General features: G+C 44.3%; 1 protein-coding gene across 1 annotated transcript; it reads right to left on the reverse strand.

Annotated features, from left to right (window-relative positions):
* Window positions 1-16879: 16879 nt before the first annotated feature.
* Il1b (interleukin 1 beta) lies at window positions 16880-22936 on the reverse strand. The gene is made up of 7 exons (XM_048353527.1): window positions 22876-22936; window positions 22438-22499; window positions 21617-21663; window positions 20068-20280; window positions 19498-19662; window positions 18312-18442; window positions 16880-17679 (listed from the first exon to the last, which is right to left on the reverse strand). The coding sequence occupies exons 2-7, from the start codon at window positions 22482-22484 to the stop codon at window positions 17470-17472; spliced, it is 813 nt and encodes a 270-aa protein (XP_048209484.1). The 5' UTR covers window positions 22485-22499; window positions 22876-22936; the 3' UTR covers window positions 16880-17469.
* Between the last annotated feature and the right edge of the window lie 48840 nt (window positions 22937-71776).

Genomic DNA, 71776 nt, shown 5'->3' on the forward strand with positions numbered 1-71776 from the left:
GCTGACACAAACCTGTGGAAATACCATTTGACAAGAAGATCTTTGTTTCACAGACCTGGTCTCTACTGTTCCCCCTCCCCCACCTTAACAGTCATATATCAAGGAGACCATGCCCCTTTGTTCTCTGTGTTCTAGGCTTGTCTTGCTCAACATTATTTGTTCACGTTCTGACCATTTCCCTGCGAATACCAATATTTTATCATTTCTAATCGCTATGTAGTATTCCATTGTGTATAGGTACCACATATTTTGGATCCATTCATCTGTAGAGGGGCTTCTGGGTTGTTTCCATACTTTGGCTATTGTGAATTGTGCAGCGATACACCTGGATGTGCAGGTGTCTTTTTGATATCCTGAGACCTGTTGTTCAGGATAGATGCCTAGGAGTGGTATGGCTGGGTCATAGGGTAGGTCTATGTTGAGCTTTTTGAGGAACCTCCATACTGTTCTCCAAAGTGGTTGTACTAATTTGCACTCCCACCAACAGTGGAGAAGGGTTCCTCTTTCCCCTCACCCCTCCAGCATTGGTTGTTGCCTCAGTTCAGAGTATAGGCCATTCTAACTGGAGTGAGGTGGTATCTCAGGGTTGTTTTTATTTGCATTTCCTTTACTGCCAGGGATGTTGAACATTTCCTCATATGTTTCTTTGCCATTTTTATCTCTTCTCCTGTGAAGTCTCTTTTTAGCTCCTTTGCCCATTTAATAATTGGCTTAGTGGGTTTGGAGGGGGATAGTTTCTTGAGTTCTCTGTAGATGACGGATATCAGGCCTTTGTCTGTTGCTGTGCTGGTGAAGATCCTTTCCCATGTGGTTGGCTGTCTTTCTAGTTTGGTGGCTATGTCTTTAGCTGTGCAGAAACTTTTTATTTTGTAGTAGTCTCATTTGTCGAGACTCTCTCCTATCTGTTGTGTCCCTGGGACTCTATTCAGGAAGTTCCTGCCTGTGCCTATAAAGAAGTTCTAGAGCCTCTCCTACTCCAGCCGTCACTTCTTAACTTGTTTTCCAGACTTCAAAGAATTTTCTTTCTCATAAAACCTCCTGTGTGAAACTGGGAGCCACTGAATTATTGTTGCAATGTGAACCCAATAAAGCAAGTGCCAGGGAGTTGCCAAAATGATCAAAAGAATTCATTTCTCTCCCCTCCCTTGTTGCTATCATTTTCTGTTGTTGACATCTTTGTGGGTTTATGCCTTACAAATTCCTTTAGTGTTATTTTAACAGAGCTTGGGGGAAAGAGCAGAATGAGGTACAAGTGTGTATATCTATAAAATTAGTTGCCTTGAAAGTATTCTCAGGTAGAGACTGTGCCAGCTCAGGGTAAAGGACTTGTGAAGATAGTAGATGCTACAGCACAAAGCAGGATGGTTTGGGATATCTAAGGGAGATATGGCTAGTGTCAGTTAGGGATGGGCAGGGAAGAGAGAAGGGAGTCAAAGATGAGTCACTGAATACAGGGATGCCAGAGACGAGCTCATGTAGAGCATGAAGTCCACAAAGGCATTGTTTGGTGGCCAGATATAAAGAGAAGCCAAGTAGCCGCTGAGCTTGGGGCGTAAAGAGACAGCTATGGGCAAGCAGGCTTAGTTAGAGACTACCAACCTCTTGTCAATAAGTCTTTCATTCCTGGTCTTAGAAAATGGATGGGAGGAAGGAGAAGAGCAAATAGAGCTCTCTCTCTCTCTCTCTCTCTCTCTCTCTCTCTCTCTCTCTCTCTTTCTCTCTCTCTCTCTTCATCTGAGAGCACTGCCCAGCTGTCTCTTAGAGCTACTGATGAGGTCATGCTAAAGATGATATTATCTATTTCCTTCTCTTTCTATGAATGTTTATAGGCCACCATTTCCTCTTGCAAAGGAAGCACTACAAATATCCCATTTCCAGCCTTCGAAACAGGAAAGTATGAAGATATTGCAGACTCTCTACGCTGGGGAATTCCCAAGGAAGTGCAGTCAGAGTTTGGTGGAGACAAAGTGAATTCAGAACAATTACTCAATAACAGTTAGCAGTAGCAGCCACAGAAACCAGAATTTCCCAGCACGTGTCCCAGGCTCTCAGTTGCCAACTCAGCCTCTCAGGAATCTTTATGGACAGGAAAAACATAGCTGTGGGTGAAATAATTCATTTTCAGACACGGGACTCCACCCACTGGGCACCTGGAAGCCTGTATCTCACTGGGAGGCAGATTCAGATGTCACTGATGTCATCCCTGGGAATGGGGGAGAGCTGGTGTAGGTCTCCCTTGACTTCCAGCCATTGTTATGATAAACGGATGAGTAGAGTTGATGTTTAGACATTCACCACACTCTTCTAATCCCAGCCTGCCTTCTAACGAGTGGGACAAGAACCTGGCACTGCTGGGCTGGGGTGGGGTCTCCTGCTCCTCTTCAGCAAAGACATTCTAAGCTTACTTTTTGTGTACGATGGCTAGCCTGTTCCAGAGCCCAGAAGAGTTACATATTCTTTCTTCATACTTTGCCCATGTGAGTAGTTGTGTTATGAGGTCCAAGGTTAGCTCCTTCCTACCATCTCTGTTAGAACAGAATTCGTTGACCAGCCTCAGCTGTTTCTGTGTAACAGTGAAGAATCTTTTTGGGGAAGAGGGAAAATTATTATTTCCACACACCTTGTTTTAAAACATATGAAGGTAGTGTGGCGAGTCAGAGTGGGGTCAAAGCACCAACCCAAAAAGAAAAGGAGGGCAGAGGTCAGGGATCTGGGGATTACCACATTTGGTGAGGTAAAGGGAGAGGCTCTACTGTTCGCTCTCTCAGCCTCAAATGGGATCTGCATCTAGAAATGCGATCCTTTAGTCAAGGTTACTAACCTCCTTTCCTTGGCATTGTGCACAGGTACTAGACTGAAAATTAAATACTCGGTGGATTATTCTGAAGGCTAAGATGTAAAACATGTAAAAATATCAGTGAAGTGCTATGCAATAATGCAGCAATTGACTGATTGCATGGGCATTATAAGGACTTCAATGTCATTCCTTTAATTTTTACAGATTTTTTTGTGTGTGTGCTAAAGGAGGATTTACAGTGTTGGATATAAAAGGGATGCTTCCCATGTTTATAGCAGTGCTGTTTATAGTAGCCAAGATAGGGAAACAGTCTTCACGCCCAACAACTGATGACTTTATGAAGAAAACTGACTATAGATACGAGTTGTTCAGTCATAAATATAAATATAAATGGCATCATTTGCAGGAAAATAGATGAGACTGTAGATCACCATGTTAAGTGAGATAAGCCAAGCTCAGGAAGACAAATGTTATGGCTTCACTGGTGCTACGAATCCAGACTTCCAACAATGACATGGCTATAACAGGAGGTCTATTTTAGGGAGGGGGGTAGCCAAGGAGGGGGGTAAAAAGACAGGTTAATGGACATTTGAACATTATAGAAGTATATTATGTATATGTATATAAATACAAGATAAAAACTGCTAATCAAAGGGAAAGGGTTACAGGAAGAAAGTGAGGAAGGAGCAATATGGGTGGTAAATATCACACACCTCTTTATAAAATTAACATGCTAATATAATGACTACACAAATATATATATATATACATATATATTATATATTCTATGCCAGTACCGGGCATGAACTCAGGATCTCTTCCTCTTGCTCAGTTTGTGTGTTCACGGCACTCTACCACTTGGACCATGCCTTCAGCCCAGCCCAGCTCTCTTCACTGAAGATGTGGTCTCAAAGACGTCTTCCCACACTGATTCTAAATCGGATCCTCCAGATCTCAACCTGGTGAGTCGCTAGGATGACAGGCATGAGCCACTGGTGCCTGACCTGAAGATACTTTAAGGAGAATGTATAGTGTTGGGTGTTATACTGTCATATTCTCTACTTCCTTGCTGTGTTTGTTGACTCTTAAGCCGTTTTCTGCCTATTGTCTGGCGTATTTCTCCTGGCTTCAATTACCAAGGAGATAAAACATTTTTGAAAGAGAATAGTGAAGATCAGTATTGGTTTCCTCTAAGCAAAGAGTTGGGAACATGGTTGATGAGAAGGGATTGACCAAGAGGGGTTGCTTTGGAAAATATCAAATTAGGTTAAAAAAGAAAAGAAAAAAGAAAAACCAGGGCAAAATACCACCTGTTATTATAACCAAGAAGGAACTTTGAAGTCATCACTTTTTGCGGGTAGAACAATTAATGTGAAGTTAGGTGACTGTTCACAGGTTAGTCACTGAGTTCATCTAAACGCTGGGATTCGCAAACCCGGGTCTTACCATTGTGCTTCGCGGGTAATATTTTGGGAGGGAGGTAGAAGCTGCAGCACTGCTTTTGAGATAGTCTGTAATCACGAAAAGCCAGACGGGTTAGCCAAGAAGGGAGGCCAGATCAGCATTTTTTGAGAGTGAAGTTTTATCTTCCCTTTGTGGACTAATCAGCGAGATGCAAGCTTACCTCTGCCCGTTTCTAAGCCTCCATTGCCATTTTCTTCTCCAGAGGAAGGTGTAGTGGAGCAGACGTCGGCATTCTATCAACTCCTGTTGTTTTTTTTTTTGTTTTTTTTGGCCAGTCCTGGGCCTTGGACTCCGGGCCTGAGCACTGTCCCTGGCTTCTTCCCGCTCAAGGCTAGCACTCCGCCACTTGAGCCACAGCGCCGCTTCTAGCCGTTTTCTGTATATGTGGTGCTGGGGAATTGAACCTAGGGCCTCGTGTATCCGAGGCAGGCACTCTTGCCACTAGGCTATATCCCCAGCCCAACTCCTGTTGTTTTACGGTTTATCGTAAGATGACTTCAGGTAGCCACGGGGCTTTGTGCCGCACCCCCTCCCCCTCCGCCCCTAGAACCTTTCCAGCCTCTCAGTAAGGGCATTCTGGATTTTCTGAACACCAGTCTTCTCTTCCTTTCCCTGATCTCATGTGGCATTTTCCCACACACGCCCCTTTGATCTTGACTTCCAAACCCACCATACATCTGTTGGCACAAATGATCTTTTTACAGGTCCTAACTACATTTCTACCTCTCCTATGAAAAGGTTCTCTTTTTTGTGTGAAGTACTACTGATTCAACTCAGGACCCTGGCCTTACTAGGCAGGTGCTTTACCGCTTGAGCTATGTCTCCATCCCTGTTTGAATTGGTTACTTCCAAGGCTATTGCCTCTTACTTGTGCTTCCTGCATCTTGGGGGCTGACAGGTGCAAGATGGAATCTCACCGATTTCTTTTACACCAGGCTGGCCCCAACTGCTATCTTCTGACCTCTGTCTTCCAAGTAGCTGGGATTTAGACTTGAGCCATCAGATCTGGCTCTTATGAAAACTTCTGTGGATTTCCCTCTCTCTCCCTGGACTCATGACCTCCAAGACAACATTCATGGTTATTTCCTTTTCTAGCCAAGGCACTGGGTTTGTAACGTGCCTCGTGATATGTAATGTTAGGATCAAACGGCCCCTCACCTGCTAGAGAGATGAACAGCTCTGGTTTCTGGGCTTTTGCCTGGACCTGCTACTGCTTCTAGCTTCCTGCCAAGTCTCTGCCACTGATCCAGGGATTTTTGGTGTCATGTTACAAATCATTAACTCAGCATCAAGTCTACAAATGCTTTTACTTCCTCTCTTCTGAAGACGGCTGTCTTCAAGAGGCTCTACAGTTCGTGACATGCGTGAGGAGGAACTGTTGTGCTCTTGCCTGTGTTCCCCAAATAACAAAAAACAAACAAACTCATAAACAGCTGTATTGTTTGGGGGACCCTAACCTTCCTTTCTTTATTTTTTTTTTTTATTTTTGGCCAGGCCTGGGGCTTGGACTCAGGGCCTGAGCACTGTCCCTGGCTTCTTTTTGCTCAAGGCTAGCACTCTGCCACTTGAGCCACAGCGCCATATCTGGCCATTTTCTGTATATGTGGTGCTGGGGAATCGAACCCAGGGCCTCATGTATACGAGGCAAGCTCTCTTGCCACTAGGCCATACCCCCAGCCCCGTTCCTTTCTTGATTAAAACAGCTTCCTAGGCTGAACAGGAACATAGACGTGTCCTGTTGTTCACATTATCTTTATCTTATCTCGTTCTGGTCTCTAGAGATGGTGTTATATGCAGTTCTCTCTTAGTATTGATGAAGGATTGAATCTCAAAATTTCCCTTCTTCTAAGACACCCAAAACTGAGGCTCCTCAAGTCCCTTATATGACATGACATGGTATTTGCACGAAACTTGCACATGGTCCTATACACTTTAAGTTATCTCAAGAGGACTTATAGTACCTAACCTATTATAAAGCTATGCGATGCTATTTGTTACACGGTTTGGTGTAGAGAACAGAGAAAAGTAAAAAAATCTCTGTTCAGACAGAGGTATTTCCTTTCTATTTTTAGAATAAGTAAAGCAATTTTAAATTTGCCTTCCTATTGTATGTCTTTACTTTCCTTCAGCTGTATCTACATCAGTAATCAAAATGGCATCAATGAGACTTCTTTCTTCCAAAAGCCAAGATATTTTCTTTCTCACCTATTTTTGGCCCAAGGTTGTTTGAATCCATGAATGTGAAATCTGTAGACATTGAAGACTGATGGGACATGTGTATGTGTATAAATATATAACTATGTATATGAAACATTCACATATATGATATAGATATTAAATTGTTTATGGCTAGATAGATGATACAGGTAGTGGTCCAAATTGGAATCAAATGATATATTTTGTAACTTGCTTTTATTTTTACTTCACACTATTTACTCATATCATAAGATCTTTTCCTTCCAAGTGATTTTTCAATTTCCTTCTCTTTTCTATTCTTTTCCGTTTTGGTGCAAGTGCTGGGGCTTGAACTCAGGGTCTGGGTGCTGTTCCTGAGCATTTTTGCTCAAGGCTAGTACCCTACCACTTGAGTCACAGCTCCACTTCTGGCTTTGTGCTGTTTAATTAGAGATAAGAGTCTTGTGGAGTTTAACCCCCACAGAATCATTCCAGCCTCTTACCTAGGGCATTCTGCATTTTCCTAATAGTAGTCTTCTCTTCCCTGGTCACATCTGGCTTTTCCTTGCATGTGCCCCTGGGCTAGGTTTGAGCTGTGGTTCTCAGTCCTTAGCCTTCTGAGTGGCTAGGATTACAGGCATGAGCCACTTATGCCCAGTTCCAAGTGATTTTTAATAGCTGCATCATCCAAAAATTGCTTAACGGGTCCTAGTTGATTCCAACTGCTTTAGTAATTTGAAGGTTTCTGAAGTAAACATCCACTAAATACACAAAATGTATTGCACACCTCTAATTTTTATTCATAGAATTTTCTTATGTGATTTCTTTCAAGAATTTTGGGCTGAGGGAAGGGCAGCCTTAAGTACTTCAAATGCCAATTGCCAAATCGGGTCCTCCCGCTGGCAGCTGATTGCATCCAGCCTGTCTCAGAGGGTGGGGAGCAGAGCAAGAGGCGGAGCCGGCTGGTCCCTTCCTGTCTTCGCAGGCCTGACTGGGTGAGGTCAGAGTCAGGACGGGGAGGTTTGGTGTGGCCCTGATAGGCCCGCTTCCTGAATTTCTGCTTCTTCCTAGTCCCATCTATGTTAACTCCAGAAGCCCTAGCGTTTGGGAAAGATCAGGGCTGATGAGCCCGTAAGGTTTGGGAACAAGGAGCAATCGGATTCATGGAAACCCAATGGATTTTGGCTTCACAGGGGTAGAAAAAGAGAAGGTTGTTATAGAAGTTATTAACATATAATATCCAACTCGTGAAGACAGATAACTCTCTTACTAATCAAAGTAGACCCGTGTCAAAGTTTTATTTAACTCACCAGCAGTATGGCAGAGCTGATCAAAGAGGACTGGAGAAACTGAAAGATATGTTTCTATATAGATATATGATATGTTTCCATATAGATAGACGAGCCAACACAGGTATGCATAGAATAAGTAGAATGAAACATGCTGGAATCATTGCAATGTTAGACAAGCTGGGTTTACTTTCTTATTGGTTGAAACTAATTTTCTTTACTATTGGACAACAATTACTTGTCACACATCAAATTGGAAAAGCAAATCGAGTTATAGAGCCTGGCTTCACTCAGCTGTAATCGCATAGAGGTATCGTCTTAGAGGGAAGGCATCAGCAAATTATGGCTCATGGCCCAATCTGGGCTTCCACATTTTTCTGTCATAAACATTTGCTGAAATACAGTCACATGCTTTTTGTTGTGTGTTGCCTGTGGTTGCTCTAGCATTTCTAGTGTAAATGTTCAGCAGTTGTGACAGAGACCTTGTGGTTCTCATGCCTACATGATCAACTGCCTGAATCTTTACAAACAAGAAAAAAGGTCTCTAGTCCTCTGCCCCAGAGAGTAGATGCCCAAGGAGGTAGGTTGCTTAATGGCCTCCATATTCTGACCTTTCTCCAACGTGTTAGAGCATACTTTGAAACTCCCTTTATCTCTGTTCTCAGGGGGATGATTCTGACTGAAGCCTGAGTTGTTTAGCCTTTTTTATGCCAAATCTGTAAAAGAGCCAGGGGTGTGGGAGATGGCATAGGGATTGTGATAAGTACTTGGATGAGAAAGGAGGGAGACATAGGGGGCAGGGAAAAATGTTGATTGAGATATGTACACATCCCATGGAGTTTCTAGAAGCAAGTAAAGAATCTGCTTTATTTTTTAAAGTGTCCATTAAAGACACACACACACACACACACACACACACACATACACACACACACACAGAGTGGTAGGTCGAGTTTCCAACTGGTCTCAGTACTGATACTGAGCAGTCCAGCAGCCATCATCAGGAATACAAAGGGACCAACAAGGATGGACAAGGACGGGATTGCCAGTGCCTCTGAGTTATCAGGAAGGAGATGCAGAGCTCTAGAAAGCCCACTGAGGCCTTTCGACCGGAGAACGGCACGGGAGGGCTAATTTCCTTGGTGTTAGCTGGCCTTAAATTTATCTTTAAGTTTCAAGATGAGTTTCTAGGCATAGAAAGACATTTGTGTTATTTGAGCCTAAGTCCATATAATTACATTTATTAGAATTATAAACTAAAAAGCTTCCATTTTCTTAATGTTTTGAGCTCAACTTACAAATCCTGTTTTGCATTTATGAGGCAATTTTGTATAACAAAGGGGAAAACATTTCTCTGTAAACTAGAAGTCGTGTATGTCATTACTTAACATGTCAACCTCCTCTAAATATTTAATTCTCTTTTCTAGCATAATTGAGGCGCTGGAAATATTTTAACTACACATTTAATGTATCTGTAAATTTAATTTATCTGGCTTTCCCCCCAAACACTGTAAATGCTTCCCAGGAAAGACTTAAATATCCAACAAGTAAAACCTTTTCAGCCCAGAAGCAATTATTCTAATTCCATTGCCATCACCATGAAAAAATTAAAGCAAATGAAAAAAATGTAAATCAGGTTTAAAATAGTCAAACGTTTTGCAAACGTAACCACATTATTTTATACCCTTCAGATTGAAATCGGATGTCAACTACATACTCCAAACTGTAGTTGCAAAGTTTGTTTTAGATTTTTTTTTAATGTACAAAATTATTTCAGTCATATGTACTTGTTTCGTCTAACAAAAAAATCCTGTATTAGTCTGCTTTTCATTTCTATGGCAAAATTCTGGAGGCTGGGTAGTGCTCAAAGAAAAGAGCCTGGCTCTATAGCTCAGAGGGGAAAAGCATCCCACATGGATCAGCCTGGCTCTGGTCAAGACTTCTTGTGAAGAGCAGCACAATGACAGGAGCGCATGGGAGAATTAGGGATCACACCACGTGGGACCAGGCGAGCCCTTCCGTAACGACCCTCCCTCAGGAACAAACCAGGATCCCGTGAACGCCACGTCAATTTCTTTGAAGAAGAGTACCTCTGATTACCTAAGGACTTCCCACGAGGCCCCGCCTCTCAGAAAGCCACGCTGAGCTTCAAACACACAAGCACGTGGGGGCCAAGTCCAAACTGTGTCAATCCTAAAACTCCTTCCTTCCTTCCTTCCTTCCTTCCTTCCTTCCTTCCTTCCTTCCTTCCTTCCTTCCTTCCTTCCTTCCTTCCTGCCTTCCTTCCCCCTCCCTCTCTTTCTCTCTCTCTCTTTCTTTTGTTGTTGTTCCTGGGGCTTGCACTCAGGGCCTGGACACTGTCTCTGAGCTCTTTTTTGCTCAAGGCTAGCATTCTATCACTTTGAGCCATAGCGCCACTTCCAGTTTTCTGGTAGTTTATTGGAGATGAGAGTCTCGTGGACTTTGCTGTCCAGGGTGGCTTCAAACCATGATCCTCAGATCTCAGTCTCCTGAGTAGGTACGATTACAGGTGTGAGACACTGGTGCCTAGCCTAAAACTTGCTTCTAAACGTAACACAAAATTACTACTTCCATGAGTTTCATTTATGTCATTGGCTGTATATTTAAGAAAAGATTTCTTTCTAGTATTGTTGTCCGTTAAGGGACATAGATATCAACCATTAACACTGGATGCTGAGTCAAAGATTCAGAAACTAGATTTTGAATATCGGCTGGAGGATTTGAGACGGGGTCACCGGTCTCCACAAGCCATAGGGCACAACGCTGAGGCGATTCTTAGAGGTCAGGTGAGGATGCTAAGTCAGTGAGAAGCCCAAAGACCATCTGAGTTTCAAAACTAACTTCCACAGACATCTTCCAATGTCATCCTTACTCAGTCTTCATCTTTTCTGCTTTCACCTTTTTCTATCTGATTTAGGCAGGTAAAAAATATTGTGTGCCCTGTCTGTACTTTAGCCAATATGCTTTATTAGATTCAACATACATATTTATAATTTATGCGTAACACCTGCTTCCGGCATCTCCTGGGCAGGCTGTCCGGGCCTGCTCTGTTTCTCTTGTGCGGTCTTGACCTCTTCTTCCTCCTGCCTGATGCAAACAAACCTGGTAACGCACTTCAGGAATTCTCATCTCAGTTCTAAAGACCCCCTGTGGATTCCACAGCTGTCTCCTTCCCTGAGCTTAATTTATCTTACAATACAAAGCCGATTATTCTCCCTGTCTTTCATGGCTTTCTTAGCTCATTCCAACTAGGATGGTCTCCTCGTTTAAACGCTTAGGTTTGTTTTAGGGCCACCACCGACCTCTTTCTGCCTAAATCCCATGGCCAATCCTCACTCAATTTTTCATCATTGTTCCCCCGGGTGGACCACGTTCTCCTTGACCTCCATCCTCCAGGGGTTTCCTCTCCCCTGATGTTGCTCTCACATCATTAGCGACTCTTGTTCAGTCTTCTCCGGTGCCTCCATTTCTTCCTTCCACCCTCCCTCGTCATGCTGGTGAGTCCGTTGCTCAGTTCCCAGCCAGGCTCCCTGTTCTCTCCAATTCCATCGAGCACCTTTAGTTACCCCGTTCCTCAGCCCTCAAACCCATGAACTCTCCGTTGATTGCTCTCCCTTGCTACAGGTCCACGTGTACTCTGTCACCCGGTTTTGTTGCCTGAATTCCCACAGTGGATTCATTCTCCCCTGTGAGGTTCATTGCCCCGGTCATCCAAGGTCTCCCCACTCTGTTCCTGACATCTGCCCCAGGGGCCGTTCTTCACAAAACAGAAAGAGTGGCTTCTAAAGACCACATCTGAGATTATCCTGTCCAATGGCTTTCACAACACAACAATATCTGCACCCGGCCTGCACCCGGCCTTGCGGGCCTCTCCCTTCCGCAGCCCCACCCTTGTTCACCTGAATTAGCTGCTCTCTACCCGAGCCAACCCCACGCCCAGCTTTAAGGCCTTTCACACTCCCCGCGCCTTTCTGTCATGCTGTTCCCTGAGATCCTTGCGTGGATGGCAAGTTAGCTATTCTCTAGACTGTTCCCTTGCTTGGCTGTTTTCCTATCATCATGGAAGAGGGACTAACCTGCTCCTCACATACCTCCACGATATTAAAGTGGGGAACACTGAGGTCAGTGCTAAGCCGGGCCTGGGCTTTCCACTGGCGCCTATTCTGCAGCCGTTGGTATGACTGCATTCACAGGCATGACATCACTGTTTACTTTGGCTTCTACCCAATTCAGCCATCACACCACCCAGGGTGAACTGCTGGACTAGCCCTCTTCCTCTGCCAAACTTCACGGTAGCAGGCTTCCCATGCATCCAAGAATCAGAGCAAGTTCTATTGCCTTGGGGCATCGGAACAGCCAGGCCCCGAAACAAAGGAAACATCTGGATGTTCATAGCTGAGCTGAATGTTAGGATGCTCAGGCCATGGCCGGGACTCTTTCTGTCCACACTGCCTGATCCCTGGCTCCATTCCACAGGTGGATGGAGGATTTCTTTCTTCGCTCCGGTCTTTGTTAGAACCCTCTCTGTACAGCTGTTTCATTGGCCAAAGGCTCAGTGTTTCAGAGAGGCTGAGGTCTTGAGTTGGGAGAGCGATTCAGGGCCTCGGGCTCACCTCTCGTCTTTCCCAGCGATGCCAGGCCGTGTGCTATATAGTTCATTGCTAGGCCGTGTGCTATATAGTTCATAGCTTCGAGACCTGCTGTCTGAGATGGATCTGCGTCCTCGTGACTATTTATGTAAACAAGTAGGCATGTTTATACAAATAAGAGAAGTAATGAATGCTTCTGGACTGAGAGGGAGAAAATGTTATCATTTGGCTTGCTCTTCATCCTGCCAATTAAAGATCCAGGATGTGGGCGAGATATTTTAAGAACTGGGAGGAGGCTCTGATTAGGGTCGCCCATAGCCAGGCAAGCATCTTCCCAGTCCTCTAGGTCACCCTCCTCCTGGCTTAGGGTTGAGCCGAATATTCCTGGGTACCTCACCAGGGCTGCACTGGGAGGGGTTGCAAGGCAATGGGTCCTAAGGAAGTCTGTGGAGACGATACACCCATTGCCAATGGCCACTTGCAAGTCTGTCTTTCGGGGCAAGTTTGCTCCGCACACCAGGAGCTTAACTTTCTATAGTCCAAGCCTACAGGATAAGCCACTGCCTGCCCCTGCTTGTTTACAGAAATCTGAGACACCAAGTCCAAGTTAGAACTACTCACCTCCTATGCCCCAGGTGCTTGCTTATGGCCCCTCTGAAAGCTGGCAGGGGTTGTGGGGATACGGTGTGTTGCCAACTGAAAGGACAGACAAGATGACTTCCTAGCCTGTGGGAAAAACTTTTTTCTTGGGGTTCTGGTTCGTGTTCCAAGTGGATGCTAGCTCTCCCTACGCGAGTCATCGACTCTTCCCATGGGAAGGAGACTGTGTCTCTCTTTCAGGCCGATGGCATCTCGTGCAGAAAACTGGAGCTAATAACCCCAGCAGGAAGAGAAGACTCCCTGGAAGGTCAATTTTAGTGTTTGGTTAAGATGCAGGAATTGGAACTCAAGCATGCTGCATCTTTTAGAGTAGAAATTAGACCCACATCCGCGTTTATATAATTTACAAATATATTCTTCCTTGAAATATATTCCATTTCAAGTGTTATGAATCAAGCTGAAGTTCCTTTTGATGAAGTTTTCGCTGGTCTTCCTTCATCCCATGTACCCACCCATTTTTGCAGTCTGATTAACCTGCTTCTAGTCTCTGTCTCTCTGTCTGTCTGTCTGTCTGTCTCTCTCTCCCTCCCTTCCCCCCACTCTCAGAATAATATAGTTACATGTTTCCTCCCGCATGTAAAGGCTTTCTTTCTCTGTACTAAATGTTGTTTCATTTCCTGTTTTTCTCTGTCAATGATTTGCCTGGATGTCTTTCTATTTTATTATCCTCTCCTTTTCTATTTTTAACTTCTCATGATTGTTTCTTTTCCTTAATGCTGCAGAGTTTGGTTGTTTCCAGTTGACCTAAATATTTAGAACCTAGGCATCCTTGAAACAAACATCCTTGTACTTGTTTCCTTAGGGAGCTAACAGTGGAATCACTGAGTCATAAGACATTCTCCTTCCCATCCTCCTCTCCTTCCCCTCATTTGTCCTCCCATTTCCTCCCCTGCCCATGGCCCCTGCCCTTCCCTTTCCTCCTTTTATTCTCTCTCTCTCTTTCTCTCTCTCTCTCTCTCTCTCTCCCTCCCTCCCACCCTCCCTCCCTCTCCCTTCCTCAACTAGACACAGTCACCTTTCTCACCAAAACAGCTCTCCCAATCTTCTTGCATGTAGATGAAGGGGAATGGTTTTACAGGCCATGCCACCCATCCTTTTTGGACCTGAAAGAGAGCGTGGCGTTGTTATCACTAACAGTGGAGTCTATGGAGGCCTGGCTGCCTTCTTCCGCCTGCCTCTCCCGCTCTATTGAGTACCACAGCATAGGCACCAGGGGCTGCCTCCTTCAGCCGCCCTCTCACTCTTTGCACTTCCCGTCTGTAGCTGGGAGCGCAAGCTCTGCCCTGCCCTGGACAGGGACAGGGAGGGAGCTGGGGAGAGGGAGGGGCCCGTTTCAATCTTCGGTTTCCCGCAACGAATCATCATCGACAGTTTATTTTTTTGGAAAAAAAATTAAAATGCAATATTATTGTTATCTTATTTCTGAGAAGGTGATACATTGACAATTTTTAAAAGTCCAACCATATAAAAAGCAAATGGACAAGGGAAGAGGTGACATTGTACAAAAAATGTACTCTTGGGGGGGCTGGGAGTGTGGCCTAGTGGTAGAGTGCTGGCCTCATGTACATGAAGCCCTGGGTTCGATTCCTCAGCACCACATATATAGAAAAAAAAAAAAGAAAAAATGTACTCTTTACCTGATACATGTGACTGCAACCCCTCTGTTTATTATTACCTTTTCTGACTGTGGAATCTTTTTTGTTTTTTTTTTTGTGGGAGCAGGGAAGACAAAGGAGTTTTTGTGACATGATATGGCACAGGACAGAAAGGGGCAAAATACGCACTGCGTGGTCCAGGCTGAGCTTTAGATTTCACTAGAGGAAGAACTGGCAGGGATGAGCAGTACTGAACAGCTTAACCAGCACTAAACATGGCTACTCAACTGTCCTGGTCATAGGTGTGGTCAGGATGATGATCCCAAAGCATCAACATTTGGGGTACGGTTGTGGTTCTGGCCACAGATCTTATCCATCACTGCTGCCCTTCCTGGAGAAGGGCTGATACCAAAGACAACTGATACCAAAGAACGGAGGCAAGGATGCCAAGCTCTTGGGGTACCCTTTGGGAATTTGTAGGCCCAAATGAAGAGTCCATACGTGCCAGCAAAATCGGTATCTAAACACGTGTTAAATGCCGTTCTGTTCCCCTCTGTGTCCCTGGTGCGACGGCAGAGCCGATGCCGTCCCCCCGCTTCTGAGGGGAGAGAAAGGCTGGGGGCCAGCCTCGCTCGCTCCCTGAGAGCTGGGCTGTGCCACGTTCTCCCCGCAGCAAGCCTGCGAAGGAGGTTTCTAAAGCCTGTTGGACAGACCGGAGCCTGAGGTCCGGAGGGCAGTGTCATAGACAGCTGAGGGTCCCACGGGCAAGTGAGGTGGGGTGCGCTTCCGGCTCCACTTTCTCTTGCTTCAGAGCCCCTCGAGGCTATGGAATCTGGCAGCCCTGGATGTGTGTTGCCTATTACTTTTATAATAACAATAAAAAATGAAAAAAATGCATGAAGAAATATAAAGATGTCCCCAGTTTTTTTTTTCTTTTAAAATACGTTAAAGGAGAAAGACCTTTCTCAAAAGCAAGATATATACAGCAAACAAAGGGAAAAAAGAGACAAAAGTCAAGACATTCCCTCGTAGTTGTATTTGATCTGGAAAATTCTATGGGAAACATAAGAAATGAATAAAGTTATTGAAGAAGACTAGGGCATGAGAAGAATCCATAGATCTCATTCTCTAGTATAGATCTTGCTTTTTCGTGGGGCTGGGGGTAAGAGGATTAAGCTAACAGGCCTTATGCTTGCCAGGCTAGTGCTCTGCTGTGTGAGCTACATCCCCAGTCCTGGTCTTGTCCTTTTTTGGGGGCCAGTCCTGGGGTTTGAACTCAGGGGCTGGGCACTGTCCCTGAGCTTTTGCTCAAGGCTAGCCTTCTACCACTTGAACCACAGCACCACTGCTGGCTTTTTCTGTTTATGTGGCACTGAGGAATTGAACCCAGGGCCTCATGCATGCTAGGCAAGCACTCTACCACTAAGCCACATCCCCAGCCCTTTACTGTCTTATTATGAGTAATGGTGAGTGTCTTTCTCCAGGGTCTTGTGGTTCTTTTCGCACACGCACGCACGCATGCGCGCGTGTGTGTGTGTGTGTGAAGAGCCAGTTAATACTCCTTGCTTACTTTACTGTTAGATTTTTATTCCTGTTTTTTTTTAATGTTTTGAGATAACTTTATATATTCAGAAAATTATCCCTTTAACTGGGGTATGAGTTACAAATATTGTGACTCAAATATGGACTTTGCTTCTGGTGACTTCAGAAATCCTGAACTTCTTTTTACATCATTTATTTTCATATCCCAGTGCCTTTGTGCTGGCTTTCCCACCTCGTGTGCCTTTTTCTTGGTTTTCTTGAGAAATTCCTGCCTGTCCCTTTAGGTCTTGATGCCTTCCACCAGATCTTGCGCTGCCTTCCTGGCTCCTCCTTTTATATTTTATCTCACTTTTACTCATCATATTGCCTTACTTGTCTCATACATATCTGCTTCTCCTATCAACTAAGAATTCTCACCTTTTTAATCCCCGAACTCGCAGCATTTGCTTAATAGATGTCTGTTGAATAAATAGACACATCATGACAGCTGCTGCCAGCAACCCTTACTCCTTGTAGTTTCTTCAGCAACATAACTCTTTCTCAGATGAATCTTGTACACTGAATACTTTGTTCACGAGACTAGGAACAGAGGGTGTGTGGGAAGGCTTGTCTCTGCCCTGCAATGTATCCCGGTACTTTATATGCTCAACATACCCAGGTACTTTGCATACTAGACCTCCAGGGAAAACTTCCATGGCCCTTACTTCTCTGTGTCAAATCTGAGAAAAGTCAATAGCCATGGCAGAATTTTATTCAGTGAAATTTATTTCAGACCCAATGAAACAGTGCGATCATATTTCTCCATTCATAAATATCCCTACATACAAAAGATGAGCTTATCTATTTCTTAGCCTCCTGGAAAGGACTCGATGTAGGCGGCACATCAGCCCAAATTAAACTTATTTCATAAATATTGGAAACAAGGCTCTTTTGAAGGCACTGCTGCCTCTTATCCCCACTGAATTAAATAAGTCAACCAATTAATAAATACATAAATAGTTGGCAAATGAGTTGCTCATCAGAAGCTAGAAGCAAAGACAGAGGTGTCTTGACACAGGATATGCCAAAGTTTCTGTCAGGCTGGCTTTGAGGAAGCAGGACAGACGGGAGAGGCTGGGCTCAGCGAAAGGTCTCATGGTTTCCCTGGGGGAACAGAGTTGACGTCTGGCTCGTGGCAACTGAGCTCCCTAGAATGCCCCGCGGAAGCACGTGGGCATCAGTGGAGACAGGAATCACATTTAGCCTACAGCCTCTCAGAATCCTCCTGTCTGCCTTCCACCAGCCCCAAGGTGCATGATACATTCAGCCTGATGTGGATCTGCTGGGTCTGGCTCTGTTTAGGAAGAAACAGATTCCATGGTGAAATCCGTGATATCCTGGCCGCCGCTGTTGCCCAGGAAGACCGGCAGGTGATTTTCTTGAGAGGTGCTGATGTACCAGTTGGGGTACTGAGCAGATTCAAACTCTACCCTGTTTTTGATTTCTATCTTGTTGAAAACAAACCGTCTTTCCATCTTCCTCTTGGGGTATTCATTGGGGTCTACACTCTGCAGCAAAATAAGAAGGGAGGGAGACCCTATGAAAAAGGGGTTCTCAGTCTACTAGAGAGGAGGTTGGAGGTTGTAGGATTAATTTTGTCATTTCTAAATTGCTGGGCTGGTGTCTGGGAGCATCCCTCAGCTTCTAGGAATATCTAGTTACAGGTACTTTTGTCACAGTCTTTTTCTTAAGACCTTGGTTGTAGTGGCATCAACTTGGAAATGACTCTTGCTAGGAGAGCTGCACGTATAACTGGGGAGTAATCCCGGAAGTGAGCTGAATATTGGTGACAGGTCCCCTTAGCTGCTTAGTTACCCAGATTGTCACCTATCAAAGGAGAGAAACCCGAACAATACACAACCACTGTAGCTCTCACATTGTAGGATCTGTTTGGGTGGTGACAACGGTGGACCATGGTAACGGAAGCTCACGGGGAGTGACATTTGCAGGCATCTCAATATTCTGTCAAAGTTATCTTATGTTTATGAAAAATTGTCAAAGAGACCAGCTTCCAGACTTCCCAAGGGGTCGCGGTGGGGAGTGGAGGGCTGCCTGGGACGGAGCGCGGGGCGGAGAGATGCTAAGCGATGGCACGCTGCGCGCAGAGGAGTCCCCGGAAGCCCTTCCGGACGCCACTCACCTCCAGCTGCAGGGTAGGCGTCTGGTCCTTCAGCACGCACGACAGGTAGAGATTCTGCCCCCGGAGGCCCAAGGCCACAGGTATTTTGTCATTGCTTCTTTCCCCCACTACGAAGCTCATGGAGAACACCACTGGAGGAAGAAGAGGGGATGCAGCCATGCAGGGGGGCTCGACCGCGGGGGGCAACACGGATCGGCACCGCTTAGCCACCTCTGCTTATTTCTTTGGCCTGATGGGGTAACTAGAGAGCGATAGATAACTACATAACAATAGCAGGGCCAGCTGGTTGATTTATGGTTTTCCCAAAGAAGTTCTGAGGGTTTCTCAGAGCCTCTTCGCAGAGGCAACGAAGAATAGAGGAGTCTCTACGTTTTCAATGTTGGGGGGAGGGAGCGAGCCATCCTGACGTTGGCAGGCGACATCCCGTCCCCATGTGCCGAACAATCGAATCCACACAGAAGCAGCTGGGCTTCCATAGGAATCTGGCACCAGCCCCATTTCCCGAACACAGAACAGCACGCGGAAAGGACGGGGGAAGGAACGGCCCAGGCCGATGGTCCTTCATCAGAGCAGTCTCATTTGGAGGCCCGGAGCCACTGTGGCTACACAAGTCCCCAGACACAGGATCTGGCCCGGTTGGGAGCAGGGAGCGTTCCCTTGACGCGCGCTTCCCCCTTAGCGTGGCGGCGGCGGTGGAGCCGCCGCCGTACTCAGCCGCAGTGGCTGGATGCCAGCCTGCCACGGCAGCTAGCAAGGCCCCGAGAGTCGGGAAACCGCCCCGGAAGGAAGCATATGGCATCTGCAGGAAGGCTTTTAGTGGGGAGGGGAGCAGGTTGGGAACGGGGATGGGCATATTATCTCTGCAGTGTCAGAAATGAAGCCACAGGCAACGCGGGCAGGCCCAGCGGGTGACTTCCCGCTGCGGGAACACCAGCCTTGCACTGCCCCTGTGTGTTGAGCAGCAGTCTCGGGAGCGTCTGTGGACTCTGAAACGTCTAGTCCCCTATTTTACTAATAGATGGCCACGCCACACATTCAAACCGACACTATCACTGGGGCGCAGTTGAACATTTCTATGTTTTTGTTTTTTTCCTGTTGGCAATTTGCCTCACGATTGTGAGAAGTATGCAGAGACATGGCAAGCCGCCTGGAGGCTGATCGAGCAAGCCGAGAAGTCCCCGGTTACCTTGCTGGCTCAGATTGGGCTCCTGGAGGTGGAGCGCTTTCAGTTCACAGGGTTCAGACAGCACAAGGCGTTTCTGCTGTCCATCCTGGAGCGTGCAGTTCAGGGATCTCACGGGGGCGTCGTGCACATAGGAACCATCATCCCAAGCGTCGAAGATCATGGGTTCTGAAAGGTAGAGCGCATACGTGCAATCAGAGGAGCAAGCCTTGCGATGCGAAGCGGAGGAACGCGGAGGACGTTGAAGAAGGCACGGGCAAAGCTTGATTCTAACCTCAGTGGGAAGACATTGAGGGGGGGCGGGCACCGTAAGCTACGATGCTACAACTGCTCCCTGAGGACTAGTGACAGAGGAACTTGCATAAAATATTGCTGGTGAATACCAGAGTGTGACTTGCACCTAGAGGTCGGCACCAAGGTCTTCTCAATCACTAATGGAACTCTTTCTGCTAAAGAGATGACTGATTGGGTTTTGCAGCTTCCTAGTTTCCTGTCCATGGCTGGGTCTTCTGCCTCCGAGGGCTTAAGCTTGGGGGGGGGACAGGTGGCCGGTGCGGACAGTTCACTACGTACCTTCTTCAAAGATGAAGGAGAGGAAGCTTCTGAGGTCATTATCCCGGCCGGGCCGTGAGCAGGGAACGGGTTCGCGCCCCAGCTTCTCCACGGCCACGATGAGCGACACCACCTGCCGCACGCTCTTGTTGAAGTACTGACGGGAGAACTGGAGCTGGATGCCCTCGTGTGGGGAGCACAGGGCCAGGTCGGGAGGCAGCACTGTGAAGGAACGGAAGCCGTGAACACGCGCAGGCGCCCAGGCCAGTCACCCCGGGGGGGGGGGGGGAGGGGGGACGCCCTCAGAGACGGTGAGTTCCGAATCATAGTCCCTGTGTCTCAGCAAGCCAGGGAAGCGACCTATTCCACCCAGAGGCACGCGGGGTGCAGAATGGGCGCTTCCTACATCCCGTTCTTGGGGAAAAGAGTCCCATTTCGGCTTCGCAGTTCTTAAACGTGCGCGTTTCGCCATTGTCCGTACACCTTCTTGCGCTTTCTATCTTTTCCTCCTTGTACTCTTCCTGTTTGTATGCTTCCTGTTTGTGAGCTTTGCTGCCACTTTCCTATTATTTAGAGAAAGCACGCGTGAACATTAGCTGAAGTCGTTGTCCTAGGGTCTGACAGTGGGTCCAAAACTTGAAGGACGGTGATGGCGATGTCTAACAACACAAAGGAAAGCTAAGCAAGGGAACACTTCCTCCCCAGAAAAGAGACTCCTGACCAGATGCAGACTCCGCAGGGGGCAGTGGAGGCCAACGCCAGGGAGGAGCTGCGGGGCCTTGCTCGGGGCTGGAGTTAACCAGGGACACTGGTCTTTGAGAGATGAAGACATCTGCCTCTTCTATACCAAGCACTGACGTCTGAGGCTAAAGAAGCTGCTGCCGACCAGAGGAAGAAGTCAGAGAGAAGCGACTGCCTACTAATTCCCACATCTAACGGGGCTGGGCGGATGCCCACGTCACTTCAGGAAATTGCCAGACGTGTCGTACGAACGTGAAGACGCAGCTGGATGTCAGCACGTCTCTCCGTAGGAATTAGTCTGAAAAATGCCCATTTATTGGCATACACTTAGCTAGTACTGAAAGTATTCGAGACTGGAAACCTGCACATCACCTGCAGGTTGTGTTTTTTTGCATGAGGGCCAAATATCAACTCCCAATCCACTTTGTTTACATCCGCTGTGTTTTATGATTTTAAGCTTTAGTGCAGGAAGCATAAAAAGCTATTCTATCTTGAAGGGGGTAGACCTATGTCAATCCGAAAGGTAGTCCACTGTGATATAGAATTTGACTGAAATGTTTAGAGTAGCTTGCATCGCCCTCCTAAAAGGAGGGCCAGATTTACGCTGAGAACTTGACCGTTTTCCTAGCATGAAACAGCAGAGCACTAAGCCTCGGCAAACAGCGATAGCAGGATGGGAACTGCGTGGTGGCCAGCGTATGGGGCAGCCTGAATCTGTCTCACCGAAGGAAGTGCAAGTCATCCCGTCACAAAATGCCCTGTGAACAAGGTAGCCCGGAACCCTCGTCCCATGCCATGTCATGAGCTGGGAGCTAAGTCCAGCGTCTTACCTTCACTTGCTTGGGCCCATCAGCCTCAAAGAAGTCATTCTCATCACTTGAATAAAAAGAGATATGGCTTGAGATTACTTTTCTTTCTGTACACACACACACACACACACACGCATACACACACACTTTCACAGCATGCCCCTCAAAGCTTCCTGAAGTCTTCTGCCAAGTTCTATGCATGTTCTAAGTGTAGAGCCTTCTAGAGGTAGATTCTGGGTCCGAATAAGCAACTATCCTTGGCAGTCTTTTTTTTTTTTTTTTTTTTTTTTTGGCCAGTCCTGGGCCTTGGACTCAGGGCCTGAGCACTGTCCCTGGCTTCTTCCCGCTCAAGGCTAGCACTCTGCCACTTGAGCCACAGCGCCGCTTCAGGCCGTTTTCTGTATATGTGGTGCTGGGGAATCGAACCTAGGGCCTCGTGTATCCGAGGCAGGCACTCTTGCCACTAGGCTATATCCCCAGCCCGCCTTGGCAGTCTTGGTTGGGGCTTAATGCCCCAACAATAGTCCAGAAGACTCAGCTAGAACCTCAGCTTTCCCTTTCATCCAAGCCAACTTTTCCAAAGAGATCCCCTGCACTGTTCAGATCTTTCCCTCTCATTTGCCCGTTGTGGAAACTGCTGCAGCAGCAACATCTTGATCACCTCCAGGTTCCTAAGCTAGCCTGGGAAGGGGACCTCCGTCTTTAGATCAGGTTGACTTGAACCCTGCCTGCTCTGGGAGGAGGAATTAGGGGGGATACATCTGGTCTCTAAGCACAGAGCACCTTCCACGGTTGAAAGGAGAATCCTGTGCAGAGAACTAGTGTCCGTCTCCCCACTGACCTGTGATAAGCCGTCATTCCACTGGTGAGTTCAGGCACTGCTGCCATGGCTGCTTCGGAGACCTGTGGACAGAGGAGAGAGCGAGTGAGCACGTGCAGTGCCGTCCCCCCGTGGGCTGCCTCTATGTGTGCGCTTCCTTCAGTATCTAGGGCTTGGCAGGCACGCAGAGAAATGACCACTGAGCGAGGAAGGGAATGCGTGAAAGAAAGAGCGGCCCTTGCGTCTGCAGAAAGCATTTGCCGGACAAACCAAAAAGATTCCTGCAATATTCCATAAGTTGTAGCAGCACAACTTATGTTGTATGCCCTGTATGTTTGCAAATAGCTCACCAATCCTGAGAGAGAGAGAGAGAGAGAAAGAATGAAAGAGAGAGAGAGGAGGGAGGGAGGGAAAGAGAGATGATGACCCCCTTTAGAAGAACAAGAGTTAAAATCATACTTGAGTGATGAAGACTGGCAGCAGAGAATCTCAGATTGGCCTGTTATGCCCCAAACCTCAAAGAGGCTTTCTGTCTGACACTTCTTCCTTGCTGTTTTTATAGCCTTCGAAAGCAGAAGTAAAGAGCTGAGAAATTTTCCCTCTGGTTAGCTGATTTCACAACCAAGTCAAAGGCATGGGATGGGGGAAAGGGATGGGTGGGAACTTACTGAAGAAGGGGGCTGGAAGAGCAAGGGGTAGGAGAAAGTGACACCAATGTGTCAATGTGTAAGAAGGCATTTTTCTTAGTACCAGTGATGTCAATGTGAAAATACTGGATTTTCCTGGGTTAGGAAGTTCATCATTTAACTTAGGATCTATGGAAGGAAGTAGAGAATGTGCAGATAGGCACGCACGGATGACTACTCTCCCTTCCCTCCTAGTCCTTAAGTTTAGGAACGTGCCACTTGGAGATGGATGAATGGGCATAATGAAGTGACAATCCTAGCTCCCCTTGCACCATCTGAATGGAGAGTGGTATTTCCTACTTTGAGAGGTATCCATCAGCTACAGGTGTCTCTAGAAAGGCACTTGGGATCTCTTCATGGGGCAAGGAGCATGCGGGGTACAGGGGTGCAGGATCCAGACAGGCCAAGGGGGACTCTAGAAGCAAGTTCATTCAACTCAGTAATACCAGGTGTTTGTTACCTAGCCAATCCTGTGTGGAAACTACATCAATGCCGGGGGAACCAACCATGAAAGTTCAGATTAAGAGACATTGCGAGAAGGTGGTGTATAAGGCAAGTGGTTCCTGATCACAATCCCCTTTAAAAATGTGTGGGACATATTCTCTGCCTAAAAGCATTGTTGGTGAGTTCCTGTTTGTGTAATAGGATCCAGGGGAGACTGTGTCTCTTGGTAATGTTGCAGCCGCATGCCTGTCTGAGGACCATTCTTCATTGGTGGAGAAATTGGGTGGCTAGGTCATAAATGGTACATAAAACCTGGCAACACGTTCCCCAGAACTTCTGACACATCTATAATACAGCAAGCAATATAGCTCTGAAGCAAAACCTGGCTCACCTTTCTGGTCCCCTTAGGAAGCTAGGAACTCTTTCAAAGCCAAGTTTAGCCCAGTGCTTAGCATGTGAATGTAAGCTGTAGGGTTTGTTTATTAGTGAATAGGTGAATTGGACAGTGTTTTCCTTCGAATAAGCATTTGCCTACCATGGGTTGGGTATTGTGCTTGTGCTGCTTTATCTGAAGTAGACAGCCCCTGACCTTGGCAGGGGGCATTATTTGAGAGAGGGCTGGGGAGAGGCTCATGGGCTTGGTTCTCATTCTTAATTTGGCTGTTGATACCTTGGTATCCACAGGAAGGCAGATACAAGAGACGATTAGAAATGTTAGATGTTCTGTTGGAAAATCTAAGAGCTGTTTGCTCGGTTTCTTGTGAGTCTGGTAAGCAACGATCAGCTCTCAGTCCCGAGCCCTGTTAAAACTTGGTGTCTGGTTCTGTAGACACCTCCGAGGCCCATCTGGGTAGCCTGCTGGGCTTCTCTGTTTTGCCTTTACAGGGTCCACCTTGGACATCAACCACTGGTCCCCAAGCTTCTTGAGGGGGCTGCTACATTCCTGAGAGCTTCTGCCGGCACTGTGGGAGGTCCTGACAAAGAACTGAGATGCCTTCAGTCTGCTCATACGCGTATGGGATAAGCAAAGGAGGGTGAAATCCTGCAACAGGAAGGCAAGGAAGTACATACAAGGATCTTGAGAATTAACTCTGAGTGAGTTTATTCTTTTGGGGATGTAGGACAGGAAACGTGAACTACTTCTACTTTGCCATCTTCTACTTGTAGCCGTCCCAAGTCTCAGGAGCCGCCAGTTGAAAGGAGCCCTAATGTTGTCTGGTGAAATATAGTGGGGCCATATGGCTGAAGACGGGTTGTTATTTGAATGTGAATAGTAGACAAAGAAAACAAGCGCAGGATATAGGAAATGATTTGTCCAGTGTCACAGTAGCGGAGTGGTACATAGGTTCTTTCTGTTCCAGGGAAAGTTTGAATCCATGGAGCAGTGTCCTTGCTGGCACAGATATTAACATTTCACCATGTTTCGTCTTGGCCCTGAGGCTTGAACCCCAACCTTTCTACCATCTTGTCCCCCTCGGGAAGTGAAACCTCTTTGTCGTGTGAAGTAGGCAAGTTGCACAATGTGGGTAACAAACCCCGTCTTTCCAGCTCACGTCACAGCACTTCCTTCTGGCCGGCAGAAAATTAGAAAACAACTCAGTTGCAGTCAGCAGGGGCAGGGGAGGGGGAGCAGTATGGGGTTGGTGATGTGTTTACTGCAGAGAGGGGAAGGGGGGATCCCTCCGCTCCCCAGTTTCCAGCTAAGTCACAGGGACCTGAGAGCCACAGTGAAAAGTACTGTGAAGGGCCTGGACCAAAGAAGAGGCTCACAAGGTTGATGTGCAGCGAGGATTGAGTTTGGTATAACCGGACAAAGTCATGAGAAAACAGGAAAAGAAATGAGAGCCCTCTGCTCCCCAGGCAAGGGATGGGAGGGAAGAAGACTCTGAAGCGGCCGTGGGATTTATCTAGAGGATGTTACATTGAATGCGTATCCCTATCACTCAGCAACCCCAATCATTTTGTTAATTCTCTAGGCATTGAGGCAATGTGTTTTAGGTGGGGTCTCCTAGTCAATCCATGGCTGAGTCTTGGTATTATTCTGAACCATGGAGACAAATGGCCTTATAGGTGTGAGTCTTAGGACCTCTGTTTCCCAGACATGCCCTTTCATTTTCTGTCTCCATCTGATCAAACAGTTTGTAGTGACGTAATATCAAAAAGGAGAAGGCAGGTGCCGACAGGCCCTTTATCATTCCCTACTGTGTGTGTGTGTGTGTGTGTGTGTGTGTGTGTGTGTGTGTTATAGCACTGGGGGTGGAATTCAGGGCCTTGTGCCTCTTAGGAGGTACTCTACTGCTCATGCCGTGTCTCCAGTCCCCTTTTTGCATTGTTTCTTCTCAAGTTAGGTTTAGCTGGCCGGGGCTTGGATTCTCCTACTTGTGCTTACCACTGTGCAATCACTGGGTCTCCCTGACAGCTGACATGATAAGCATGTGCCACCTTGTTCACTAATTGGTGAACTCTCATATACAGGATGCCCCCAAAGTGTGATCCTCCAACGTCTGTCTCTCAGCTAGTTAGGATGATAGGCTTGAGCTACCATACCCCACCTGTGTCTCCCGGTTCTTGTCACAAGTTATGTATGAAGGGAGGGTGATGAGTTTGTTGTTCTAACTTTTCCAGCTTTGCCTTACTTTCTGATCTTGATCCTTTTACGAGGTTTGATTATTTCACATTTTCCTGTTGCCCCATCTATCTATCTATCCTGCCCCAGGGCAGATGTGGCATGGACGTCAGCACAAGTGGGAAGTTGGCAGTTCCAGGATGTCGTGGGGATCTTCAGCTTTGGGGGACTTCTTTAGTTCTTGAGTCACGTAAGCCCTTTTCAACTTCAAGTCCCCTCCAAGACGGAAGCAGGCAGTTCTTCAAAGCAGGAAGTACTTTGGTACGATCCCATGTCTGTACTTGATCTTCCTGGTCTGAGATGCTAACATTGGCAACGCATGGGTCTTCCACCGTTTTGAACAAGAGAGCAAGGAATGAAATTGTGGGTTGGTTCTTCAGTCATCATGTATGTATATAGTGGTGTCTGCTCCGTACAGTGAATTCTTCCTTATTTGTTCACTTTCTTACTCAGAGCACAGCTGAGTGGTAACTGTTTCTACCCTTTCTCCAAACCATGTCTCATTCTTGGAGATGACTTTTTTTTTTTTAAAGTTTTTATTATAAAACTGATGTACAGAGAGGTAACAGTTTCACACGTTAGGCAATGGATACATTTCTTGTACTGTTGGTTACCTTGTCCCTCATACCCCTCTCCCCCTCCCCCTTCCCCCCCTGGGGTGTTCAGTTCACTTACACCAAACAGTTTTGCAAGTATTGCTTTTGTTGTTGTTTCTCGTATTTTACCCTTTGTCTCTCAATTTTGGTATTCCCTTTGAATTTCCTAATTCTAATACCAGTACACACTGTTTCCCATACACTCAGATAAGATTACAGAGATAGTGTAGATACAATCACAAGAAGGTGATACACAAACATCATCAATAGTAGAAACTACAGATACACATGGGATGTTGAAAGTAGTTACAACTCTGATATAACAATCATTTTCATAAAATGGAGTTCATTTCACTTAGCATCATCTTATGGGATCATAAGGGTATAGCTATTGGTCTCTTGTGATCCTCTGTTGTGACTTGCCTAAACCTGTGCTAATTATTTCCTATAAGGGAGACCATAGAGTCCATGTTTCTTTGGGTCTGGCTCACTTCACTTAGTATAATTTTTTCCAAGTCCTTCCATTTCCTTACAAATGGGGCAATGTCATTCTTTCTGATAGAGGCATAAAATTCCATTGTGTATATGTACCACATTTTCCTGATCCATTCGTCTACGGAGGGGCATCTGGGTTGGTTCCAGATTCTCGCTATGACAAATTGCGCTGCAATGAACATTGTTGTGCTGGTGGCTTTACTTTGATTTTGTTTGTAGTTTTTTGGATAAATACCCAAAAGTGGGGTTGCTGGGTTATAGGGGAGTTCTACATTTAGCCTTCTGAGGAATCTTGGAGATGACTTTCTAACATCGTTCTTAGAGTTTATTTTTTTCCCCTCATCCTTTCCCAAAGCGCTTCTGGTATCTGAAAGAATAAACAGTGTCCTGCGTACCTGCATCTGTCTTCGTAGATGCTTTCTGCTTCTTTCACGTCTTGTTTTAATTCATCAGGATCTCACTGGATTGCCCAGGCTGGTCTCACGCTTGCATTCCTCTGCTTAGCCTTTCAAATGCTGAGGTTTTAGGTATACGCCACCATGCCCGGCTCTGATCTCCAACTTTACGACCGCTGCCCTTCTTAGGGTATTATCTTCAGGCCGCCTACTCCCTCTCTTGGATTCAACAATTTAGAAAGGGGACATAAAGTAGCACATATTAGTGAGGTGATGGGGAAATTAAAAACAACAAATATTAAGAGAACTACACATGGAAGTCAAAGCAGAAGCAACAATTAAAAAGTGAACAGCAAGATTTCCATTGAGAGGTTTTTCACTGTGGGTTTTGAGTTCCTGTGATTTGGATGGGAACTGAGAAACTGTGGGACTCCCCTCGGTCCCCCTTCTCTTCAGTAAATACATCACCATCTCTCTAACACTTCCTGAGCTCCTCCTCCTGGGCAGCCATCCCCTTCCATTCTTAGATGGTAAGCGATAAGAACAGGAGGACAGGAAGGGGCAGTCTGCCTCTATTTGCCTCTTTGCGATGTTAAGAAACTACAAACTCTTAGAATGGGTAGCGACGGAAAACTGGAGGGCACATCTAGCCAAAGGAAGTTTAGAAGATCACACCTACTGTTTTTGTGTTTTGGGCAAATCTCAAACACATTTCCATGTTTGGTAATAATAAATTGCACCTGTCTAGGTCATGTTTTGAATAATAATTCCACCTTGGAGCCATTCTCTCTAATAATTAGGAGTTGCTAGATGACTTGAGCGTACATATTTGTCTAACTTAGATAGTATCAAACCTGCCATTTCTTTTAAGTGGTTCTAGAGTTTGATCATGCCTCCACCTCCAAACTACTATTTTTTTTTTAAGTTTGGCTCCTGCATCTGCATCTCACATATAAGCTACTTTTCTGTCACTTTCTTCTGTTATTTTTTTCTATTACTTTGTGATGCTAAGAGCCACTTTTTCAAATCCCCGATAAATGACTTTTAATCTCTGTTTATTAGATAATTAAAAACCTTATCCTGTTTTTTTTTTCCAAAATAAACCCTTGCTTAAACATCTCCATATTTAGACTTTATTTTTTATGAGACCTCTGGAAATTCTTTTCATTGACTTCAAGTTCCTGTGATGTGTGCGGTTGGCTTCCAGTCACAATCCTCAGGTCTCAGCCTCCTTAGTTAGGGGTACCCCACCCTTTTCTCTTTGCAAGTGACAGCCAGACAGATCCTAGAGAACTTGATCTAGAAATCATGTTTAGATTCTAGAGATGCAGATATCGACTAAGAAGGGCTTAGATAAAGGATCCAGGAGCTGAGTCTAGGAGATATGTGATCTCCAATGGCTTTTCTTTGTGGGCAGAGTTGTTATTTGATCACTGAGAAGAGAGTGGGACCTTTGTCCTTTCATTATATCTGGGAGAAAAAGCAATTTGAGTGGGTAAGGTGGATGGCAGGACTTTCCTACCCCTACAGTTGGTTAAGAGAGTGGACCATGAACAGGCTTTAACTTACCCAGGGTTTTGGAAACATTTTTCTGGAAAGGACTAGTGGGTAATTATTTTATGTGAAACTACTCAGCTCTGCCATTGTTTGGGAGAAGCCATCATCGTTAAGACTGACCTGGTTGAATTTGTCCTCTGGACATAGGTTGTAATCCTTGTTTTCTACTATTGCATCATACCAGTTTTCTTAGATAGAAATTTAGGAACAATACTTAAAAATGACAAAAACAAAAAGTGTCCTTGAGATTGCCCAGGAAAAGAAAGGAAATGAAAGAGGAAGAACAAAAACTGTATCAAGATAAAAAAGTATTAATCCTTTACAGAGTACCTACTGAGTGCTAGACACTTTCCTCATCTTAATTTTCATAATCTTTAAGGTAGATAATACTGACTCATTTCATCTATAAGGAAACTGAGGCCAAGGGAAGCAAGTTATTTTTTTTTTAAACCATACAACCATCGTTGTAGTTTTCAATGTACCATCTGAAATTACGCCATTTTCTTTTGTCTTTCTTCTCCAGGGTTTTATCCCTGATGTCACTGTTACTGATTTTGGTACTCTGGGTATTTTATATGTTTACTGGAACTAGGGAAGGGTAGGGGAACATCAAAATGGAGAGACAACAGGTAAAAGACGAACCAACGCAACGGCAATATTTAGAAAACTATGTGCCGTAATCCAACTGTACAGCTTATGGGGGGGGGTGGGGGGAGAAGAAGGGAGGGGGGGAAGAAGGGAGGGGGGAAGAAGGGAGAAAAATGAGGGATGAGGTAACAAGTTCAATAAGAAATGTACTCACTGCCTTACGTATGAAACTAATTCCTCTGTATAGCACTTTGACGGTAAATAAATTAATTAAAAAAAACCCCTCCAAAACCCTCCACAAACCAACCCCATACAAATAATAAGATGTTGGGACCATGATTCAAATAGGAGTCAGATAAACTAAAACCAAACTATTCTTTCTCACTTTTTAATCATTCTGAACATTTATTGTCTTGCTTCAGTTTGTTTATAAGGTACTTACCTGTGGACTATTTTTCTCAAAGACCTAATTATATTCTAAACAGGATTGGCTGGGATGATATACACCGTAGAACCTCTGTCTGCTCTGGTGTCTCCATATTGTGATTTCAGAATGGCTAAGGTCTATTCCTTTATCTTTCTTCTTTCCCCTTCTTGAGTGTGACATGGGTGAATTTGCTTTCTTCTTGTCTTACAACTGGAACTTTCCAAATTCGTGTTAGCTTGCCTTCTTTCCTTCCTTCCTTCCTTCTTTTTTTTTCTTCTTTCCTTCCATCCTTTCTCTTTTCCTTTCTTGTGCCAGTTCTGGAACTTGAACTCAGGGCCTGGATATTGTCCCTGAGTTATTTTGCTCAAGGCTAGTGCTCTATTACTTTAGTCACCATTCTACTATTGTCTTTTTTTGCTGGTTAATTGGAAATAAGAGTCTCAGGAACTTTCCTACCCAGATTGGCTTCAAATAGTGATCTACAGATAGCAGCTTCCTGAGTAGCTAGGATTACAGGCATGAGCCACTGGTGCCCAACTATGTCTTCCATTTTTTTCAGTTTCTTCTTTCTGCCTATTTACTTTCTTGACTACACTCAGAAGTCCTGGACTGCTGCTGGATTCCTTTGTCCTTTTACTGTTTAACATTAAAAAAATATATATATACAAAAGGATTTCAATCTGGGCTGGGAATGTGGCTTAGTGGTAGAGTGCTTGCCTAGCATGCATGAAGCCCTGGGTTCGATTCCCCAGCACCACATATATAGAAAATGGCCAGAAGTGGCGCTGTGGCTCAAGTGGCAGAGTGCTAGCCTTGAGCAAAAGAAGCCAGGGACAGTGCTCAGGCCCTGAGTCCAAGCCCTGGGACTGGTGCAAAAAAAAAAAAAAAGGGTTTCAATCTGACATGCCTGTATATAAATATAATGCTTAGCCAGGTGCAGGTGGCTCATACCTGTAATCCTAAACTGCTTAGAAGGCTGAAATCTGAGGACCATAGTTCAAAGCCATCCCAGGCAGGAGAGTCTGAGACTCTTATCTCCTAACCACCAGAAAAACTGGAAGTGGAGCTATGGCTTAAGTGGTAGAACAGTAGCTTTGAGAAAAAATGCTCAGGGACAATGCCCAGGCTCTGAGTCCAAGCCCCAGTACTGGCACACACACACAAAAGTACAATGTTTGTTGATCAATATTATTCCTTTTATTTTTCTTAATGTTTGTTTTAGCTCACCCCCTCAAATATATTCCAGCAGGATTTCTGTCCTTGTAATTGAGTGGTTAATTTGTTTTTGTGATGTTAAAAAACCCCACTTCTTCAAATCTATGAAAAATACTTCTTTGTTTATTACATAACTGACTGTGATTTGGCCATTTCCTTCCAGGATGTTGTTAATTTTGTTTCTTCAATCACTTCCTCCTTGTTGGCTGGAACTGAGTTTCCCATCTTCTAGAAGAGGAAGCTCTCAGTAAGGCCAGTCCAGATTGGGAAGGTCAGGTCCAGGACTCAGATGCGGTGGGCTGAAATGCAGTGACTGAGCAACGTGGAAGGAGGGAGTCTGAGGGTGTCCAGGTGCTAAGCCTTTGTGCAAAGACAAGCCTTGCATTCTATAGGTAAACACAGCAGAATTCAACAGTCTCGGATTTGGGGTTCCTTTCTTTCTTTGATCATAAAGGCTTAGAGAATATACCAATATCTCATGAAAGAGTTCTCATCGAGGTAGTCACCTGGGGCCCGTTTTTCAAAACAGGTTTTCATAGGAGGGACTGCTGGTCTCGAAAGCAGAGTTCTAGTCATCAGGCCCACACTCCTGGACTTCCGCCCGTTAGGTCCAGCCACTCAGCTCTACATGCCAAATAAAAGACACCGCGAGGGTCAGAGAAAGGAAGTTTATTACATTGCACAGATGTGTCATTGGGCAGCGCTTTAGTTCACCTTCAGCTCATCATTTACAGACGTGAGCTTTAGATGTAAACAGGCAAATTATATGTGCATAATTATTATGCATATACTTGAGACTTATATGCGCATAATTATCTACATGGTCTTGGTGATCATCCATTCAAGGGTTCTGGAGAAGTTGTGATGGTTCTGAGAAGGCTCTGATAGTCCTTTCCTTTGGTGCAGTCTCTTCCACCCCTCCCCGTAAACGTTTCCTCAGTAATCTCTGTTCTTTCTAGATTCCAATGTGACTACAATGGGAATGGCACAGGCAGAGACTGATACAAACGGAGGCAGTGACGCCTAGCTTTTCTCCTAAATTTAGTTAATTTGTGAGCTCAAGTAAGGAGTCAGTCCTGTTCAGCCAAAGCAGCTTTTAAGTACCTGTTACAGTCTGCTGCCGGAAAAGAACCAAGTACTGATTTAAAAAATACTATTCGTGGGCTTTTGCTAACAATATGTTCATTCCTTTTCAGTTTCAAGAAAGATAAATGGATTTAAAGTAAAAATTGGAAGAATCCTCATCTCCTGCCTGACTTTTCCTCACTGGATAAGACCTTGAACCAGAAATCATTCTCCCTTCTGGCATCCCAAGGACTCGTTCATCCATTCATCCACTCCCCACGCACCATTATTTTTCTGAAGGGTCTCTTTGGAATTTTTCCCGAGTGCCTAGGATTTGCAGATTTCTCTCCACCCACACTCTTAGTGCAAGTCCTCCTCCCCTTTCACTCAGGTGATTTAAATCCTCTGCTACTTTAGTCTGTTGATTACCGTAGAGACTTCATCCATTCGCTCTCAGTTCATCTACCACAGAGCTCTTTCCAAGGGCAATGCTGGTGCCACGGAGCCCTTGTTCCAAGCCCACGACTGCTTCCTCACCTCCTGAGTGGACAAGCCCCAGCTGCTGTTCATTCCCGGAAGGCTACTGGGGGCTCCTGCCTCTCCTCCCTTTTCGCATTCTCCTTTCCCAAGTATTGATTGTCCTTTGAATGTCACATGTTTACACAACCTGTTCTTTCTTCCTTTTCTCTTTGCCATTTGGCCAAGTCTCAAACATATCAAGCCTCAGCCCATTCATCATCTCCACCATAAACAACAGCCTCTTCCCCAGCTGGGCAGTGGGCGCTTTCCTTCTGCACTGCGTGAGTCTCTGACATCCCCAGCGTGCTTCCCTAATGATGCTTTACTTGCTTTTCTCCCTTCCCGGGCTGGGATTGTCTCTCATCCCTTGTGACTGGTGCAGATGGTGCTCCGTGAATATTGGCTGATCAAGTCAATGAAAGCCAGGTACAACCACTCATGCTTCCATCTGGAGCTAGCTTCCCCTGACCAAAAAAAAAACAACCATTTCCTTCCAAGAGACTATCTCTGGGTTAGAAGCAGAGACTCAGCAGAAATGTAATATCCTGCTTAAATGACTCAGTAAACAGCTTGTTGATGCAATCATACCAGCCAAACCCCAAAGACCTTCAGCACGAAGTAGTAGTTCTGGTTCTGACTAAGAAGAGACGGAAGGCAAAGTGGAGTTACCATGCTTGGCTGAGTTGAGTACGAGACGTGGCCATCTTCTTGCGTGGAAATTGTGAGCCCTTTTTGAAGTTCTCTGGGCTAAGGAGGTGATTGGAGCCAACCTAACATGGCAGGGGTTGTATACCCTGTCCTGTGTCTCATCAGAAATATGGTGCTATAGTTGCTCTCCATAGAGACACTCCATTTGTCCCTTACAGAAAAGTTGCAACATTTCCTAAGGGATTTTTTTTTTTTGAATTCCTCTGAGAATTTCAGAAAGCTAGGAGGCCGAGGTACTTCTGGCATGTCAGAAAAGTGACACATCTGGGTACCAGTGGCTCACGCCTGTCATCCTAGCTACTCAGGAGGCTGAGATCTGAGGATCAAGGTTTGAAGCCAGCTTTGGCAGGAAAGTCCCTGAGACTCTTATCTCCAGTGAACCACCAAAAAGCCAGATGTAGAGCTGTGCCTCAAGTTGTAGAGTGCTAGCTTCAAAGCTCGGGTATAGCGCCCAGGACACACACAAAAATTTAACACAGAAGTGGATGATTGTATCATTCATTCAGTGTACCAGGTACTGTGTGTGTGTGTGTGCGCACGCGTGTGTATCTATACAAAGGAAGGGGGAAAAAACTATTGAAGACATTGCGTAACAGTCCTCACGGTTTTTTTCCCTCCAGTTTTCACAATTGATTTCAGAATATGGCCAGTACTATGGCAAGAATATAAACAAGCTGTAATGAAGAGGTCATCTGCCCTTCCTTCCACACACATCCACAGACCACAAGAGAGGGAGAGTGTGGGCTGGCCCTCCGAGCAGGTCCCTGTCACCTTAGCCTATCATACCCTCAGGCCCAGGCAGTTGATGAGAATATTGAATGAAGACTGATGAAACAAGCCTTTTCCACACAAGTCCTCATCTGTTTCAAGTTACTTCCCGTGTCCCAGAGAATATAAACCCTGGAAACCTTGTATTTGTAGTAAAAATTGAGATTACTTGGGAGAATTTGAAATGTCAAAGAGCTGCCTGCAACTTCTCTCCTCTCCTCTTCTTCTTCCTCCCTCCTTCCCTTCCTTACTTCTCCCCTGCTCTCCCTCCCTCCCTCCCCCCCTTCTCCTTCTTTTGTTCTTGCTTGTTTGCTTGCTTTCTATTACAGTTGAGAGAACAAGGATGATTCTGAATACCCCGAATCAGAAACAAGCGATGATTTACAAAAGTGACCATCCCCGATAGCCAAGTTGTGGTCCGTGCCACCCAATGCTTCCTTCAAATTCCCTTGCAGGCTGAGTCCATAACTTCCCCGCTCTACCAGGGCAAGTCAGTGGCTTTTGAAATGTCCACCAGGACAGGACTGTCCAAAGAAAGACACATCTGGTAGTGTATTAACTAGTTAAAAAAGGACCGCACAGTTCAAAAGCAAATCTTAAAAGTCACATATCTCAATTTTTTCTTTAAGAGGTGTGAGCCATATACAAAGTGATTACAAAAATGCATTCGAGACAAAAATAAATTGCTCTGGAACTGACTTATCCACCCTCCTCATCTTCATCATGCTTCTGTCTTCCTCAGAACTTTTGCATCATGGGAAACAATACCTTTTTCATGTCCACCCCCCCCTTCTCGTCCCCCGTCCCCCAGCTCAACAGCCTTCTATTCCCAGGACTGCTGGTCATTTCCTGTGAGGTTGGCAAGGTCACCAAAGCAGAGACATTCTCCTGGGCGCTCCTCGGAGCAGGTGCGGCACACAGGCTAAAGAGGTATCTTGAGTGCATTGGAATATTTGAACGTCTTCATTTCCCCTTTCAGATGGACATTTCTCTGTTATAATGAGCCATGTCCCTTTGCTACTTCTTCAGATTTCCCTTTCTCTCTAGCCTTTTACCTCTTTGAGAATTCTTGGAACTCTGAAAAGCTGAGGGACACATCCGGGTGTTTCCCCTTGAACCTTGCCCAGTGAATGTATAGAGTATTTTTAATTTTTAATTTATTTTTATTTTTATTGTCAAGGTGATGTACAGAGGGGTTACAGTTACATACGTAAGGTACTGAGTACATTCCTTGTCAAACTTGTTATCTCTTCTCTCATTTTCTTATTTTTCTTCCACCTTCCCTCCTTCCCAATTGTTGTACAGTTAGTTTACAACATATTGTTTTGTAAGTATTGTGGTTGCATTGGTTCACCTTTTACTCTTTGTATGATCATATGGAGTTTGTCTTAATTTCTATTTTTTTCCACTTTGGAACAAATCTTTAAGACAATTCTTACTTTCCAAATCCTTTCTTATCCAAAGGAAACCATTTTTGTCTCCTCAATTCCCTTTTCCAAGGCTTATTCACTAATTTTTCTCTTCCTTTACATTTCCTTATCTCCTTCCTGATTTTCAAAAATCCCATTTTGAATTACTCTTAAAAAACTCAAATGACAGTTTCTTAGTGTAAGATAATAACCCTTAGACACAATTTTTGCAAGCCAATATTTCCCATTTGGTTTTAAGATAGAGAGAACAGGAACGTTACATGTAGACTGGCTGGCACTGATCAAGCTTGAGCAATCTCAGACCATTATTTTTTACATAACACATCTAATTACAAAATAGTAAGGAAATTTAAAGTTCCATTGTAGGCCATGACACGCATGCTAAGTTATATTGAGACCAAATTAAATTATACACATTAAGACCAAATTAAATTACACAGAGATTAACTTTTTTTTTTCTGATGAAGAAAAGAAACCTTCAATAGTGGGAAAGATTGCAGTGCCAGATAACAAGTTTACACAGACACAGACATACAGACATGTAATTTTATAAAGTAAGCAAGTAGATAAGAGAGAGAAACAGCACACATGTGCGAGAGACAGAAAGAGAGAGAGATGGAGAGGAAGAAAAAGAGAGGGAAAGAGAGAGAGATAGATAGAGAGATGCCTGAGAGACCACGGGTAGAGAGAGAGGAGCCGGTGGGGATGGGCTGCCCAGAAGTTGGACATGATTGGCAGAGAGATGGGCTGTTAGAGAACAAAGAAAGCCTGAATGTAAACAACTTTTGGCCATTTACCATTGCAACAGCAAAAACTTTCTACATCTGAGAATGACATAATCAAAAGTCCCAGCTATAAAAAATTAGGTGCTCTGGCTTTTCAGGGAGTGCAGGAAGTATTCCAAAGGGGTTTCCTGGCTTGGGAGTATGGCACTCAGCACCCCATTAGAAGCATGGGAGGGAGTCTGGTGAGTGAGAGCTTACTGGGTAGAAGCAGCTTCCTGATTCCCCCCAAGTGTCCTCTGGTGGGGGGGAAGAGGGGAAGAGAGAGAGAAAGAGAGAGAGAGAGAGAGAGAGAGAGAGAGAGAGCATGCTAGTCCCCTAGAGCCAAGCATCCTTGGCTCCAGAGGTGACCAGGCCAAAGGCCATGGGAGTTCTCTGGCATGGTGCCATGTCTGGAGAGACCCAAGTGACAGAGAACCTGTAGAGAGAATCTCACTCACCAGAGTGAAGTGGTGTGTGCGTGGGAGCCAGCAGTGGTGTTGGTGAGAAGTTGTGAGTGGTGTCTTGCAGCACTTTGGTCCACAGAAAAGGAGTGGTCAGGAATGGAAAACTCCTCAGAAAAAGAGAAAGAGAAAAAGAAAAGTGGCGGTGTGTGTGTGTGTGTGTGTGTGTGTGTGTGTGTGTGTGTGTGTGTGTGTATAAACCACTTTTCCTGATTAAAAAACCCCTCCCTGGTCCACGGCACCATTGTGTTAGGTTTTAATTGGGTAACGGAGAAGGGGCACCGTGCAGTCTCCAGGCAGAAAGAGAAATGGATTCCCAAACGGCCTGTGACTGAAGGGAAGGTACCTACCTGCAGGAGGGCCGTCTGCCTAGGTAAGGCAGGCACTGGGTGGAGGCTTACCCAGGAAGGGGGCAGACCTTGAAGATGCATGATCATCAGGTCCTCCTTAAGACAATAAAAGCACCAGAAGAGCCTCCCTCACCTGGACCTTACCACCTGCGCCTAACCCAGGGGAAGATGTGAAACCAGGCACTGTAAGGGTCTCCATACGTGTAAGGGTCTCCACGAGTCGCGGCTTCTGGAATGAACTAGACAGCAGCAGCCCCCGCAGATGGAGCATCTTTCCCACCACAAGAACTCTACCAGCCACTACACACTGATCCTTTCATTTTATATCCAGACAGGAGGACAGAGTAGCCATTCGCTCTCCAAGCAGCGGGCTCTCCTGCCCCACCTAGTGGCAAGTGCCCGCATTGCAAGGGGCCCTGGTGAGGTTACAAGGGGAAGGTGTCAGTGAAATAAAACACAAGGGAACCCAAAGACAAGGGGGAAGTAGTTGTTGTAAGAGCAATGCGGCGTTTGCTTGCGTTCCAGCCTTCATTGCTGTCATAAACAGCTTTACTGAATATGTCTTTTAAATGTACCAGGTGATAGGAAGTTCGGATTCCTATTTTCTGTTTCTTTTTTAATGGTTCCTATAAAGGTGATGTATTGAGTGCGTACAGTTACATAAGTCAGGTGGTGAGTACATTTCTTTTTGGACAATGTTACCGCTTCCCTCCTTCCTTCCCAGTTTTTCCCTCCCATTTCCACTCACAAGCTGTATCACTCATTTGCACTGCTGCATTTGTTTACTTACCCCTTTCCTCTCCATTTCCGTACCCCACCTACCTTCCCAAAGACAGATACATGAAGGAACAAGACAAAGGAAAGAAACACGACAACAAAGAAAAACCTCTTGTTTCCATTTCCTGGTGGGCTGACTCGTATTTTAGAGAGTAAAAATGCAGAAGCTTTTCGGGGGCAGGATCTAGGTTCTAGCATTCTATAATGCTTATAGGACAACAGGATGGGGGCTAAGGAGGGGAACTGCAGTATCTGGCTCCCGTGTGCTTAGTGGGTAGTAGCTGGGGACTCTGAGGGCCTGCTTCCTAGAACCGGAGCTGAGAGTAAAGAAGCACAAACAGACCTCTCGCTTTCCATCCCTAAGAAGTTAAGGGTTAAAAGAAAGCACATGTTTCCTTAATATTTGAAATCACAAACCATAGCATCAAACATGTCCACAGAAAGCTGGCTGTTTCCCACACCTGGGAGTTTTCTAAGCTGCGTTTAGACGTCGTCTTGTGTTCTGTCAGAGGAAGCATCGGGGATGGAGCGCGTCATTGCTTTGAGCCTCCTCCTGGGAGGGCATTGCTCTCCCAGAATTGGAAAGCTTGGCCATCTTCAACAAGAGCTCCAGAGCTAATCAATGAAATTCCAACGTCTCCTCCTTCTTGTTCATTTGTCTTCGTTGGTTCTACCCTAAATGCAAACAATACAGGATTTGTAGAAGAAAAGCTCCATGTCTCCTTTGGCAACTCTCACCTCCGAATGCATTTCCTAATCCCAAGATAACCCTGTTATCAGTGGGCTGACCTCCTTCTAGGTTAAAGCCTTTCCTTTGCAGGTGTATGTACATAAGGTTCAGGCTAAGTGTGTGTTTTGTTTGTTTGTTTGTTCTTATGCTTAAGTGGAGTCATACTTAATTGTATTATTTTTCTTTTAAATATATTTGATGAAGGGATAATTTACATGCAATGGGGCATGCATCTAAGTGTACAGCTAGATACGATGTACCAATGGATTGATTCAGGCCACAGTCCCCACCCTCCCATTCCTTATACTCCTCTGCTGTCTCCCTCCTGGCTTGATCTCACATAGCTATTGATCCATTTGTCACTACCGCCTCAATGGGACCTTCTACCATTTCATATAAATGGATTATGCGTTGTACAGTTGTTTGTATCTGACTTCTTTTACTTAGTCTAATGTTGCTGAGGGCTTTTCCCCATGTTTGATTTCCCTTTGTAGCAGAGTAGTTTTTATCTGCATAGATGTGCCACAAATTGCATCTCCATGTGTGGGAACCTGTAAGTGCAGACGGAGCCACAAGGTCTGCCAGACAGAATTGGAAGGCCATTCTCCGACTCTCAGAAGGCCGAGAGTGGCCTGAGAAAGATCCATTGCTCTTAGCATTGCAAAGTGTACAGATTCCACCCTAGGTGAGAGCTAATAACACCCACACGGCCCCAGACCTATTCAAATGGTGGTTGTTTGCGGATGCTCTTCACCTCCTGGTTATAGGAAGTCACTAATCCTAGGAAATCCTATGAAAGTAATTATTATACATTATTAACTTTGTCAAGATTTTTAACAACATAAGACTAAATAGTAACTAAGTCAAAGTTTACTTAAGAGTTTATGTTAAAGTCCTTCAGATAAACATCTTTCAACTAAAATGCTAATTTTTACTTTAAAACTAATTTGGTAAGTCCTTTACCAAACAGCTCCCAAAGGGCTGCCTCAACCAGGAAGCCACAAATTCCCAGCCTCTCAGAAACCACAGCAGGGGAGTAATATGTGGTTGATATATCTTCAATATATGGCTAATATGTCTATTTTCCAAGCGTATAAATGGCTTTAAATACTGAACTTCTGTAACAGTTGTAATCAGGCTCAAGAGGAATGGCAGCTGCTGCCACGGCATATTCAAAGTATCTGGTATCAAAAAGGTAAGGGCTTTTTACTTCTAAAATATACCACATTGGATTTCTCAAAAATTGTCAAAAGCTCTCCTATTTCAAAAACACCTCTTAAGTTTACTGACAGGATCAAAAAGGGGAAGTCATATTGTACCAGTCATAATTAACCCCCCCATCTGTCTGGGCAGCACAAGGAGCTACTTATAGTGATTCAACTACTCTGGGATGAACCTGCTTCTTTTAATCTCACTAGAGGTCATTCCCAATTGGCCAGTTCGTTGTCCCAGGGCAATGTTTGTTGATCATAAGTGTTCCCTCTACTATTAAAAGGGACAAGGCTTCTGCCTATACTAGTACTAACTTGCAAACTTTCCTAAGTAAGTGGCAAATTAAACATAGTACAAGAATCCCTCACAATCCACAAGGACAAGATATTGTGGAATGCAGCAATTTTACACTTCAGTCCCAATTAAATAAACAAAAAGGGGGAATAGGTGTGGGTCACTGAACCCTCAAGAACAAATAGTAAGGGCATTATTTACCCTTAATTTTGAAAATTTAATTTTTCCCTCCAATACTTCAGCATTGGAAGGACCTGGAAAAGTCGCAGTCCTCATGCCAACTGGTATGGATGAAGGATGACACTGATAATAACTGGAAACTGTAACCGTCAAAGTATGGGTCCAAGGTTCTGCGGTTCTGTATACAGGTTCTGCAGACGTTTGGCTACCAGCCCGGAAACTAAAACCCAGAACGGAAGAGAAAAGCGCCCAACACCAGGGAGCCGCTAGAGGAGTCCTTTAAGACTATAAGGATAAATAGAGACGGGAGAAGCAGATCTGCAACCCTTCCCACCTGGGGACAGGTGCTTTCTCAAGAAACTGAGAGACACTGAAAGGTCAATGGACAGGAGATGAATACAATGTCTTTGTTTGTAATGATCGTGGCAGCCATTCACACTGCCAGTGCCTCTTGCTCTGTATAAACATCTGTCTGGGGGGTTCCTATGTTGGGTAAGCCATTGTACTTAAATTGTACTGTGATATGTAACAACTTAGAATTGGGACCTGTCCATAAAGATAAAGATGGAGTGGGGCTGGGGATATGGCCTAGTGGCAAGAGTGCTTGCCTTGTATACATGAGGCCCTGGGTTCGATTCCCCAGCACCACATATACAGAAAACGGCCAGAAGTGGCGCTGTGGCTCAAGTGGCAGAGTGCTAGCCTTGAGCAAAAAGAAGCCAGGGACAGTGCTCAGGCCCTGAGTCCAAGGCCCAGGACTGGCCAAAAAAAAAAAAAGGCACGTACGGGCAAAATATCCTAGCACAGAATCTAGTGGGATTGGCTGTCAGTGCAAATGGGTTGAAAATTATAGCTCGGGATTAGATTAGCCAGCAAGAAGATGGGATCTTTGAAAATGAATTTACCTTAGACCTTGAGTTTATATTCCATCATGAGTGTTTATGTTTCGGTTGTGTACATGACCTCAGTAACTGCTCTTCTGTAACTAGACTCAGTTTACCTAGAGGAAAAAGACTTGGCATTGGCTGGTCTTTCTTCTGTGAAGGAAAGGCATACCGTGCTCTAAAGAAAGATTATTCAGGACTCTGTTATGTTGGGAGGATGGTGCCTCTCTTACTTAACAATCTGACTCATCAGAATAAGAGACGTAGGAGATGTGACCTTCCCTCAAATTGTGATGACAACTTTGTGCTGTTAAATACTGCGGATACGGCTGTAGCTGCAGCTTTTTTTGTTCTGCCTGTCCCTGGACTTGTAGTGGGTGTCCTGAAAAAAACTCAGCAGGCTAGCGTGGGTTTTCAACACGGTGACATATGTCACGGCAATAATTTTGGAAGAAATAAATCAGGAAATGAGGGGGTTACAAACAGAAATTTTACAAAATCAAGCTGCCATAGATTACCTGTTGTTAAAAAATCACTTGGGGTGTGAACAATTCGAAGGCTTGTGCTGCTTCAATATTACTGACAATTCTCAAACGCTTCAGAGCCAGCTAGAGCAGCTCAGAAGAGAGCTGGCTAAGTTGAAGACCAGAAATGATTGGGGTCTTCCAGAATGGTTCTCCTGGCTTTGGCCCCTTCTGGGCCCAATAGCCTCCATAGTGGGAACCATTCTGCCGGCTCTCTGCGTGTTCCAGTGTCTGTCCTCTAGTGTCCAGCGTGTGCTAGCTTAGATGGGAGCTAAAATCATGCTGTTGCAAATAATAAGAAAGGGGGAATTGTGGGAATCTGTAAGAAGTCTGTCAAAGAGAATTGGAAGGCCAGTCTCTGACTCTCAGAAGGCCGCGAGTGGGCTGAGAAAGATCTATTGCTCTTAGCATTGCAAAGTCCATAGATTCCACCCTAGGTGAGAGCTAATAACACCCACACGGCCCCAGACCTATTCAAATGGTGGTTGTTTGCTGTTGCTCTGCACCGCCTGTTTCTAGGAAGTCACTAATCCTAGGATGGTCCCCCCCACCCCACTTTGGTGTCCTTAACTTCAGAGAGACTGCTACCTTGAGTTCTGCATGTACCCCCATTTGATGATCAATAAAAGCCCTATTCACGAGATCTTGGATGTCTGTTGCTGGCAAGAGGTACAGACCCCCTGGCACCCCAAAAGCAGTTTTGTGGTCCGGTCTTCATTGCCTTGCTCCCAGCTGTGATGGGACAAGGCTCTCGTGGCGGTTTCCAACATCCATTCATCTGTGGATGAGCATTTAATTTGTTCTTAAGTTTTGACTATTTACAAAGAGAGATACTATGAGTATTCATGTATAAATCTTGAGTGGATTTATGCTTTCAATTCTCTTAATTAATGGAAATTGTGGATCATGATGAAAGTATAAACTGGGCCCAAGGAGCTAACACCAGTAATCTTAGCTTCTCAGGAGGCTGAGACCTGAGGTTCAAAGCCAGCCCGGGCAGGAAAGTCGATGAGATTCTTATCTCAAGTTATCCAGCAAACAACTGGAAGGAAAAGTGTGGTTCAAGTGGTAGAGCACCAGGTTTCATCTAAGAGCATGAAGTCTTATTTCCAGTGTCAGTACTGTCACACACACACACACACACACACACACACACACACACACAGCATTTAATTTAGGAAGAAATTGTCAGTTTTTTGCAATGGCTTACCATTTTGCACTCCCACCAGCAATATGTCAGAGTTCCAGTTGCTCCACATCTTTGAAAGTACTTTTTGTTTTCTTTAATTACAGTGGCTTCCTAGATGCATCTCATTGTGCTTCTCGCTTTTCTCCCTGATGGTCAACAATACGAAATACCTTTGAATGTGCTTATTGACCATACGTGTACCTATATGATATGTGTACATATTCCTTTTGTAATCCTCTTTTAAAATATTTTGCACATGTGGAACATTTTCTGGTGTGTCTTACTGTGTCAGAAACGTTTCATATTTATTTCCATTCTTTAGTTTGTTTGCAAGTCTTTGGTCACAAATAATAATACCTCTCTTCTTATTGGACTTGCGCAATGAGCTGGTGTGGGGAAATTGCTTTGTACACGGGAAAGCAGAAGGGAGCCTGAGGCCCTTCCGGTTGCGATCACAGGCACTGTCTGCGTCTCCTAGCCTTTACTACACCAGCACGGACCAGCCACTCTGGCGCTCCACGCCGGCTGTGACTGGTTCGTCGGAGGGCCTTTGTCTCCTTTTGCCACGTCATTCTTATCTGTGTCACTCAATAACCGCAATGTGTGTTGTCGGCCGTGATGCTGGCCTGAGCAGTCAAGGAGGATGTTGGGAAGTAATTTTCTAAATTTCACAATTGTCTGTTTTGCATCCCCATCCCTTTCTGTCTCATTACTGCCTTTTCTCTTAACATGGAGTCATGGAAGCAAAAGATCTCACGAAAAACCACGCAGACCTCCTTTTTGTCTTGAAATTGATTTCTTTTAAATATTGCTAATTAGTAATATTATTTTGGGAGCAGTTTAAGATTTCTTGAGAGAAGTTGGAAACCACAATTCAGTTCCCTTTTTTGGGATTTTTTCAAATACAACTTCTAGGTCCTTTAGAAACTTCTTCTGTGCCCCGATTTTCATGTTTTCTATTGTTGGTCCTGTAAGTATTTGCAGCTGGCCATTCACGCCTTCAGGACACGAGACCCAGCTGCGCTTGCTCTTGTGTTTACAACAGCAGATCCGTGAAGATGTTCCTCGCACCAGGGGAGTGGCCCAACACAGGTTAACATGCCACGAGTCGCGTGTCCAAGCCTCACAGTTATCCTTCAGTTCATTTATTTGGTTTTAATTTTGCATGTTGACAAACTAGGGTCCAGTGATTTACAAAAGTACTAGGGACTAGTGAATTTAATATACTGGCTAATTCAAGTTACAGCGCCAGATTAGGTGCCCATCAACCAATGGATAAATAAAAATATATTCGTGCGTGTGTATATGTGTGTATCTACGCACATGAAGATAGATGTGTGTATATATGAGTGTGTACACACAATAGAATATTAGCCATAGTAAAGAATGCACCCCTTGTACTATTAGTGTATTAAAATAGAATTGATTTAAAAATGAGAAACCTGAATTAGGAAAGACCTAGACCAAAAAAAAATCACATGCAAAGACATGAACATAAAACATTAGTACCACCCAAGGGGGCAAAAAAAGAAAGGAGGAAAAAGAACTTGGAGACGATAATTGAGAAGGAGGGTTGAAACCCGGCGGGCGGGTTTTCGGTTTACCCTGGGTCCCTGCGCGTGGCCAGCTGCGGTGTGGCCAGATGGTGCCTGGAGAGAAGCACGGGGGGGGGGGGGGGGCCGAGCAGGCGGTCGCTTGGGGAAGGGCCGAACGGTGGGGTCCCGAGTGGGTGGACAGGTGGACCCGGCCCAGCCTCCTTCCAGCGGGCTCTGACCACGAGCCCCGACGGCCCTGCGATTCTCGATTCGGGGAGCTGGGGGAGAGGCGACTTCCCAGTTCACACTGGCACGGCGGTGTGTGTGCGACTCCACCCCAGGCGGCCCGGTTCACGCCGGCGTGGCGGGGCGCCACTCCTCCCTGCTGGACAGAGGCGTGGGGACCCGTGGTCGGCGCCCAGGGCCACCTTCTTCTAAAAGCCACCTGTCCACGGGCCTGGAGTGTAAACTGAGGAAGCGCAGCAGCGTGTGTGTGTGCGTGCGTGTGCGTGTGTGTGTGCGTGTGTGTGCGTGTGTGTGCGTGTGTGTGCGTGTGCGTGCGTGTGTGTGCGTGTGATGGTCCTCCCGGGGCCCTTCAGAAGGCGGTGCACTGTGCTGAGGGCCTGGCTTAGGCCCCTCTGGCTGGAAGCCGGGAAGATCCTTGCCATCGCGTGGAGCACTTGGCGAGCGAGTCCATCCTCCTTCGCAGAGGCTCACCTTGGGCCTGGGTGTTAGGGCTTCCCGTGGGTAGATCGCGTCTCAGGGACACCAGGCACCACGGGGTCCCCTCAGCCCCCTCAGGAAGCTCCACGCGCGTGCACAGCCAGGAAAGCAGCAGTGACACCAGCCGTGCACCCATCTCACAAGTGGGAGTGAGTCCTTGCTGCATCCGACCTAAGGTGAAGCTGCAGCCACGGCAGAGAGAGAGACAGAGAGAGAGAGAGAGACAGAGACAGGGAGAGACAGAGAGACAGACAGAGACAGGGAGAGAGACAGAGAGACAGAGACAGGGAGAGAGACAGAGAGACAGAGAGAGAGGAGTGAGAGAGACAGAGACAGGGAGAGAGAGAGAGACAGAGACAGGAGAGACAGAGTGACAGAGACAGAGAGAGAGAGACAGAGAGAGACAGAGACAGGGAGAGAGACAGAGAGAGAGACAGAGAGAGAGAAACAGAGAGAGAGACAGAGAGAGACAGAGACAGGGAGAGAGACAGAGAGACAGAGAGAGACAGAGACAGGAAGAGAGACAGAGACAGGAGAGACAGAGTGACAGAGACAGAGAGACAGAGAGAGAGACAGGGAGAGAGACAGAGAGAGAGAGAGGAGAGAGAGAGAGGTGGACTATCAAAAAAGCAAATCATTCCTACAGTGCCACGCTCTGGAGACCACGAGACCCGCGACCCGTGGGGAAGTGACCGCTGTGTAATCCGTGAGAACTTAGGCCGGGAGGCCCTTGAGGGGACCTGGTGAGAAGAGAGCAGACATAGATGATTCGGGAAAGAGCTTGTCTTTGGGCTGAGGAGACGGCAAGCGCAGAGGCGGCGTCTGAGGGAAGTTGTGTGTGTGCGCACAGGGCGAGTCCAGGAGACAGTGGAAGGGCTGATGTTACGGGGTGGATAGAGGAGTCTGATGATGAGGCGTGGTTTAATCCCGAGTGGTCACTGGAGCGTGGTCAGGCAGGGAGTGGCCAGGTCTAATTCACATGGTAGAAGTGTGGTACCGTAGCACATTTTTGGACAGTTTCTTCGTTTTGTTTTTCACAACCGCCCCGCTACCATCTCCTCCGTAAGGACACAGGCTAATTTTTGCCCTGGCACTGGGGCCTGAATTCAAGGCCTTGTGCTCTTGTTTGGCTTTCTCCATCCAAGGCTGGATTCCTGTCAATTCAGCCACACCTCTGCTCTGGCTTTTGGCTAGTTAATTGGAGCTAAGAGTCTCGTGGACTTTTATGCTCAGGCAGGCTTTGAATAGTAATGCTTATAGCTCAACCTCTTGAGTAGCTAGGACGACAGGTGTGAGCCACCAGTAGCCCGTAATTTTTCTTTTTATAGATCACATTTGTAGTCTGATTCTTGCCCAGACCTAGGTATCCAAGACCTTCTCCAATTATTTTCCTTCCAGTTTTAGCATTTCATGGTTTACATTGAAATCCATCATTCATTATGAGTTAATTTTTATGTATGGTTTGAGGTTTAGGCTGAGGTTTACTTTGTTGCCTATGTATGTTCAATTGTTTCAGTACCACTTGTGGTTTAGGATATTTTTCCACCCTTTGAATTGTATTTGCTACTCTGTTAAAAACAAATGGAGCTTATATATGAGGATCTATTTTTTGGCTGTCTATTCTACTTTATTCTTTAATTCTTTCACTAATAGCACATCATCTTGATTATGGTAGCCTAACAGATTTACAATAGGAGTATTTCCTCCTATTTTCTTGTTCTTTTAAAAAATTGTTTTGGGAGCCGTGCTGCGGTGACTCATACCTATAATCCTAGCTACTCAGAAGGCTAAGACCAGAGGATAGGGGTCCTAAGCCAGCCTGAGAAAGAAAATCCCTGAGACCCTTATCTTCAATTAACCACCAGAACATGCGAAGTGGAGCTGTGGTTCAAAGTGGTAGAGCGCTAGCCTTGAGCAAAAATATGCTTAGACCCTGAATTCAACTCCCAGGACCATAAAAAGTAAATAAAATTATTCTGGGTACTTCTCATATAAACTGTTTAGGAGAATCTCCTTAGGGAGTTTCCCTATAAATTTTAGATTATCTTGCCTAGGTTTACAAAAATCTCTTACTAAGATTTCAGTGGGATTTATATTATGCATGTGTAAACATCAACTTAGAAAGAACAGACACATTTATTCAACTGAATGTTCTAATATATGAGCAAAGTCTACGGCCATACCACTCTGAATGTGCCCGATCTCATCTAATATATGAGCAAAACACTTATCACCAAGTATTTAAACCTTTGATTTTAGTTATCAGTTTTAAAAATTTTTCATCCTAAAGATTCTATGTGCTTTGTCGGGTTTATATAAGCATTTCATTTTGAGGGGACAAGATTGCAAAATCATAATTTTCATTTCACTGGCTTACTTTCAGTGTATACAAACAATGGACTTGTGTATGTATGTTGATCTTTGCTTTTTATCTTATAATCTTAGTAGCTAGCTTACTTATTGTATTATTAGATCTATGTCTTTTTTTTTTTGCCAGTGGGCACCGTCCCTGAGCCTTTTTGTAGTCAAGGCTAGCGCTCTACCACTTGAGCCACAATGTCATTTCTGGCTTTTTCTGAGTAGTTTATTTGGAGATAAGAGTCTCACAGACTTTCCTGCCCCATCTGGCTTGGAACTGTGATCCTCAGATATCAGCCTCCTGAATAGCTAGGATTACAGATGTGAGCCACTGATGCCCAGGTCTAGAGGGCATTTTGTTATTGGTTTCTGTTTCCTGAAAATAGTCTTTTAGTTATCCCTTTCGGATATGTATGATTTTCTTGACTTTTCTTGCCATATTGCAGTGGGCTAGAACTTTCACTATATTGCATAACAATGGTGGGAAAGGACATTCTTGCACTTTTCCTTATCTTAGAGGGAAAATATTTGGTCTTTCATCATTAATCTTCATTAAAAAAAATCCCTTGTGTGTTAGTTTTTCTTGGGGTGTGTGTGATTGTTTCCTCTGTTTCTGTAAGGTGGAAATTATTTTTCTTTGCTTATTTTCTCCTTTTGTCTTGAAAATTGTATAGAAGATATAGAATTATATGTAAATTTGAAGTAAGTCAGCAGCATGTGATGAAAGCTTTCATTCAGAAGAAATTACAGGAACTTTGTGTTTACCCAGTCTCTTGCTTTCGAGACCCTTTTCACGGCCATTCCGATTCCAAAGCATCTAGGTAGGATAGAGTAAGCCTGCCTTTTAGATAAATGGAGTGAGTATAACCTTAATAAGGAGGCTTAAAGAAAAGTAGAGATTTTTTTCTTTCATCTCTTTTAATTTTCTGTACCTTGTGCCTTGTATATCAGATTATCCAACCAGGGGAAGGGAAAGGGAATCACAGAAACAGCAGGTCAAAGGATGAACTAATAATAGGTTGGATATCAACCTTACACCTTCAGGGGGAGGGGAGGAGGAAGGGGTTAGTGGGAGAAAATGAAGGATGGGGTAACATTGTTTAAAAACAAATGTAATCATTACCTTATGTAACTGTAACCCCCTGCTCATCATCTTTTCAATTAAAAAAAAAAGAAAATTAGAGGCCTTAAAGACCCACTTTTATTGTGGTGTTGGGTGTTGAACCAAGGCTTTATGCTAGGAAAACACTCCACCACTGAGCTACATTGCCTTCCTACAAACTTCTTTTAAAAAGTGTTACTTGCAGCTGGGCTGCTGGGGGCTCACGCCTGGAATCCTAGCTACTCAGGAGGCTGAGATCTGAGGATCGCAGTTTGAAGCCAGCTGAGCAGGAAAGTCCTGGAGAGACTCTTATCTCTAATAAACCACTCAAAAACCAGAAGTGGTGCTGTGACTCAAGTGGTAGAGCACTATCGTTGAGTACGAACAGGCTTAGAGACAGCTTTCAGGCCCTTAGTTCAAGCCCCACAACTGGTACAAAAAAATGTTACTTGCACAAATATATAGCACCAGATATAATATTGTTGAGAGAAGGATCATGGAAAATTTAGTCTTTTCTGAAGGCAGCACTTACAACATGCTTTAGCCCATTGAGAGAACACAGCTTTAGTATTGGCAAAATTTTCCTCTCTTCCCATTTGTCTTCCTCCTCCTTTTCCTCCTTCTAAAAGCCAGAAGTCCAGATTTTTATGTGAAATGTCCTAACTTTCTGTAAATCAGGGGCTTGAACTCTGGGCCTGGGCATTGTCTCTGAGCTCTTTATCTCAAAGCTAATGCTTTACTACTTGAGCCACAGTGCCACTTCCAGTTTTCTGGTGGTTAATTGGAGATAATAGCCTCTCATATTTTTTCTGCCCTTGCTGGCTTTGAACCATCGTCCTTGGATCTCAGCCTCCTGAGTAGCTAGCATTGCAGGCGTGAGCCACAGATGCCTGGCTTGTCTTAACTTTTAATGTTGATACCTACTCTGTATTTTAAAATATCATGGTGTGAGCCAACCACACGTGTTCGTGGGACTTATCTTTCCCATTGTATCAACTTGTGGATTTACTCAGTTGGTTCAACCACGTGACTTGCCATTGTCAGGCACGAAGGTGATGTGTGACTGCTCGGTTACTTTCTGAATTTTAGTATTTTATTTGATTCAATGAACATTATGCCACATTTATCATTTGACCAATTCATAAGTGAAAAATTGAGATGCCTTATACTCTCATTATAGATGGTCTATAGCTGTGTATTATATTATTCTGCATTATATTTCCATACTTCTTTGGTGTATGTTTTTTGACTACAGGATCACCTCCATTTACTAATAATCTTATTTGTTTCCAAATTATCTAGTTAAATAACTTTTTCTTCTTTTTCACAGTTTGATCTGCTTTTATTTTCACTTCCGTGTATTACCCTCATAGTATATTAAAATACAAACAAGAAAATTCAGTGTTGCTGGTACAGAGTATGACTTTTTTTTTAATGCATGAATGCACCAACATATAATGTTAAATAATGAAATTACTGATTTAAAGAAATAATTTTTTTCTTTAACAATCTAACAAATTATGAAAAGTACTCCATGAATCGGCATAAAAATACATTAGAAAATAATATAATGAATGTGCTTATATGGAAGTCATTTCTAAGATAACATCACTGATACAATATGCGAATAGAGCTTCCATTGTAAAGAATTTACTCTTTGTAACAACCACCAGGGGGCCCCATTCCCTGGCAACCAATGGACTCTGAGATGTCCCTGGAGTTGGGCTACCTCCCAGCAGCTCCTGCCCTGTCAGGTTTTCTAAGGATCTACGAATTTTGTTAATTTTTTTTCAAAGAACTAACTCTTTGTTCTTTTTGTCTTTCTATGTTCTTTCAGTCTCTAATTCATTTATTTCTGATTTAATTTTGATTATTTGTTTCTGTATTCTGGATTGGAGTTTGACTCGTGCCTCTTTTTCAAGGACCTTAAGGCGCATCATTAAGGTATTGATTGAGGTTTCTCCAATTTGCTGATGTAGGCACTCAAAGATGTAAAATTTCCTCTAAGCACCGCCTTTTCTGTGTCCCTGAGCAGCTGGTGTTTTGTGTATTCATTTTTGTTAAATTCTGTTCTGATCTCTTCAGTGACTCACTGGTCATTCGGCAATGTATTGCTCAGTCTCCATGTGTTAGAGACTTTTCTGTGATGGCTTTTGGTGTGGAGCTCTAATTTTATTCTGTCTTGGTCTGACAGGAGTTAGGGGATGATTTCACATTTTCTGATTGTGCAGTTTTCTTTGTAACCTAAAATATGACCCATGAGAATGTTACATGAGATGCTAAGAAGGGTGTATATTCTGATGTTGCTGGGTGAAATAGTCTGTAGACGTCTGTTAAGTCTACTTGGTCAATGAAATTAGGTCTGAGGTTTCTCTGTTGAGTTTCGGATGATATATCCAGAGGTGACAGTGATGTGTGGAGGTCACCAACCATCAATGTGTTTGGATTTATGTGTGCTTTTAGGTTACATAGTGCTTGTTTGATGAAGTTGAGTGCTCTGGAATTTTGTGAGTAGATAATTAGAAATGTTATATCCTCCTGTAGTAGAAATCCCTTTATTAGTATACAATATGCTTCTTTGTCTCATCTCACTAATTTTAATTTGAAGTCTGTTTTATCTGATATTAGGATTGCTACTCTGGCCTGCTTGTGAGGGCTGTTTGCTTGAAAGATTTTATTCCAGCCTTTCACTTTCAGAGTACGTTTGTTTTTGTTGGCAAAATGTGTTTCTTGAGGACGGCAGATGGATGGGTCTTACTTTTTGATCCAATTAGTCAATCTATGTCACTTAATTGGAGAGTTAAGTCCATTAATATTGAAAGTTAGGATTGGGAAGTGTTTGGTAATTCCTGCCATATTATCTACCTTCTTAGGAACCATTCCTCATCTTTTCTTACTATATCTATCTGATTCTCTGATAAGGGGCCTTTGTGCTGCCACTTATCCTGATGTTGTTTGTTTTCTGTATGTGGTCCGTCTTTAAGTATCTTCTGTGGTGCTGGTTTGGAGGAGATTGTAAGATTCACTGAAAGGAAACTGCCACCTGGTTCAGGCAGAAAAGAGTTTATTGGGGGAGAGCAAACTGCTGGCCTACACAAGATGGAGGCATGTGGAGAGGGAGGGGAAGGAAAAAGAGAAAAAAGAGAAGGGGCTTGTGTTGAGCTAGATTATATAGGGAAAGGTGGGAGGCGGGGCCACAGCAGGTAGGGAAGTGATCTCAGAGCCTGGGGACCCTCTCACTGTCCAAGAGAGGCATGCCTGAGGTGCTTTAGAAAGTGACCTCAGAGGATGAGGAAGTGATCTCGGAGTCTGGGGTCCTTTGCTGACGCACAGTCAGCTGACTGACAGGTGATCACTGGTTTCAGGCAGGTAAATAGGAAGGTGGGAGGGGCTATTCTCCAGAGAAGACCTTACAGAGATAAATTATTTCAGTATATACTTGTTGTGGAAAGTTTTTGTTTGTGCCATGCTCATGAAGGGGAGCATTGCTGGGTACAGTGTTCTTGGTTGATAGTCGTTTGCCTTTAAGGTGTGGCTCTCCTTCCTTTCATGGTATCAGCTGAGAAAGCTGTAGATATTCGGACTGGTTTTCCTCTATAAGTAACTAATCTTTCTCTCTGATAGCTTTAAGGATCCTTTCCTTGGTCTCTATTGATCCTATGCAGATTACAATCTATCGATGCAATGTTCTTTTCTGGTCTGGTCTGTTTAGGGTTCTAAATCCTTGTATCTGAATGGTTTTGGATATGGCTTTGGATATTCAGGAAGTTCTCTGCTAGAATTCTGTTAAATACATTTTCTATCCCTTTCATTGCTTTCTCCTTCCTCAAAGGTGTTCTGATTGAGTCCTGAAGTTCTTGCAAGCTATTTTCTTGTTTCTTGGACTTCCCCTGGATAATTGCTTTCTCTTTCTCTATAATATCTGATCTATCTTTGATTCTTGAGAGCTTACCCTGTCTTCTATATCATCTATTCTGCTGACAAGACATTCTACTTTGGGTTTTATTTCTCTGTCTTCTAATTGATCATTTTTGATGGCTTGTATCTTTTTATTGAAGCTTTCTTTTAGGTCTTGTATAGCCTTCTTTACTTCCTTGATTTATCTGTCTTCTCTCATATCCTTTAGTTGAGTGGATACTTTTTCATTGGATTCCTTTTTCTTCCCTTGAAATTCATTTAGGTTTCTGTTTTCAGACTCCATCTATTCCTCTAATAATCTTTGGCTAGTATCATCACACTCATGAATTGCCTTGTGTAGGCTTTTTAACTTTTCATTAATCATATTTATCAGCAGTGTTTTTAAAGTATGTTGAGAACTATTCTCTATGTCTTTTCTATTGCCTGGTTATTTTCTGTGGGAATTGAGGTCCCTTGACTTGCCATTTTTCTGTGTGTCTGTGGTTTGTTCTGCACATTTGGAAACAAAAGCACTCAAGTCTGAGACTACAACAGAACCCTACATTTGCATAGACTTTAAATCAGAGGTTTTAAATCATAGGTAGGTATTCCTCTATCTAAATATTTCTTCACTTTTTGAGGGGAGGGGTATTGCGGTGCAGAAAAGGAGATTATGTATACTTGTAGCCAGCAAGAAAATCTGCTGTAAGGGTCAGGATAAATGAAGCCAACTAGATGGAATCAAAATGGAAACAAATACAGTCAAATAAAGAGACAAATAATAAGGGAACAAAGGAGTAAAGAAAAGAAAGTGAAAGAGAAGGGCCAGAAAAAGGAAAACAAATAAAATTAAAAGAAATAGAAAAAAATAAAGAAAATTATGCAATAAAGAAGAGACTTAAAAGAGGAAAGGAAAAGAAGAAAAGCAACCTAAAACAAAATAAAATAAAAGAATTGAACAATCAAAAATATAGCCAGAATTAAGTATGCACACAACTAAGAAACAGGCTTAGCAATCACTGTAATCTGTATATCTAAGACTAAGCAAAACAACACAACAGAAAATGAAACAAAACCAACAAAAAACACCTCACCCAGGGAAAAAAACAAAAAAGAATTCTCCAACTAGTTTGGGAGACCTTGTGTCTCCTGATGTCAGGTGTGCAGTATCTTTTAGACTACGACTGCTGAGATCTGCAGTTGTCCCTGTAGCCAAGAACTGGGCAGCACCAGGGGGTGGAGTTACTTACTTCACAGGTAGGAGGCTCTCTGATGTTTATAGGTTGGGAACCACACTGCTGAGGCATAATCGAATTCAAAAGCCTTCTTGATGTGGGGGTCTGGCTGTTGCTTAAATTCCCACTATCAGTACAATTGGGGAATAGCTAGGTTTTTAAGGCCTGTCTGTACCTTATTAATAAAAAAGGTGAGTTCTCTAATCAGTTTGTTTGAATGGCTCCTTGGTTCACAGGTAGGAGGTGGCTCTTACCTGCAGCCTGGATTCTGCAGAGTGTTTGGGTATGAGTGGGACTGTCATATCTGGAATCTGGCTTCTTGATAGCTAATTGAAGAAAAATGTCTCATGGACTTTCCTGCCCAGGTTGAAGTTGTACTGCAGTCCTCAGATCTCAGCTTCCTGACTAGCGAGGATTACAGGTATGAACCACCAGTGCTTGGCCTAATTTATCTTTTAAGAATAGATGAGCAAGTTTTGAGATTAAGTAGTGTGTACTCTGTGCAGATGTATTTCCTAAATGGCCATTGTCCGGTCTTTTTTTTTTTTGGTTGTTGTTGTTCTAGTTCTGGGGCTTAAATTCGGGGCTGAGATGCTATCCTTGAGCTTTTATGTCAAAGCTAGCATTCTACCACTTGAGCCACAACTCTACTTCTGGCTTTTCACTCATTAATTGAAGAGTCTCATGGGTTTTCCTGTCCAGACTTGTTTTGAACTGCAGTTCTCAGATCTCAGCCTCCTGAGTAGCTAGGATTACAGGTGTGAGCTACCAGTGGCCCCCCCCCCCAACATTTTAAATTGATTTATTTATTGTCAAAGTGATGTACAGAGGGGTTACAGTTTCATACTTAAGGCAGTGAGTATATTTCTTATCAAAGTTGATACCTCCTCCCCCACCAAACATTTTAATGATCAGATTGACACTGCTTGGAATGAGCAGTGTTTGGGCATATATAATTATCTTTGGTGAGAGATGGTAGTCATGATACAATTAGCTCTCAACTATCAATATTACTTTGGAGGATATCTGCTTAGTATGATGTTCTCCTATGTATTTTGTTAGATGACTTATATACTTGGAGAACACAAGAAATACAAACACAAACGAATAGTTGGCTGGCAGCAATTACATCTCAGCTATACAGAAGTCTTTATATATTAATTTAGCTTTTATTTTTAAAGCAAAATTTAGAATCTTTGGGTATGAACTATAATAGGTTTATAGTACTGACAAAACTCAGAACCTCAGAGTCCTTGCAGATACTTAGTTCCTGATATACAATTACATTTTATGTATGTAGTAACAAAATGGTTATTTAATAGAGGGAAGAGATATAAATTAGGTATTAAATAGTAGGACTTCCCAAGCTTCAGGTTTCCTACCGTTTGAATGGTACTAATTATAAATAGTAGAAGTTTTATGTGCCATTTTATATGTTGAAGGTCTAGATAAAATACAAATTGTATAAAAGAAAGCATTTTTTGGTCAGTTGGCATGACATTAGTTTAGCCACACAACTCTAACATTTCTATTTATAAACACATGGAGGGTTCAATACATTAGAATCACGTGAAATAGTAATTATTTATAAAATAATTATTTAAAAGACTTTGGCAAAATCTTGACTTTGTTAAAACTCAGTCTCCTAAATAGCCAAAAGCTTGACAAAATCAGCAACTGTCTTGCTAAAACAATCTTTTTCCTGTAAGTCAGTTTTTTGCAAATGTTACTGAACTTCAGAACAATATTCTCAAGAAAGGTTTATTGCACAAGATGAAAAGAAATAGATTTTAAGATTTGTGCAGTGGCTCATCTCTGTACTCTGTAATCCCAGATACTTGGAAGGGAGGCTGAGATTGGGAGGATGATAGTTTGAGACCAGCCAAGGTTAAAAAAAAAAAAAAGCAATATCTAGGTGTGGTGAATGGAACCAATAGCTGAGCATGGTGGGGAATGTTTATTACCTTAACTACCTGCAAGGCTGGCATTGGAAGAACTGTGATTGCAGGCTAGCCTGGGCACAAAGGTTCATGAAACTGTATCTTGACAAAAACCAAAATAAAGCTTAGGGTGGTAGAACATATCTGTCATTCTAGCTGTCCTGGAACATAAATAGCGGGGGGGGGGGGGGTTCAATCCAGATCAACCTGGGCAAAAGGTGAAACTGTATCTCAAAAATAACCAGAGCAAAAATGCCTGGAGGTAGAGCATCAGTAGAGCATCTGCCCTAGCGAGCTCTAAATCCTGAGGTGAATTAAATTTATATTTATGACAGAATGAAATATTAAGATCACTTGACCACCTGACTAAACTCTAAGGTCCTTTTGCAAGCCTCCAATCTAACACACGCACACACACACACACACACACACACGCACGCACGCACACACACACACAGTGACCGTTTGATTTTAAAATTACCTTCCAACATTTTTATTTCATTTCAGGGTTCAGGTCATAACTCTTGAATGCCTGCATTTTATAATGGTCTGGCTGACAAAAGGACTTTGAATAACTGGTTTTCTTAGACGAGGCAGCAGAGTAAGAGAGGAAAAAGGGAGAACAGAAGTCTAAGAAGTCTAAGAAATACCCAAAGATGACATATCCATAGCACACATACACACACATAGCAAACTTATATATACCACGCCTCAAACACTCATTCTGAGCTGGGAATGTGGCTTGGTGGTAGACTGCTTGCCTAGCACGCATGAAGGACTGGGTTCAATTCCTCCGTACCCCATCAACAACAACAACAACAACAACAACAACAAAAAGCCAGAAATGGCGCTGTGGCTCAGGTGGTAGAGTACTAGCCTTGAGCAAAAGAAGCTCAGGGACAGTGCCCAAGCCCCAGGACTGGCAAAAGGGACAACAGCACAACACTCATTTCACACATACACAACACATACATGACACATCCATCAGACACACGTATGCACCACGTACACTATGTACACACTGTACTCACACACACATTATAACTTAGAATATCAACTTAACTGTACATCACCTGGGGCAGGTGTGATCATCATTTCTAAGAATTCCAGGGCAGATTGAGTTTTGCCCAATTCTGCCTTAGGCCTTCCTTCGTGAGAGGCTCAGCGTGATGTCTTGGGACAGTTGGCTTGCTGCTTGTTGGAGACTCCCTGAGTCACCAGTGGGCCGGCCATCCACGCTTGCATGTCTCAGAGAGGTGGGAGGCAGATCAAGCTTGGGTACACATAACTTGCCCTCATAAGAAGTTCCTCTGGATGAGCTTCTGGAGTTCCTTCCAACTTAGAAATGGGACATTTCCTCCCCCCACCCCCGATATCATTCCACATTACAGTGCTGAATAACATGAGGTCAGACATCGCAATAACTATGTGAAGACTCTAGTCACCTAGAGTCACTCAGAATAGACTGGAAGGAGCACAGGTCTCTTCTCTTGAGTTTGGGGCCCCAGATAGATAAGTCTGTCTTGTTGCAGCCATCAGGTTTTTAGAGTCCATCAAGCTAATCATTATAGACACAGAATAATAGATTAGCTTGCAAAATGATACACACACACACACACACACACACACACACACACACGATTGCATTAATTCAGAAGGCACTTTCTCTCTTCTTGTCAGTTGTGGGGCTTGACCTCCGGTCCTGGGTGCTGTTCCTGAGCTCTTCGGCTCAAGGCTAGCACTCTACCACTTGAGCCACAGCTCTACTTCTGGTTTTTCTGGTGGTTAATTGGAGAGGGGAGTTTCACGTGGACTTTCCTGCCAGAGCTGTCTTTGAACTGTGATCCTCAGATCTCAGCTTCCTTGTTAGGTGGGATTCCAGGTGGGAGCCGCTGGCATCGGGCTGAGAAGGCCCTCTTAAATTCACCATTCTTTTCTCAGGCATAGGCTTATAATTATAAACAGAAGTCAGAATTCTCTTTAGTGGGGCACAAAGCTACCCCCCCCCATTGTCATACATATTATAACAGATCTTCTGAAACCAGGGTGTTTCAGGAGAATCTAAACTTCAGAATCCAACCTTCCATATCAGACAAACAGCAGCAGCTCAAAGTAGTTCAAACAAATATCAGTGGCTCAGAAGAATCTTAAAATGACAAGAATTAGCAAAGACAAACCCTGAGATGCACCTGTCAGGGAGAACTTAACAAAAGTCTGTAGAGTTAAAGTTGGTAGAATTTTCTGCAGCCACCAAATGATGTAAAAAGCCGCCAATGTCAGCCCAAAATAGAAAGGAAGAGACCCCCAAATAAATAAACTCTTGTCAGCTACACAGGACTGCTGCTGGGACGGTTTGGACATTTGCAGAACCAAGTAAAAAAATCAGTGTTTTGAACAAAAGCAATTCCTTTATGTTACTGTTGTAGTGTCTGTGTTCACACTAGCCTTCGCACTATTTAGTCCTTCTTTAATTAGGCTTTCACCATTCCCACAGTAAATTTTGACTAAGAAAACCCAAGTTTCGCTTCAGTCATGTGTTGAAGTCATGAAATACTCAAATGTGACCTCCGCTCAGGACAAGATCGGCAGATCCCAGCACAAAGCCGAGGAAATTCTACCTAAAGCCAGTGTCCAGACTCTTGGTTGCACAAGACTGACAGAAGACAGAGTAGGGAAGGAAAAGCAGGGTCCTGGGGGTGCTCTGAACCTCAAATGAGGTCCTTTCCTCTCTGTAGAAGGATAGCATAAAAACAGACGCATGGTCCATGAGCCAGGTTCGTCTACCTGTCATCCCCACCAAGTCCTCCTTGCTCTACCCTTTCTCTGTTGTATCTTGTAGCATCCATGAGATAAACCCTCCATGGAGGAGGGAGACTACTTCCTCCCTATGAGCGAATTAACTTCCATGGTCCTCTTTAAATATCAGTTCAGAAGTCACTCCTCTATCATAATCTTCTGTTATAAACCCTCTAGGGCGGCCTCGCTTCCTTTGGTGCAGGTTGTTCTAACTTGCTCGTGTGCAGCTTTGATTGAATCTGTGTGCTCCTACTAGACGAGACTTTCCTCAGGGGTAGAAACGGTGTCTTCCCAGCATATAGTGCCTCCTCCAGATAAGTCATCAAAAATGAAAAGATATGGATGTAAATCAAGAGAGACAGATGAAACAGTAAGGAAACTAAAGACAGTGATATTAAAAGGACCCACTCCAGACGTTAAAGTAGAACCAGGAAGTCAAAAGTGAAAAATCAGAGCAGCAAGTTCACCTCCACTGCCTATCTGAATCTGCCTTCTTTGAAACAGTAAGCAAACACTTCAAATGCATAGCAAAACAGAAAATTAAAGGACGTGCCCAGGAAATGGAAGTGGCAGTGTGGAGAAGGAAAAGACAGTTTTCTCCCCCCATGGCATGAAGACTCAGAAGTTTCACCAGCTAGCTAGAGAAATGCTCTTTTCTCCTGAGCTGAGGGGGATGGGAGACGTTCCTGGGGACACTGGAAGATATCGATCCCAAACCACTTACCGTCAGCCCTAGTGAGCGCTGGGTTTTCCCTTTGTCCTTTGCCAGAGTGGAAACTACCCAGAGCATCTGAACCTGGGCTCCAGGACTAAGCACTCGAGGACTAAGAACTCGAGTTCCTATCTGAACTCTTTGATTTATTACCGTGGGACCAAGAATAACTTCAGACTCTTTGTGGATGAAATGAGAACGGTAGCGAGGCCTACCTAATAACAGCTTCTGAGAATCAAAGTCAATTGGTGAGCAGTATTCTAACTGTGCTTGGACCATTGAGAAAGTAGCAAAAGCTGACAAAGTATTACCTTATTATTACTGAGCACTGTACCTGAGAATTTCATGTCATCAGTAATACCTGGGGGTGTCACAAATCCCCGCACTTCCTAGCTCAAGGGGGAACAGCACAACAGCAGGGAATGGAGAACTGAGGTAGGAAGCACCCAGGAGTCAAGCTCAATGCAAGACTGAGCTGGTCTGGCAAGGGCACCTTTGAAAACCCACAGGGCTTGCATCTAGTCCAAAAAGAACCTCTTGAAACAGGTAGGACCAGTCACAATAGATGCAGGGGGTTCCCAGGGCGTAGGCCCGTCTTGTCTGGGATCAGATCCGACACTGGGAACCTTTTCTCCTGGCTCTGTTTGTTCAGGGGACCGGTTGTCCAGCGAAGGGCTCAAGCACTTGTTTGGCGGAGGGCACGAGACCCCATACCTGGCCCGTGACTGTCAGGGGTGGGTGACTGCCCAGAATGCCAGACATGCTCGTATCGACTTATCACGCCGCGTGACTCTGCAACCAAAGTCGCCGAGCTGGGTGATTGCAACGCGGAGCGCTTCTAAGGCCTCGTTCTCCTCCCATGTGAGAACACAAGGCCTCGGCCTGGTTTCTCCGCGGGCCGTCCTGGTTTCCACAGGCAGCACTCATGCCGCCGCCTCCTCCTTCTTCGCGTCCTTAGCTCCCCCCGTCCTGGAGGCGTCCTGTCCTGTCTGTCTGGCTGCACTGTGCACGGGGCACTGGGGCCTGCTCCCAGGGCCAATGCCCCGTCTTATCTCTCGGTAGCACTGCACGATCCCTTGTCCCACTCATTGTGATCTGCCACTGACCCCCAAGGTGCCCTACCCATCCTAACACCCAGTGCCCGCGACACGGATGACTGGCTTCAGGCAAGCTCTTCATTCACGTCATGAAGACGTGGCCTTCGAGGAGGTCTAGGTTCTCCGCTCTGGCTTGTCCCGGCCATCTCCTTCTGGGCTTTTCTTGATCTGCTCCTGAACAGCCTGAGTAGACTGAGCTGATGAGCTAGACCGACTCCAAGCCTTTCAAATTCTCACGCCAGGCTGTGTGCGGGCTAGTCTGGGGACGTGGCTCTGTGAGTCAGGCAGATGGTAAGGCTCTGCCGTCCTGATCAGCCCCGGGAGCCTCCAGTGGGCCCGCGTGGAGGCCAGGCCTCAGCCCTGGCTGACCACTGGACATCCGGGGCACGTCAAGACTCTGCAGTCCCAAGTCAAACACCTTGACATTCTGCTTAATCAGTCCAGAGTGAGTCCTCTTAAACGACACTGGCATTCAACATCCTTGACCTCCATATCCTCCAGGCCTCTCTGCAGGTGGATTTAAGGGGCAGGAGCTCATTGTCTAGAGGGGGAAGTGCCGCTCGAGCATCAGGAACAGCCACAGCAGCTATCGTATCACAAGCATCCTCCGGAGCTCTGTGGGATGAGGGCTAGAGAACGCAGCAGCAGTAGCAGCAGCAGCTCCGGCAGTGACAGCTGCAGAGCTGGTCCTTGGTTTTAGCCTCCTCTTATCCTGATGGGAGAGCAGCCACGCAGCTTCAGACGTCTGCACTCCATCGAGCCTCGTCTTCCATCTGACCTCTGAGCAAAGTGAGGCCTGGGCTGAGACTCGGACCGATGATGGCTCCTGGGGGTGATGGAGCTTTAATCCTAAATTGGCCTGGACAGACTGCCTTCAACTGTCACAATGCCTGTGTTTTACCCAGGGCAAGCAGCCTATTCTCTCTGCCTCAGTTTCCACACATGCACAGTGATGATGCTAACAGTTTCTTCCTGGGCTTGTTGTAAAGGTGCCCGTGGTAGGAAGGGGGGGAAAGTTTTGGCTCTGAAGGCAGAGCACGCAGTGATGTGGTTGTCTCGAGGGTAGCCCCTGCTGGATATATTCTTGTTAACTAAAGGTCAATGTTTTCCAGGATGGCAGGCTCCTTAGCATCAGCCATTAGAAAAAACATCTGAAACATTGCTACGCACTCCCCCGTGTGTCACTTTCCAAATGTATGTAACTTTCCTGGCCCTGGAGAGGTAGAGGCTCTCCAGGGGCTCATTTGTATCCCTGTGGCTTCTCTCCGTCTCTCCTGCTCACTGGGTAGTGCAGTCATTGGGAGGTCAGCCCTGAGACTAGCTCCTGGGGCCTCTGGCCAATGTTGGTTGCAGTGGCAATAAGATTGACACGTACAAGAGTTAGTAAAGTGCTGGAGATTATTGGTAACTGAAATGTTTTCTTCATTTCTTTTGGTCTTGTTAACACAAGGGCATATGGAAAATCTTAAAAGTGTTTCATGATCAAGCACATTTGGAATGCTGTCTTAAAGAAACCTGATGTATAGTATAGCATGTCATCTCAAAGCAGGTCTATTTTGCCTGTTGTAGTGCTTTCAAATCGTGATCAGCTTTGAGATGTCATTTACATTCCACAAATGGATTCACTTGAGATGTGTGTGGTTTGACGAGTTCACTGTGATTCACACTTCCAGCATGATCTAGAACATTTCCACCTCACAACTGCCCTTTGCAATCATTCTCCTTTTTTTTTTCTCAAGCTCTGACTGTCATTAATAAAGATTAGTTTGCCTTTTCCTGAACTTTCGTATAAATGGACTTGTATACAGTCTGATTCTTTTTCTCAGCATGTTTCTGCAATCTAGTCATACGATTGCATATGATAGTATTTTGTCCTTGCTTATTACTTAGCATTTCTATTATATACTACACTTTGTTTATCCATCTTTTAAACATTTATATTGGCATAAAATAATGCACAAGGAGTTTCATTTTGATATTCATGACATGCACACAATGTGCTTTGATCAAATCCAAAGTGGGTATGTTATTCCTTTCTAACACACTCCCTTGTAATGCTTTTTTTTTTTGGTGGATTTCATTATACTATTTTTGTAATATATAAAATGTACTTCTATCATATTCAACCTGCCACCCTATCTTTTCCTCTTCTCTGTGTATTTAGTCTTCTGACATTGTGAACACATTTAATGCTATTAGCAACGTGGGTAGATTTAGGCTACCACTTTGCCATTTCCTTTCAGCTTGCCCTTTCTTCTTCTTTTCTTTTCCTTTTTCTAACTTCTTTTGGGCAAAGCCAGTATTTTCTAGTGTTTGACAGTATTTTCTTTATCATCTTCTTTGTTATCCTTTTTTGTTTGGGCAATTGCTCTACGCTCACACCCTTTCAAATGAAATGTCAACATTCCTTCTATGCTGTATGAAAACTCAAATTAAAACTTCCATCTTTTCCTCACCATAAAAACTAGGGATTTCTTCAATTGAAGATTCTCCTTTCCACCCCAACCTCAGCCGTGTGCTGTTTCCACCTCTGTTCTCCTAGGTGTCAGTGGCTTTTCTTGAGGTTCTTACAAGGATAAGAATGCAGCCAGACTTTGGGGTGCTGAGCCCCCCAGGTTCATGGGCTCCTGTGTGTGTGGGAAGTTGGCCAGTACTCTACATGGCCACAGAGCTCCAGCTGTGTATCTTGGGTAAGCCACATCTATGATCGGAACGGTGTGTGATTTCTATTTAGAAGAAGGCTATAAGGACATTTGTATCTCAGAATAGGTTTGAGCATCATGTAAAGATAGTGTGTGGTGAACGATTGGGCCATATGTACCTTAAATATGGAGATTCAGGGATGCTGACAGGCAGAGCCTTCCAGCACTGCCCTGCTTTATTGGACAGAAGGTACAGGGAAGAAACTTAAGCACAGGTCATTGGGGCTGCAAAGATCAAGATAAAATGCTGGGTACAGATGGGCTCTTCCATCTTTGTTTCTGGCTTCTAATACAATAACACCTCTCTCCTTGTCCTTGCTCCCAGCCTGTTCTGCTCAGGATCTATCAACAGATCCAGGACACAAATCATTTCTTCCCTCTCTTCCTTCTGCATTCCCTATTCTGGGATTTCTACTGGGGATGGCGACAGCATGAACTCCTGGTTCTTCCCAAAAATCAATGCAGGAGAAAACAGAGAAGTAAGCAGGAAGTATAAATCCAGGTCTTGGCCATGAGGGCTCACAAAGAAGCCCACGAGTGAGGATAATGACCACCTGAACCACGGTGGACTATTAGATCCACTAGAAAGAAAAAAAAATCATGTCAAGTTATAAAACTGTTCAATTTATATGTAAAATAAAATCTGAGCATTGGATCAGCAATTCAATATACAGAAATTCATATATGATAAATAAAGATATTCACAAGGATTTAAGCCCAAGCTTATCAATGCTGTTATACCTGTAATTGTACTTACTTATTTAGATGCATAAAATACTGTACTTAATATATGCATATTGTGTGATTTACAATGAAAACTTGAGAATGAATATGATGCTTAAAATTTGCGATTAGTTATGACCAATCCATACTTGATACATAAATTTATTGTCCCTTATCTTCTTGAAAGTCTGAGCTATCAACCAACCAACCATATAACACACACACACACACACACACACACACACACACACACACAGAGAGTGAAAGAAAGAGAGAGAGAATCCCTTGTGTAATAGTATTGGCAGAGATAGTCAAACTCATTGACTTTTTTTTTTTTTTTTTTTTTTTTTTGCCAGTCCTGGGCCTTGGACTCAGGGCCTGAGCACTGTCCCTGGCTTCTTTTGCTCAAGGCTAGCACTCTGCCACTTGAGCCACAGCGCCGCTTCTGGCCGTTTTCTGTATATGTGGTGCTGGGGAATCGAACCTAGGGCCTCGTGTATCCGAGGCAGGCACTCTTGCCACTAGGCCATATCCCCAGCCCCTCATTGACTTTTTATATGGTTCAATAAAGAGTTTACACTGGCTAATCCATACCCCACTGTTTGGCACCCCCATTGTACACAGGACTTCTTTATTTTCTCTCCTTCTAGGAACGACTTGAGCAAGATTCCTCCAAGCCTATATTGCGTCTTCGGAATATAGCAGCTCCACCGAGGTTCATCTTCCCCAGGCTGAGGAGAATGCTAGCCCTCTCTACAGATCCTCATTCATTTGAAAAGTCAGCCCAGCACAAATGCTTGCACGAACACACCTGCATTCTTAGAAGCAATTTAGAATTTCTATTGACTCCATTTTAGTTTTATTTCCCCCTTTCCTTTACAATCCCATCCCATCCTAAGAAGCTTATCAAGATTATTTCTAATGAAATGTCTCTCCTTAAACAACTTGGGGGTTCTTATTACAGTCATTAAGAGAATACCATTTTCTAAGTCTTTAGAAAAATAATGAGGTATCTGAACTAATATAGACTCGAAGTGATACAAAAGAATAATATTTGAGGCATCATACTGAACAGAAAATTGAAGATATTTTTTAAGTAGGGACTGCATATTACAAAATAATTTGTCAGACAGGTTCCACATTGTAGATTAAATACCCTTGTGCATAAAACATGGCTAGATGATGAAACTCATCTCCAATCAACATTTAAGAGATGGGGTTGCAGCATGTTCAGAAAGGCCTGAGTTGTAGTCCAGTTCTTCCAGTGACAAGGGATGTTATTTTAAGTAAATTGTTTAACCTTTCTAAATGGCACCACCGCTTGCCTATAAAATATGAGCAACTGTATCTACCTATGGGCTCAAGAAGATATTAAATCCTTGAAAAAGAAATGGGCTGGTCTGAGGCTTGGCCCAGTGGGGGCATGGTGGTTGGTTCTTGTGATTGCTGTTGTAACCTGTTGGACATGGGTCGTGTGCATTTCCCTCTGACTTGGCCCTGGGAAACATATCCATGTGAATGATAAGAGCACATGCAAAACAAAATGCAAGACTATGCACGTACAATGCCCGTGGGCTGACGAGAGAAGCTGGCCCTTGGTAGACTGGGTCAAGGAAACCTTGAGGATGCCTTTCAGGTCATCTTGGAAGGAGAGGAGGCAGAAGAACGTCAGTGGCATCTGGGAGGAAACCTGGGCGGTGGACATGTAAGAGGAGGACTTGTTTTTCTCTCCACTTATCTGAATACTAGGATGGGGGTTAAAGAACCCACTTGAGAACAAGACTTCTCCAGGACTCTCAGGCCCGTTGGCTGATCTGGACCCCAGTGTCCCTTCTTTCCTTCACTCACACGGATTTCCTACTCTTCACTGTCAGAGTAGATGGGCAGCCGCAAACTCTGTCTCCACCTGTGCTATGAAATGTGTTGAATGCATGTGAGCAGCCCTTGGTAGAGTGATGGTACTCTGCAGGAATTTGCCTATACCCTTGGCGTGGAAAGCAACAGGAAATGAATGCCGTCTGACAACCCAAGTTCTATTTATTACTGGGTAGATAATGCTGCGGTGTCATTTACGTACACATTCCCGAAGCACTGATTCCAAATCAAGACCAGCCCCCTTCCTGGAGATCAGGGTTTATATACGAGTAGAAAGCCAACAGATCTCTGTGAATCTACAATGGAGGCATAGACTGCAGGGATCCTTGGCTAGGTAAGTGGTCCTCATCTCCACTTTAAGAGCTCAACTGATACGGATGGGAGCGTGGAACAGAGTCTGGTCACTTACCAGAAGCATATCCTCTGAGGCGTGGCGGAATTTCTGAGCATTTCCTCGGAGTCTTGCTCAGACCCCTGGGGTTTCAGCCCCAACACCAGCCTGATGTCTCCTGGGAATGCTCCTGTTAAAAGGAAGGCATTTCTGGAGTGCCAAGCTGACACCAGCGTGGGAAAGCGCCGTACTCTGCTAATGCTGACACTGCCTCTGAAAGTGGAGAAACCTCATTTCAGAGTATCTAAGTACTGGTCATTGGAAAGAGGTTTTGGAATTAAAAAGCGTGAGTACTCTTAGGTGGATAGAGACAGACCGCAGGTGGCCTAGTGCACTACTTCTTTAGGGAGCTCACTAGAAGACACACAAAGTTATCTATTTTTTTTTTGGGTCAATTATTGGGCTTGAACTCTGGGCCTGGACGCTGTCCCTGAGCTCTTCAGCTCAAGACCAGTGCTGTACCAGTTGAGCCACAGTGCCTCTTCCAGTTTCTTGTGGTTATTTGGAGAAAAGAGTAGCATAGACTTTCCTGCCTGGGCTGGCTTTGAACTGTGATCCTCAGCTCTCAGCCTCCTGAGTAGCTAGAACTACAGGTGTGAGCCACCAGCATTAGGCACAAAATGATCTTGCTGGCACCCGAGGTCCACCTGAATCTTCATGCACATCTACTCATGTCTGCCAGATTTGACTTGTTCTGCTGTCCTGTAAATTCTGTCTTCTCAATGCCATCAATTCTCTGTGTTCCTTGATTTGCCTAAACTATAAAGCCATTGTTCTCTGTGAATATGGGGATGCATACAAGCAGTAGCTTAAAAATGTAATGGTAAATATTCCTGCTCTTAAATATTCACTAGTTCAGCAGGGTGGCTGACACTTATAACCCTATCTACTCAGGAGGCTGACACCTGAAGATCAATATTTAAGCCAGCCTGGGCATGAAGGTCCCTGAGACTCTTTTTTTAAATCTTTTTTTTTATTAATTACATTTTGTTGACAAGGTGTTGTGCAAAAGGGGTACAGTTACATAATAGGGCAGTAAGTACATTGTGATAGCTTACACCCTCGTTTTTCTTTCCCTTCCCTAGATCAGGTAGGCATATATACAATACCCAGTGTACCAAAACCATATACAGTAGCCACGTGGCATATGCCAAAGGAAATTCACCTAGAACTTTTAAATATAACATCAACAATAGAGTTTGCTTATCCTTGTCTTATATGATCATACACACATAGCTGTTGAGCTATTCTGATCCACTGAGAGGTCTATTTTAGACCTTTTTATGTTTAGTAGTTGTTTGATTTTAGTTACGTAATGTAAGGTTGCTGACACAAACCTGTGGAAATACCATTTGACAAGAAGTTTTTTGTTTCGCAGACCTGGTCTCTACTGTTCCCTCCACCTCCACCACCACCTTAACAGTCATATATCAGGGAGCTCATGCCTCTTTGTTCTCTGTGTTCTAGGCTTGTCTCGCTCAACATTATTTGTTCAAGTTCTGACCATTTCCCTGCGAATACCAATATTTTATCATTTCTAATCGCTATGTAGTATTCCATTGTGTATAGGTACCACATTTTTTGGATCCATTCATCTGTGGAGGGGCATCTGGGTTGTTTCTATATTTTGGCTATTGTGAATTGTGCCGTGATAAACATGGAAGTGCAGTTGTCTTTTTGATGTCCTGAGACCTGTTGTTCAGGATAGATGCCTAGGAGTGGTATGGCTGGGTCATAGGGTAGGTCTATACTGAGCTTTTTGAGGAACCTCCATACTGTTCTCCAAAGTGGTTGTACTAATTTGCACTCCCACCAACAATGGAGAAGGGTTCCTCTTTCCCCACAGCCCCTCCAGCATTTGTTGTTTCCTGAGTTCAGAGTATAGGCCATTCTAACCGGAGTGAGGTGGTATCTCAGGGTTGTTTTTATTTGCATTTCCTTTACTGCCAGGGATGTTGACCATTTCCTCGTATGTTTCTTTGCCATTTTTATCTCTTCTCCTGTGAAGTCTCTCTTTAGCTCCTTTGCCCATTTCCTGATAGGTTTATTGGGCTTGGAGGGGCTTAGTTTTTTGAGTTCTCTGTAGATGACAGATATCAAGCCTTTGTCTGTTGCTGTGCTGGTAAATATCCTTTCCCATATGGTTGGCTGTCTTTCTATTTTGGTGGCTATGTCCTTAGCTGTGCAGAAACTTTTTATTTTGTAGCAGTCCCATTTGTCGAGTCTCTCCCCTATCTGTTGTGCCCCTGGGACTCTATTCAGGAAGTTTCTTCCTGTGCCTATAAGTTCTAGCGTCTTTCCTACTCTGCCTTCAGTAGTTTCAAGGATTCAGGTCTGATGTTGAGTTCCTTGATCCATTTTGAGTTGCTCTTGGTGCATGGTGCTAGGCTAGGGTCTACTTTGAGTTTTCTGCATATGGATGCCCAGTTTTCCCAGCACCAGTAGTTGAAGAGGCTATGATTTTTTCCATTGTATGTCTTTAGCACCTTTGTCAAATATCAGCTGGCTGTAAGAGTGCGGTTTTATTTCTGGGTCTTCAATTCTATTCCATTGGTCTTCAGGTCTGTTTATATACCAATACCAGGCTCTTTTTGTTATGATGGCTCTATAATAGAGCTTGAAGTCTGGTATTGTGATACCTCCTGCACTGCTTTTTTTGCCTAGAATTGCTTTGGCTATTTATTCTAGGTCTTTTGCTATTCCATATGAATTTATGGGTTGCTTTCTCTATTTCAGTGAAGAATATAGCTGGGACCTTGATGGGGATTGCATTGAATTTGTATAACAATTTGGGCAATATGGCCATTTCACTATATTGATTCTGCCTGCCCATAAGCATGGGAGGTCTTTCCATCTCCTTGTGTCCTCTTTGATTTCCTTTTTTAGATTTTTATAAATAGGTCATTCACGTCTTAAATTAGGTTAATCCCTAGGTAATTTATTCTTTTTTTAGCTATTGTAAATGGTATTTTTCCATAATTTCCTTTTCTGCTTGTATATTGCTAGTGTACAGAAAAGCTGCTGATTTTTGTGGGTTGATTTTGTATCCTGTTACTTTGCCAAAATGGTTTATTAGGTCTAGGAGTTTGGGGACTGAGTTTTTTGGGTCCTTCAGATCTAAGATCATGTCATCTGCGAATAGAGATAGTTTGATTTCTTCTTTGCCGATGTGGATCCCTTTGATGCCTTCCTCTTGCCGTATTGCTATGACTAGGGATTCCAGTACTATGTTGAAAAGAAGTGGGGAGAGTGGGCATCCTTGTCTTGTTCCTGAGTTTAGGGGAAATGGTTTTAGTTTCTCCCCATTTAATATGATATTAGCAGTTGGTCTGTTGTATATGTTGTTTTAAAGAATGTTTCCTCTATTCCTATTCTCTCCAGGCCTTTTAACATGTATGGGTGTTGTATTTTGTCAAAGGCTTTTTGGGCATCAGTTGAGATGATGATATGGTTCTTGGTCTTAGCTCTGTTGATGTGATGAATTATGTTTATTGATTTACAGATGTTGAACCATCCTTGTGTCTGAGGGATGAAGCCTACTTGGTCATGATGTATGATTTTCTTGATCAGTTTCTGGATCCTGTTAGCTAATATTTTATTGAGGAGCTTTGCATCTGTGTTCATTAGTGATATTGGTCTGTAGTTCTCTTTTTTTGTTGGATCTTTGCCTGGTTTGGGAATGAGTATGATATTAGCTTCATAAAATGAGTTTGGGGTTTCTCCCTCTGTTTCTATTTTGTGGAAGAGTTTGAGGAGTATTGGTATTAGCTCCTCACTAAAGGTTTTATAGAATTCGTTGGTGAATCCATCTGGGCCTGGGCTTTTCTTTGTTGGGAGGCTCTTGATTACCTCCTGTATCTCACTGTAAATTATTGGTTTATTTAGTTGATTTATTTCTTCTTGATTCAGTTTGGGTAGTTTATACTTCTCTAAGAATTGATCCATTTCTGTAAAATTATCGTTCTTTAGTGAGCAGAGGTTCTGGAAATAGTTCCTTATGATTGTTTGAATAGTCTGTGTATTTGTTGTAATTTTTCTGGTGGAGTCCCTGATCTTATGGATATGAGTCTCTTTTTTTTTTTGGTAAGTCTTGCAAGGGGTCTGTCATTTTATTTATTTTCTCAAAGAACCACCTTTTAGTTTTATTTACTTGTTGAATGGTCTATTTTCAATCAGATTTATCTCTTCTTTAGTCTTTGTGATCTCTCTCCTCCTAGTGGTTTTAGATTCAATTTTTTCTTGTTTCTCCAGACATTGTAGCTGCATCATGAGGTTATTCACCTGTTCTGATTCCATTCTTTTAATGTGTGTGCTGAGGGCAATGATCTTGCCCCTCAGCACTGCCTTAGCTGCATCCCATAAGTTTCTTTGTGATGTATTTTTGTTGGGTCCTTCGCCCCAGCACTCTCCTGTCCAGCAGGAGAGGCAGCGAAGCGCGCCCCGACCGAGGTGGGCCAAGAGAAGGTGAAGGGTGGATGAACTGCCCGCAACCAGTCCCCCTTCACTGGAGGACAATCAGCCCAGGAGAGGGTCTCTCACAATCTCGCTTTATTTGGGAGGAGCTTCGGCCTTTAAAGGGGCAGGAAGGGGAGGGGTGTAGGCGCACCTAGATAGGGACTGAGGGGAGGCCTGAGCTGTCCATCAAGGGTGGAGAGCCGAGGGATCAATCCTAAGAGGTGGCCTAATTCTATCTCACAACCCACAGGACAGCCTCTGGGTTCACCACCAGGTGCCATCTTGGCCACACATGGTCCCAAGGCTGGGAGGTAGGGAAAACAGGCGGGGCCAACTAATTGCCTCTTAATGATGCAAGGTGTGCCCCACATATTTTCATTGTCGTTGTGGCTTATGAATTCGTTAATTTCGTCCTTAATTTTCTCTGTTACCCAAGCGTTAGATAACAGCGAGTGGTTTAGCCTCCAAGTATTTGTGTAGCCTCTGTGGTATCCTTTGTTATCGAGGGTTACCTTGATTCCACTGTGATCAGATATAATACATGGGATGACATCAATACTCTTGTATTTGCTGAGGTTCTTTGTGTGGACTATGACATGATCTATTTTGGAGTATGTTCCATGGGCTGCTGAGAAGAATGTGTATTGGGTCTCTGTAGGGTGAAAAACTGTACAGATCTGTCAGATCCACTGTGTTCCAATGGAATTTTATTTGAAAACAAAGAATGCAGCAATTTTTACCCTCAAATTAAGAAGACAGTTGGCATTGACAAGAAAGTAGAATAGAACCTATCTACCTGCCTTGCTTTTTTTTCTTACTAGAAGCATGTCTGCTAGGGCTTTTCTGAATATTTGAACATGATGTCTAATAATGGTGGCTTGCTAGCCCCATGATGACTAGAGCAAATGTATTTGCAATTTTTATTCTATTTCATT

This window comes from Perognathus longimembris, chromosome 8 (assembly GCF_023159225.1).
Source record: "Perognathus longimembris pacificus isolate PPM17 chromosome 8, ASM2315922v1, whole genome shotgun sequence".
Lineage (NCBI taxonomy): Eukaryota > Metazoa > Chordata > Mammalia > Rodentia > Heteromyidae > Perognathus > Perognathus longimembris.

Coding starts and splice junctions, on each gene's coding strand:
- Il1b (XM_048353527.1), bottom strand. CDS start 22,484: ATGGCAGCAGTGCCTGAACTCACCAGTGGAATGACGGCTTATCACAG. Junction 21,664..22,437: donor GGAATGACGGCTTATCACAG/GTCAGTGGGGAG, acceptor TTTTTATTCAAG/TGATGAGAATGACTTCTTTG. Junction 18,443..19,497: donor GCCCAATCTGAGCCAGCAAG/GTAACCGGGGAC, acceptor TTCTTCCTCCAG/TGGTGTTCTCCATGAGCTTC.